General features: G+C 44.6%; 2 protein-coding genes, 1 long non-coding RNA gene and 1 pseudogene across 3 annotated transcripts; 2 read left to right on the top strand and 2 right to left on the bottom strand.

Annotated features, from left to right (window-relative positions):
• Positions 1-404: 404 nt before the first annotated feature.
• Positions 405-4,469, bottom strand: LOC135908028 (uncharacterized). The gene is made up of 3 exons (XR_011507013.1): positions 4,451-4,469; positions 2,915-3,032; positions 405-517 (listed from the first exon to the last, which is right to left on the bottom strand). It is a non-coding gene; the product is annotated as an uncharacterized lncRNA (long non-coding RNA).
• Positions 4,470-14,177: 9,708 nt separating this feature from the next.
• On the bottom strand, positions 14,178-15,742 carry LOC139047072 (uncharacterized; annotated as a pseudogene).
• Positions 15,743-18,484: 2,742 nt separating this feature from the next.
• Positions 18,485-40,060, top strand: LOC135897658 (cytochrome P450 4c3-like). The gene is made up of 11 exons (XM_070541057.1): positions 18,485-18,942; positions 19,288-19,400; positions 19,481-19,566; positions 22,616-22,806; positions 24,067-24,136; positions 24,265-24,391; positions 27,114-27,320; positions 31,408-31,581; positions 35,558-35,624; positions 37,652-37,831; positions 39,734-40,060. The coding sequence occupies exons 1-11, from the start codon at positions 18,684-18,686 to the stop codon at positions 39,907-39,909; spliced, it is 1,650 nt and encodes a 549-aa protein (XP_070397158.1). The 5' UTR covers positions 18,485-18,683; the 3' UTR covers positions 39,910-40,060.
• Positions 40,061-47,712: 7,652 nt separating this feature from the next.
• LOC135897657 (uncharacterized) lies at positions 47,713-67,850 on the top strand. The gene is made up of 5 exons (XM_065426351.2): positions 47,713-47,995; positions 56,624-56,774; positions 58,134-58,282; positions 63,176-63,284; positions 67,607-67,850. Exons 1-5 carry the CDS (start codon positions 47,926-47,928, stop codon positions 67,848-67,850), a joined length of 723 nt encoding a protein of 240 aa, XP_065282423.2. The 5' UTR covers positions 47,713-47,925.
• The last annotated feature ends 4,239 nt before the right edge of the window (positions 67,851-72,089 follow it).

Below are 72,089 nucleotides of genomic sequence, written 5' to 3'. Positions count from 1 at the left end.
ATGCCATGTGTCGCATTCGCAGTTGTGCAAGCAACATGCATTGCCGATTTATGTGTTAGCATTGCCCTTTCGCTTCTCGCTTGATATTGCTGGGCAAGCAGTCAAACTGGATAGTTAGACACTGGCTGTCACCTCCTTACCTTCCTTATGAATTGTGCGTTAAATGAGGATTTTTTCTTGGTGAAAGAGTCCTAGTTTGAGGCCTAAACAAGCTCCATGGGAGTTTGCATTTAAGGAGTGTAACCATCCTCTGAAAACATGTACATGAGGAACACTGCAGAAAGAGCACTTTAAAAAAAACACGAGTGTATTTATCACCAAGGCCAACCCTTGTGTCTTCTTAAATATTTATCAAGTCAAACTCAAAATTGGTACTGAGGTGCAAGGTGTCCACAACATATTACCTTGTGAAAGCACAGTGGTGCCTGGATGTTGTGGGACCAGCTCGGACGTGGAGATCAGCACTGATCAGCAACACTGCAGTCTCCTTACAGCTTTTCTGCAGGCCCAGCCACACCTGCAATAAAACAAGTGAGCTTGGTGCCACAAGAGTACTGTATTTACTCGCATAATGATCGCATTTTCTTGTAAAAAAAATGGTCACAAATTCAGGTGTGTGATCATTATGCCGGTTAAATTTCCCGCAAAAAGAATTTTTTTCATCCCGCGTTTGCTGCGGGATGGCAACAGGTCAACAAATAGGTGGCTGCCACTGTATGTAGTGCGGGACACCGAAACAAAAGTGGCGGCCAGCGTAGCAAGCTGAACACACCAAATGCGCCGAACACGATTTTTTTTTCTCTCGAGTACATTACTTGCATTGAAAGTTTCTTCCATATCAGTAATGAATAATATCGTTAATATCAGTAAGTTTGTGGCAATAACGTCGCCATGTCCACTATGAGGGGGCAGAAACAGATGGGCATGCTTAGCTGCCAGTGACATAGAAAGACACGGCGGGCATGCTGCGGAAACTGCGGCATTTGTCTTCACTACTATCCTAATACAGCACGTTTCTGCTAAGGGTGGGCAAATATCTTAGCTGTGTTACAAGTGTCGGCGTATGGATAGGGTACACTTCTAACGTATCAGTGTAAACGTGGCTGCTATCGTTGCCGCTCGTGATTTGTTGCGTGCCCACGAGTGCAGATGAGAAGAATCGAAAGGCATCTTTTTTGTTGTTGTTGACCACAACCATTACAAAGCCTACACATAATAAAGGCAATTTTGGTTGTAGCTTTTTTGTCATGGAAGTGCGGAAAGTAATGAAAGGAATGAAAACGAGCATCTGCTTAAAAATGTTTGGTGCGTGCAGACCGCTTGGTTTATCTTGAAGAGTTGTTCGCGTAGCATTCGACAGATGGTAAGCGCGATCATTAATAGCTAGACTTGGCACATGACATATCACTGCAGCAAGTTAGGGATGCAATCATTACACAGGAAATAAAAAAAATCGAATTTGGACGACAAAATTCAGGGCTGCGATCATTACGTGAGTGCGATCATTATGAGAGTAAATACGGTAAATATAGAAAGTGACACTGTGAACAAAGCAATACTTATTAGGTATGAAATGCTGATATTCGCCCGTAGAAAGCTTTAAGTAACAAAGCCTGCAAGATAAGAAAAATGCAATGTATGGGCCATCTGTACAAGAACATTAATCAAAGGTCCCTTCATTTTTTATTCCCTTCTCCTCCTCATGCATAGATGGCAGTCAGGTTAAGTAAACTGGACCAGATTGCCACACAGTGTAAGCAAAGGTAGTCACTTTGTGGGCCAATTATGATACCATAGCACGACATGCATCCCTACAGTTGTTTTAATGTGTTCCGTAATGCTAGCCATCTTGTAGGCCTTACAGTGTCAAAGCATCCATAACTTTAACAGCGTTACCCAGCAGGGATAACCAATAAGTGTCCACAGCAGCACAACTCAGCATATCTATCAGGAGGCTTTCGTTACTTTTACAATTCTCCTCTTATGGCTTCATCCCAATTTTTGTCAATACAAGCTTGAAGCCTCTGCACAATCTGAATGCACCAGGGCACTATAAAAAATACCGCATCTTCCTACCCAATTCCATGTTTAATATAAGACTGGAAAGTTCACTATCATGTGCAGAACAAACCAAATTGTTCTGGAATCAAGTAATCTTCCACTACCTGTGAAAAAAAAGCATGCAAGAAAGAGTACGTCGAGCACAGGGGTGTTGATGGATATTAAATACCACTGTCGTACAGTAGACACCACGTCAACAAAACAGGCCAATGTATAAATGACTGGATCTGCAACCATGTTAACTGAATGCTCAGGTCGTTTGGTGGTCACTTGGTAGTGCAAAGCTCACTTGCATTATTTTGTTTGAAAACTATGCAACTGTGGCAATGTGTTACGAGCATAGGGCTGGCAAGATTTGTGAGCCTTTCCTTATATGTGTGACAGAGAATCTGCGAGTTGGCTCGCCCTCCAGTGGATTATCAGATAGCAAGACTGCTTATTTATCATTGTAAAACAAGTGTCATAGTAGCCATGCTCTTTTTCGCAGTTGTGTGAGCAACATACATTGTCGATTTATCTGTTCTTGCCCTTTCACCTCTCACTTTATATTGCTCTGCAAGCAGTAAAATTGGATGGCTGTTAGACTGTTATGTCCTGTCACCTCCTCACCTTTCTTTTGAATTGTGCATTAAATAAGGCTTTTTTCTTGGTGAAAGAGTGCTACTTTAAGGCATAAACAAGTTCCATGGCAGTTTGCATTTAAGCATCCTCTGAAAACATGTACATGAGGAACACTGCAAGAAGAACGCTTAAAAAAAAGAACACGAGTGTATTTATCACCAAGGCCAACCCTTGTGTCTTAGCATATTTCTCAAAACTGACACTGAGGTGCAAGGTGTCTATATCATATTACCTTGTCAATGAAGCAAAGCACAGTGGTGCCTGGATGTTGTGGGACCAGCTCGGACGTGGAGATCAGCACTGATCAGCAACACAGTAGTCTGCTTACTCTTTCTGCAGGCCCAGCCACACTTGCATTAAAACAAGTGAGCTTAGTCTCACAAAAGTATAATATAAAAAGTGACACTGTGAACTAAGTAATTCTTATTAGGTATAAATAGCAATGAAATGCTGATATTCGCCCATAGAAAGCTTTGAGTTAACAAAGCATGCGAGATAAGAAAAGTGCAATGTATGAGCCATCTGTGCAAAAACATAAATCGAAGGTCCCTTTTTTCGCTTCTCTCCTCCTTTTCGTGCATAGATGGCAGACAGGTTAAGTAAACTGGACCAGACTGCCACGTAGCGTAAGCAAAGGTGGTCACTTCTTCGGGGAGCAGCCTATAGGCTGCTTCTTGAAAGAGTATTAGAAAATGCTAATAATGCATATATGCATTATTCACAAGAGGCCTTGTTTCTCTCAGAATGCCACAGCCAATCACATATGTCAAATTGACCATTTTAAAATGCATGAAAAGTACAGCATAGCTTTGAGGGTACCCCAAACTACTGAAATTCACATCGGCCATGTTCAGCAGACAACACCATAATCAAGCCTCTAGAAGTTGTGCATATTATTGCAAGTTGACAGAATAATGAGGAAGAGAAGGTGAGGGAGATGGTGCCACTATAGCATAGTTCAAACTCTATCCCACATCATGTGCAGAAGGGCAAAGAATGCGCAGTTTTCAGTTATACTCTCACCCGTGACAACTGCACCAGGTTGACTGACATGCGTAACAAGCAGTTTGTGATACCACGTTATTGCATCCTGCAACTGATGTGACATCAGAGATCAGCTTCAAGCTTGACGCTAAGCTATACTAGGGACACATAATGAACTGGCTACATTAAAATCTAAAGCAAAAGTGTTGAACATTGTTTGCCAGCCTGTGCACTTCATATTTTACAAAAGTTCTAGACAGAAATCCTGTGTTGGAAAGACAGCACGCACTTTCCTAAAGCTTTCTCTCAGCATCCATACTTTTCTATGCATACATTATTAACCATTATTTACTTTGACATACTGTACACAAGCAGCACACTTGGAAAAGCAGAAACTAACATGTTTTTAGATCAGTGAGTTTTTCTCAGTGCTTTTGTTGCTGCAAGCTTAGCCTGCTTCTGGAACGTATCCTAATAAGCTTACCTAAAGCAAGTGTCCCTTTGCTAATTTTATTAGGGATTTTTCATTGCTAGCAATTAAGAAAGCAAAGCGCCAGGACTATTTTTTACGTGGATTTTCGCAATCCTATGCCACCCCATTTCTCAGCAGCTTTAGAACATCTTCACTAATAAAACTTCATTCTCATTACTTAATGGAACATTAGTAAAATTGTAGAATAGCAAGAATTTATAAATTGCATGAGAGACTCAGAAAAGTTGACAGGTACCAAATACACGAACAGACCCTAGAACACATAAATGGCTGTGACCGTTTAGTACGTACCTTGTCAAAGCAGGCAGGTCAGATGCTTTGTCGTGCTGTTCAAGCTGCATAGTGCCGCAGCCTATGTGGTGCAGAGATGCCTCCGTCTCGGGAAATTGTGACATCCCTAAACAATAAATGTTCAGTTTATTGTAATCACTGCTGAAACTGCAAACTTGTGATTTGACAACATCGCGTCAAATTGGGGAAAGCTCTCGTATAGCCAGCTACATGAAGCTGCATCCGCTTAGAGAAATTAAATATTTCATTCTTACATCACAGGCGGTTATTCAACGTGTCAAAGGCACGAAAACAAACAGAACACTAAACACAAGAAATACAGGTTGCCTTCGCGACAATCTATAAGCATCAAAGTTTGCATACAAGCTAAAATCTTCTCACGAGTCGGATCATTTGGATGCCGTCGCGCGTTAACGTTAGCTGTGAAAACATTTGCGCAACACATCAACGTACTTCTAGAATTGTCTATACGATTTCTTGCTGAGAAATTACGTACAGAAGCAGTGACATTTCCTGCTTGAATTTTTTTGCCCGTTCAGACCAAGCGATGACCCGGCGCTAGCATACTTCATAACAAAAAGAAAATAAACAATAGATGAAGCCCTTAGCAACATTAACCTCGGGGTAATTTTCGTGAAACTTTTTGCTAAATGTGCACTCCGATATCGAACGAACATTAGGAAATCACTGTTATTGTTCTTGTAGCTGTACTAATCATCTTCTGCTGCGCATGACAAGGTAGAGTGCTCACGGAATGAAACGCGTCAATTTAGGGCTAACTAATGCACAGACTTTCGTTTGTACCGGCTGCAGTTCGTGTCACATCGACGTAACTTTGGTGTGTACACTTTGAGCGGAGTCAGAGTCACCTTTAGTGACCAGATTCATAGCGACATGACATGGTACTCTCGAGTTCTCTGCACATATGCTGGGTTCTGCCAAATACTCGCTGTCGCGTTTCATTCCGTGAGCACTGTACACTACATGAACCATAAGAATGCGCCAGGCGCCGCGCTTACCTTCCGAGGCGAGCGCTCCTTCGTGTCCGTTCACGCCGCATCGACTGCACCAACAGTCCGTCCAGCGTAGTGTTGAATTGCGGTGAACTACAGCACGCGATAGCACAACTATCAACACATTCTTCCGTGCACTGTGACCCGGTGCGGGAGCGGCGAGACAAAGAAGCGCGAATTGACCGCACTACGATAATCAACAACGGCGCACCGCAAGAAACATACAGCGAGCTAATAGCGTTGCACAGGCCCCAGGGCTTAGCGATCGTTAATTCACACAAAAAAGGAGCACATGTTCTCTAAGCACCGCGTAAATATGATCAAACGATCAGCATCACATCGGCCGCCCGCCGCAACAACGCCTATAGTCCTCTTTAAGTACCCCAATTCCTCGCCTATGCGCACCATGCAGCCCGCTGCCGTTCCCGCCACCGCAGCACTGCCATCGACCTCCGCGCCAAGCATCCGAGCGTCGTCTGCTATAGCCTGGCTCAGTTATGGTTGTTAGTCGCGGCACTCGGCATTTACATGGTGCTCGCTGAATAAAGCAGCCGTTATTTCTTTCTGTTGTTGTTTAAGCTGAAGTAGAATATTCTACAGACACCATACCTGAGGGTGCACGTCCGAAGAAAGTGAGATGGAAAAAAAGGTGGGCCTACAAACCAAAGTGCACACGCAATGTTAACGCTTGGTGACCCACACGTCGCCGGTACTGGCGTCTCCATGAGCGCAAAACTTGGACCGGACGCAAAAGACCTCGACCGCCAGCCACGTGCCCGAGGACAGTTACAAGGCACACGCAATGAGAAAATAAAATCGGCTACAGCACAAGAAGCGCAAACACCCGCAAGTAACGTGTACATGTCAGCAGAGCAGCGCCGCTCACTTGGTGCAGAGCTCGACCGCAGCGCCCTCACAGTCCCCGGAACAAGTCGCGCCCTGCTCGAAAGGAAGACTCGCGCAACTGAGAAACTACTTCGGTCCGAAATGAAGGGAAATGACGTCGTTTGTTTACTTCGCCGTCTGTGGTTCCGGTAACTGTGATCGCATGAGTAGCGTGGGTAGTAGAGGCGTATTATTTCCATGTTTTTGCGTGTTTTAGGCGGCCTTTTTCAACAACTTTCTTGACGTTGCTTTCAACAGTGAGGACAGCCTGTGGAGCAGCCCTATCAACCGGACAGGGCCGTAAAATCTGTTTGAAGTTCGCAGCACATCGTCGTTTGGTTTGTGAATGTTAGAAGGTGTTCGTTTCTCAGCGGCGTAATCGATGACGGATTTGGCGTCGAGTGGTGTGCGCTTTGTTCCGGCTTGTGCGCCGTTCTACGGATGTGTACTGTTAATGAGTGGTGCTGTTTGTGCATGGGGAAATGGTGCCACGCCGGTGGGATTTGCTTTTTTGTAAAAACATCCGTGCCGTCTTTGGCGAGTGCTTCCGGAAACTGCTCGCCTTTTGTGCGTGCGTGTGTGTGTGTGTGTGTGTGTGTATGTGTGTGTGTGTATGTGTGTGTGCGCGCGCGCGCTTCTGATATGCGTGGAACGCGTAGGAACGTCCGTACAGTCTTTCGCGAGTGCTTTCGGAAACTGCTCGCATTCTGTCTGTGTGCGCACGCGTGTGACATTCGTCGTTATTGCGATTTGCAAAGGTGTTTTTCATTTGGTGACTGCGTCTGCGAATGCCAGGATGTGATACACGTTCGTCATTTAGAGACGCTGCTTCAATGTAGGGTCACTTACATTTTGGTTGCTTGGAGATCAGCTTTCAACGCATGGCAAGGCATTGCAGTGCGCTTAACCATCATTGGCACACGAACTGCTTTGTTATTTCTCCTTTAATTTCAAATTCAGTTTTGTGTAGTATGTAGGGAGATAATGGTCACCAAGATGCGACGCTCATCTCGTTTTTTGCCACTGCTGTGCACATATGAGCATTTTTTACTAGGTAAAGCCCTCTCAGCAAGTTGTGAAACACTTAGTGCAAATAATTTTTCACAGCAGTAACTGTGATCATTACCACAATTGATCACATGACATTTTTAGGGATTGTTATTTAATTACAATATTTTTAATTTATTTGTGACAAAGTGCGATGGATTTTGACTGCTATTTTGGCTATCTGTTCACCAACCTATTTATACTGTCTTGTGGTTCTGCTTTTTATTTTTATATGTGGGCATGCATGGCCAATCGCACGTTTGCCTTCTACAATTGGACATAAACAGGCACTAACATGCTCTTAGCAGATTTGTATTTGACAGTATTGTGATTGACGCACTTGGCTATTTGGAAAATATGCAGGTTCAAGTTCGCCCTTATACTACCTCTGGCTGATATATCTGATGCAAGCAATATTATTAGGATGTGACAAAGTGCATACATAATTTATCACTGATCAAACTGCTTGCAATAAACTTTGCCAACTCGTCCTTGTTTGAAGCATCTCCAAAGTGCTATAATCACATTGCCAGATTATTTTATTGCGTGCACAAACAAACATGTAACATTTTATTATGAAACTTTTATGGTACCTGACTCCTATATTGCAATAAAATCTTAGGCAGATCTACTCTGTCTGTACTAGGGATTCAAACTCTGCTGATAGCTTTTGACAATATCATTGTGCTATCCATTGCTTACTGGCTGGTCGAGGAATGCGTCATGCAAAGGCAGTAGTATCGCCATAAGTGTTCATCTGAGAATATGTCCCCAAGTGAAAATCATTGCATCAAAAGTACCGACACCAGCTTTGATGGGGATGAAATTCCAGAAGTTGAGCTCTGAACGTCTTATTTGCTCTGTAGTTTATGCTGGTATATATGTGTCATAATGATTCAATGTGATCATACAGCACATTGATCACACTCTTGCATTTACTACGAACAGCTCATAAATCTGACTGTCATTAATGAACTTTTGCACTACGACTTAAGTGCACACACTTTTTATGCAATTCAGTCATCTTCAAAGATCAAGTTGCTCATACGACTACAGTGCGTACACATCACATGCCACCTCACACACGTCATACATAATCTCGTCAGGTCTACACAACTCATCGCACACGTCACTCAAGCTCTATGCATTCATATCGCACGTCGCATAAATCTCGTGCACTTCGTAAATGTCTGCGTAGCACATCACACAGATCTCGCCCGTTTTCTCTGCGAGTTCGTTCAATATGCATTTCATATCGTTCCTTTCTCGTCAAATCTGTGCGACATGCATCCATCTCGTTCTATTTCTCGTCAAATCTGTGCGACATGCATACATCTCGTTCTATTTCTCATACAAATTTTTCAATAGGGTAGCCCATTGTCTTACACCACTTGGTGGGTCGACGGGAACGCTGTCGCGTTCCACTCTTGAAGGCGAAGCTTAAGCGTCCTCCATTTTTTTTTTGGCCGTGATTTCGCGTTTATAATGTGATAGTGCTATTAATGTACAGTCATTTGTTCTTGTCTCGTAGATTTTAATATGGGGTTAAATAAACTCTACATCTCATTCATCCCCGAGAGAAGGCGGAAGCGAGGAAGTGCTCACACACACACACGCACACACACACACACGCACACACACAAACACACACAAACACACACACACACACACAGATACTACACATATTCACACGAATTCCCATTTATAGGCGTCCACGCATGCACACCTGCACAAGAATGTACGCACGCAGGCACATAGAACTGCATGCACACACAAATGAGCGTATGCCCCACCCGCACACATGCACTCGTGCTCACGCAGATTCAAATGCGGAGGCACAAACACGCGTGCAGACGCAAATGCAAGTACATATGCACTCACGGTCATGGCGTGTGCACGCATATACAGTCCCTCTCCTTCCATGCTGCCTCGCAAAAACATGCGTGTGCAAATAGACTGAATGGCACTCACTCTGCAATCACCGTTTGAACTCCAGCTGTAATAAATGGTTTTACGGTTTAAATTTGGCGCTTCTTCAAGTCAAACTCTTGCTTGGGTTAGTTGGTTCATACCTGAAGTAGTAAAGGCAAGGCGCAGAAGAGCAGGACTCAAGAAGATGAACACAAACGCCGGTCCTGTCGTTTGTGTTCTTCTTGACTCCTGGTCTTCTGCGCCTTGCCTTTACTACTTCAAGTCAATGTGCCCTCTGTCCATAGGGTACAAAACCATCTATTCCTGTCGCGTGACATAACTGTCCATCCCCGTCCAAACCACTGCTTTAACGCATCCCCAACGTTCCGACTAAGTGCCACAAATGCATATGCTGTCACAAAAGACTGTTGACCAAGGTATGCAAACGCAGACTATGGGATGCCATCGGGTCGTGGTGACGAAGATCGCCTGCACCCAGCAAGTGCGGCCTCCAGTTCTTCGAAGGAGAATGCCGCTCCCTACCACTCTATAGTGTACGCGCTTTGTTAGTGCTAGTCTCGCTATCTCTCTATTTCCCCCTTCCACTCTCTCTCTTATTAACCCCCTTAACACTTCCCTCCGTGCAGGGTAGCCAACACGGAACTACCTCTGGTTAACCTCCCTGCCTTTCTCTGTATCTCTCTCTCTCGCTCTCTCTCTCAATATATATCCATATATATATATATATATATATATATATATATATATATATATATATATATATATATATATATATATATATATATATATATATATATATATCTTAGCGAAGACAGTTGGAATTTGTTGATACTAGGCTATTATTCGAAATAAAATTGTTAAAAATTTTGCCCATTGAGTTAAGCACATGAATTTCCGTGAAGGTCCACAGGATGGTGAAGGTGCAATGTCCAGAATATCTGAGTATGTATGTCCATGCTACAAGGCACGATAGTATTCTTTAACGCAACACAAAGACATGCGCATGCTTCTTGTTATGATGTCGAAGGAATAAAATACGATAATAAAAGGGTTGACTTAACAAACAGGCAACACATTCGTACGTTTTAGGAAGTAAAAATACAAAAAATAGTATCGAAAGAGCCCTCATGAAAAACCGAAACTAAATGGTGAGTTTTGTGTTTCGGTTATCTGGTGAAAGACAGTCGAACTCAATCCTACGCGGCGTTACAGAAAATTGGTATCACGGCATCGAACCGCTGCCAGCATAACGCGCAACGATAGGTGCTAGCGGTTAAATGACTCGGCCATGGCTTCGAACATATCCGCAAGTAATACGCTCGGGGTTTAATAGATACCACGCGAACTTGCACGACTATGTGTCAAAAATCGTTTTTGGGAACAGTGATTCGCCATTTGCAGAGAGTCAAGATAGGCATCAATCGAAAGCTGAGTCTCTGGACTACATACGGCAGTGACTTTTACGATAGACGCCGTAGTTTTATCACAGCTATCGTTTTTGTCTCGAACATTGAGCACGAATTTTCGTCGTTTCCATAGGTTCTCATTGCTGAACCTTTAACCGCTCTAGGAACAAAATTCTTTCTTGCCACAGCGTGATCACTGCATTTGGGTCGTTTGGATTGTCTTCCAGAATATGTCTGTCACCTGCCTTTTTCGATGATCGACCTGCAACTTTTGTTATTCGCGAAAAACCCGTTCGTTCCATTGAAAACCCGCTATCTCCGTGCCGGGGCCGCTAGGGGCGCTAGTTGGTAGGTGTCCACAAAAGCTATCGGATATGAGTTAGTAATAGCGATTGCGAAAGTCAAACTATCCGGAACCATGATGAGTGTCAGATTCGGGGGATAGGAAAAGTGAAAATATAAGGGTGAGGTAGAAGGGGGGAAGGAAGGACGGGACGTGAATTCGTGCATGGTACCATACTTACCGTCAGCAAAGACGGTGGAGCATTGACGAACACTTGTTAAAGGATTGTAGCGCTATCTTCTCGCATCGTGATCAGTCATCATCGCGCTACGCATCTCGAGGAGCTCGAGTCAAGAGCAGTAGAAAGATATTGTTGGCAGCTGTCACATTGTCTTCCTACAGGACCCGTCACCAAGCACCCGCCGCGGTGGCTTAGCAGCTATGGTGTTTCGCTGCTTAGCACGAGGTCACAGGATCGAATCTCGGCCGCGGCGGCCGCATTTCGAAGGGGGTGAAATGCAAGAACGTCCATATCACTTGTATTGGGGGCACGTTAAAGATCCCCTAGGAGATCTTTTACGGCATGGCTACGGTGTGACTCATAATCAAATCATGGTTTTGGCGCGCAAATCCCCAGAATTTATTTCCCCTCACCAGGTCTCATTCCGAATTTTGGTTGTACACTGAGAAATTGTGAAGCGTTTTTTTTTCTTTAAGGAGTATTTTACAAGGACAATATTTTAAATTGGTTCAGCATTGGAGGAAGTAGCGCAATTTACTTGTCCCGTTACGATATCGGGCCAGAAGCTGAGTGTCACTGCCGGCGAGGACACTCTCTCCCTGTGTCTCGACTAGCGTCCGCAAGGGGTGTTCCTTCCCTGCCTTTTTACATACCAGAGTCGAAGGATCGTGTCATGCTCACACGTCAAACCATGCCTTTCCTTTTTTCTTTTCTGCGAGCTGTATTGACAGCGCGGCGGTGTTGCGCCTTCCGTATTAGATGATCAACCGAAGTCACATGTCATGATGACTGACGTAGTTTACAATGCGTTTTACGTACCGGCATTCGTGCGTGTCACCTTGACATTCTGGACGAGAGCGCAGCTGCTTCGTGAGGTGGAGCACGCGGCGTTTGGTTTGAAATTTCAGCCGTTTTCAGAGTGGGCACGCAGCGTTGTAATACTCTGCCGACACGGTCGTCAGCGCCGGATGTATACGCTGTGTTTTTCTGTTTCAAATGGCCAAACCGGGCGAGGGTTCCTTTAAAATCGAATAACTCTGTGAATTTGACCCCCTTCTGCCTGTATTCACAAAACACATTGCACGTGAGATAATTCCGCAATTGGCCGGCGCTCGGGTGCCAGCAGTTATCATCTAACAAGATACTGACCCTGAGTTTTCTCCTTCCACACCGTCAAACGGAAAAATAGGATCCTTTCAAACGACAGCGAGTCCGACTGTACCTATAATACGGTGCGTCTCCTGTAAAGCGGACGCAGCAGTGACCAGGTAAGCGTCGACAACAGCGTCGGGTCAGGCTTTAGGCTTCGTGTTTACACGCCTCTTCCTGTGCCGACTATAGTTACGTGTGCGTTTCCAGCTCTTGTCGCAACCACAATTTCTTGGCTCACACCATGTTGACGCCGTACAGCCGCAAGGGGTTTGCGAAATAAAATTAAGCACAATCAGTCATTTCAAGGTGACCCTAGCGCTAAAGGCTGCGAGAAGTATAATTGCGGCTGAAACACTAGCGCACGATATCAATTAACTTTCTTAATTAAATGAAATTAATTTAAATACACCATATTTTTTACTCACACGTGCCTACTCAGTTTTGCCGCATTTCTCAAACGGCAGCGCAGGAAGCGAAAAACGTTCACAAAAGCACTGACATGCTATTTTGTTTACTGAAATAGCAAGGCATGTTAAAACTGTTGGCGCAAAATAAGCGCTCGCTAGGAGAACATGTGGGTGAAGGAGAGTAGCGGGCATTACATGCTGCCACCGGGACCGATGCATCGCATTTGTCGCGAAAAGAGAGGTGCGAGAGAGAAGTGGTGATGCTAAGAAACAGCTGTGTCGGTAAGAGGCGTTGCAGGGCCCTCTTAATAGCAAGCAGTTATTATTACTGTAACAAATACTGTCTATTAGCATTTAGAAAACTGAAGGCCGATCTTCCTGCTCCTGAGCACACCTAACATCTTGGAATGTTCTAGGCTGCTTTAAAAGAATGAGAGAAGAGGAAATGAAGGTGAATTGAACCCACGTAGGCCTCGCCTTGCCGACCGCTGATTGCTCCTGCCAAGGGATTGCGTGCAAAGTGCAAGCGCCACGCAGGCCATGGACAGCAAGAAAACTTGGGGGCCACGGAATATTCGTTTGCGATGTCGTGTCGTGTACTGACTCAGGGTCCATGAGTCAAAGCAACGCCTTCTTGAGGTGCGAATGCTCTGCGAGTGGCAATTTTGTAACGAAAGAGAGCGAAGCGTCGTTCGTGCTTTTTTCAGTGCCACACCGCTCCACACAACACCGTTCAAGTGGTAACTATACAACGAGCCGGTGGCCAATACTTTGTTGCATCTCTAAGGAGGTATGGTAGGGTAAACGGCACATGTTACATTTAACGTATTATTTTAGAAACAAGTGCAGTTATTTACATCAATTTCGTACGCTCACCACAGATGCCCCTGCGTACAATATGGAACACTTTTTGTGAGCTTAGATTTTTTACCTGTCGTTTGGCCCATTCCCAAATGTCAGGTGTGTCTAATTACTCAATGTACCTTTTCTCTGTAACCACTCAAAGGAATCTGGTGATATTAGGCAGTGTTGTTCTACATACCCATAGGTTATATCTGAACTAAAGCCATGCCACATTCTTTTAGGAATTTGTTCCCTAAAACGTAATACCGCTGCATGCACAGAGGCACAAGGGGGGGGGGGGGTGTCTTGAAGCGTAATTTTTTTCCAGTGTTATCATTCATATCATCTGCAATTTTTTTAGTTCCGAATATTTAGGACTGGCTAATGTACATGTGGGCAAAGTTTCACTGAAATCCGATGAATACTTTCTGAGAAAAGGTACATTGAATTTGAGGAACTTGCAAAGAACATGATTAGAGAAAAATGAAGCTTTATGTTTGCATACTTCTCATGCATGCTCAAAATGCCCCAGGAGAATACATTTCACGGCTGACATTCTTGCAGGTGCCTCCAAAACCCTTCTTAGAGTTCCTTTTTACCCGTCGTGTTTCCTTGCTCTCGGCAGAGTCATACAATTCTGCCCTGTCAACGCGCTCTTTGTCCATTCTGTCCAGGGCAACATCATAAAAGACACCTGGAACAATTCCAAGAGCCTCTAGAACAGCTTTTCTTGCAGAGTTACCATCATTGTAGTAGGCTACTGCATCCTTAGCTGCTGTCCTCAACGTGTCAGCACTGACAAATGTTGTCTTAGCGCAACGACACCAGATGAGTTGGTTCAGCGAATCATTGGTGTTCTGTGTTCGTCCGTGAAGACATTTGCTCAGAAGACCTGGATCTGACAACGCCTTGAACACTGGCTTGACGACGTCCATCACGGCCTCAGGAAGGTAGCTTTTGTGGGAGTAGGTCTCAAGCCTTCCCTCAACAAGGCTGCGGTTATACCCACACCATGAAGAGGGTCCCTTTGGGCAGAGTCCATAGTGGGGCTTGGTATCTGTGGATAACTTATGAAAGTATATTGCCCACACCGCTCGTCTCACATTATCCAGACTGTCTGTATTTCCCCGAATAGCTCTGCCATAGTAAACCTGAAGGGAGTCAATGTCCTTTTCTGTGAGGTGCCCTTTCCCGGAAAGTGGTAGACCATCGGCAAGCTTTTTCCCCTTCTCATTCTTCTTGATGTTCCTGAGCCTTGTGCCCATTTGCTTCTGGACATGTCCTACACATTCATGTTTTTCTATGGCCTTCTCGTATGGCTGCGAGTCTCTTACCGAAATGCACGCCTTACTGTCTCCATCACCAATGTAACTTGCGTACATTAGTTGGTGCTTTTCAACAGAGCGCCCAAAGATTTTTACTGCTCCAGCAGATTCCATTCCACCAGATGGCCCATCGTAGGTAACTTTACATTCATTCAAGTTGTCATCTGTGTGAAGATTGCGGGCACACATGTGGCAAAACTTGGACTCTACTTCAATGTCGAGCACTTTTCTAGTGTCGGCCGATATCGCTGCTACGACGCCATGTAGTGAAGAATAACCCCGCTTCATCCACGTTCTATCCACTGTGACCGCAGTTTCCAGCTCTCCATCAGAGGCGAAGGCCTCTTTCTTCAGTTCTTCGGCAGATTTTGCCATACTATTACTGACAGTGGTCGTAGATGCACAAAGAAGCCTCGCGTTGTACGATGTAAACTTTGTTGGCGGTGGCGGTAGATTGAGCACCACACACATGATGCGACCAGATGCCAAACCTTTGCCGCAGGTGCGAAACGCATAAACGAACCTTTGATTTACTTGAAAGACGTTGCCAGCAATGCGCCTTGATGTCTCAAGCACACTGAGAGCAGCGCACTCGATGCAGGTGAAATTTATGGAGTATGCCAAACCGCTTCGCCTGTTAATAGCTTCTTCCAGTATTATTGCACCCTTGTTGCACTTTTTACACACAGCAACATCTTGCAAGAAACTGCGGAGAAGAGCGAAGTCGATTAGACGGTAGCCAGTCGTACTTGCCCCATCTACATCAAAGGAATCACAACTGATCCTCTCACCAAGTTTTGTGAAGCTTGCGCTTCGTCGTGCCGCTTTCTCACTGCCCTTCTTGCTAGTGAACCGATTACCTTTGAAAGTTGTCTTTATGCTCCATTTGCTGGACGATCGTGCCATCTTCTGGGCAAGCAATACGTTTGAAACACGAAACAGACACGACCGCAACCGTAATGATGCCAACAATAACAAACACGAAACACGCTACAAGAGCACCACTAGCGAAACATCTGCTATCAAAGTAAATATTTTAATACAATCTTTTAATGCACAACATTTATTTGCCACACATACCCAAGCAAACAAAACGCGCCATAATGAAGGAAATTGCGAAAGACAACGATAAACAAACCGGCCTCCGAACTCCGTCCGCCATTTTTAAACACCAGAGCACGCGGCACATTTTGGCGCGGCATTTAAACCATTTTGAGCGGGCGCTCGAGGCCGCGCTTCCGCAGGTTTATTCTTCATAGTGCACTCGATTTTTCTGGGCCAAAATTGCAAATTCGATTTTTTGAATTTTTACCCTACCTTACCTCCTTAAGGTCCCACGTCCTAATTTTCTGTGGATACATTCTCTACAGCTCGTTCGGTCGAGGTAGCCGAGTCGCTTGCCATGCTCGCTGGCTATGTGTTCAGTTTATGCATACCTCGTTACATTATCTCGCACAACCCTGATTCGGAATTTTTGTTTTTGTTTTGTTTTCGCTCAAGTAGAACTTTACTAGTCGAATCCACGTTATGTTCGCTATCTTTGCGAGTAACATACGCAAGAATGTACTTTCTCCTTGCTCATAAGATGATGTCTCGGACATGTGTGCCACTTGCTCGAATGCGCGAAACTGGAAGGGTTTGCTCATGGCAAGCCATGATTCCAGGGCCACAGCTCTAAATGAACACAGACAGCACGCATAGGGGCCAAACTCCCCTGATATACCAGGGGTTTTTTTTTAGTTCGAACAGATTTCTCTTTTTTTTTTATGCACGTACGGCTGCTAGTTCAATGGTGCTCCTTGAGTTTCATTGCTCACAATGGTGGGCGTTAATTTCCTCGATAAATCGATATTGATAATAAATAATAAATAATTATAAGAATAAAGAAGCGCTAATAAATATAGTTCTACGAAATAACATTAGGGTGCACGTTGCAATTTACAAATTACAGCTGATGAGTTCGCCATGCCTATTCACTTGTATGTGAGTATTTTCGAAAATCGCACCAATCTTTAGATATCTGATGCCGAAATTCGCGACGAAATGCATCGGTGTTCTATGTAAGCATGTCCTTGACTGTTAAAAAAGGCGTTTTTTCAAAGGAAGAAGCGGAACAGCAGTGCATTTTGTCACAAGTTTTAGGGTGTTCATCTCTAAATTGGTGCGCGTTTTAATATACATTCCAATTGTACGTGCGCTGAGAACTGCTGCGCCGGCTTCATTTGCTCACTTGCGACGTTTACCCTGAAGTGTTAGTTTTAAGAGTTATTTAACACCATTTAAATTACCAACCCACCCATTGGGAATTTGCCGGTATTTGACCGCCAGACTCCTTTCCGATTTGCATGGTGTTTTATTTGTCTCGGTTCTTGCACAGCAAGCATTGCAGTCTGTGAAAACCTCTCCCAAGCAACACATCCTGCAAAGCCGGACGCTGGTTGGGGCGCATCATGTAGCAGCCTTAGAGAATGTTGGGTGTCCGGTGTTGTGGATGGAACCACGCAAATCCCGCAGCCGAGCCGGGCATCCTACCCACTGGGCGACGACTGCGGCCACGACTGTGGAATATGAAATTGTATGAAATTTGTTAATTATCAAGGTATGTACAGCAATTGTTCTAAAAAGTTATTCTCCACCTCCTGTGGTTAACAACTCAGGCAGCAGAATCATGCTTTTTGCTAGCCGATTTTCAAAAAATTTGATTTTGCTTTTAAGAAAAGAAGAACGTGGTGTTTCTAAAGTTAAGCGCATAATCTGAGAGAAAATTTTCATCCGACATTTTGTTTTAGAAGCAGCTAACCTAACAGTAACGCACGCTCGCATTTCCAAAAGTGATGTCGCGGAATCTGACCCTCTGAACCTTCACACATATTGTTTGTACATATCAGATAAAACGGAAGTGCGAGAACTGGCACCTTTTTTGGTATACTTAGGTTTGGGGAGGCGTTCCATTTCATGTCGGAAGAAAACGCATACTGTTGTGATGAGATTGGCATGGACAGGTTTAAAAGAAAAAAAAGAAAAGCAGTTGTCAAGGGATACTCTCTATGTTCAACTAACCGGGTGGCTCGTCAAGGTTGTTTTCGTCGTTGTTTGTTTTACATTTTGTATTTTATTGCTGATCTCCTTTCTTTTCTGAGCGCTTGCCGCCTTCGCTGCCACCGTAACGGTTATCATTCGGATCAACCAATAACTACCACCCGACAGCTTTGCTTTAGGATGGTTTCCACGTTTAGATGCCTTTTCGTACCATTTCTTTAATATGTCCATGCCAGCTACGCTGCGTAATGAATTCCTCGATCACTAATCATCAGCGATTCTGGCTGGGGATGAATTCTCGCTGGCCCGTCCCCTATCCTACAAATTTTGCGCTAACTCGAGCACCACCTACTGTCCGGCGCATGGCGCTTCGGGCTGCGTAGTTCGACCGACCGAATCAGGAGGGAGCCTCGAGCCCACTTGTCTGACGCCCATCCGTCGCAATCTTTCGTCGCGCAGAGGCAAACTATCAGCCGAAGCCTCCGCGATTGGCCCCGTGGCCCATGCGTGTCTCCCATCTCCTGTGGCGCCCGCCCTATTGACGGATGGTTTATCGGAACTTCGCTTGAGCTCATAAACAATGTCAATGTGAAGAAGCCGGGGCTTTCTCCTTCCAGCGCCTTGCTGTCGCGTTCCAGCTGCGAGGCGGCAAGCAGCTCTATGGGCGCAATCTTTTTTCACGAGCTTCGCGATGTTCTACCGGCGTTACTCGCGTCATTCGTGCTGTATTGCGCGGCCGTCGTTGTCGGTGCGTTTGCCTGCCTGGTCGGCCTGTTGTGCTACATTAAACACAAGCAACGCGAGACGATGGTCTACATGGAGAAGTTCCCCGGGCGAACGGAGTCCATCCCCATGCTGTCCACGTGGTCCATACATCGGACCCTTTCCAAAGAGGCGCATCGCTTGGACGTCGGAACGCGTAAGCTCTCACACTACTCGCACGTGTTCATTCGAGCAGTAGTGGCACGTCCTACTTCTGGCAATTTGCCTCGGTGTCCATCTATTATCGCCTGATCGGCTGGCACAGTCCCCTATGCCATCTTACCCTGGTGGCAGTCGTGCATCATCTAGCTGTAGCCGTAAGAGCCGTTAACCTGTCTACGCCGGCTCATTCGATCACACTGCATGGCATCAGCGTTACTCGCGTTCAGCCGTGTCGCGTTGCGTAAGCCAACGAGGCACCAATCTTGACTCTGTACGTGTGCGCCTCTATGAGATGTTTCTACGAGTGCCTCTAGGAGCTGTCTTTTGTTTTTGCTAACAGATTTGTTCCAGCTGTCCGCCGGATTTTCTCGAATGTACCAGAAACATGGAATGCTTCGATATTATGATGCTACTCATCCCATTCTGGTATTGTTCAAAGCTGATCATATTGAGGTAATTATAAACATCAGTATATTTTGTGACCGAAATCACTGTGAGTGGTATAAGTCTGAAGGCTCTACTTTCTTTTTCAGGAACTTTTGACAAGTAATGCAGTACTTAAGAAAGGTCATGAATACGACATATTAGGGCCATGGCTCGGAACTGGTCTTCTCACAAGGTAATTGCTTCTTGTATCGTTTCGTGCTCTTTATTGCTTTTTATACTAACTTTTGCTGCAAAAAGCAGAAAGAGAGTATATTAGGAGATTGAAATGACGTTATAGCATGACACTGTGAGTAAACTGACGGATATTTTGTGTGACATTTTTTCAGTTTATTGCTATGTAAGGATATTTCATCTAGGGGAATGAATATGCACGGGGGATACTTGTACAGTTGCACCTTCATACGTCTTGCATTACATTACCGCATGCAGTACGGGGCACGTAGAGGAAGACGAAGATCTCGCGCACTGCGGAAGGGAAGAGGCCCCTGCGCGATCGTTTTTCAGTTGGCCTGCAATTAAAGTGTCCTGCTTAGTATATCAATGAAGTTTGCCACAGTTTAACGGAGGGTGAATGCATCACGATAGCTGCAAATTGCTGCACTTGTTTAGAAACCTTGTTGCTAAATCTGTAAAATTCGGCTTTTCACCTTCGCTTCAACAGTTTACAACACTGGGCAGCGGTGAAAAAGCTGAAAAATAAAAAATAATTCACGCTAATAAGGTACACGTGCTCGGGCGCATAGAACACACGCGCAAGTAGCACTTGCAATACTGGCGCTTTCACGTGCAAAACTGCGATCTGATCAGTGGTAGGGAACTTCTGATTATCCTGACCACCTGAGATTCTTTAACGTGCACCCAAATATAAGTACATGAGCTTTCTTTCATTTATTTCCCGTCGAAATACGGCCACCGCGGCCGGGACGGAACGCACGACCTCGAACTTGGCCGCACAGCGCCACACACACTAAGCCACCACGGCGAATATAGCACTCAGTTCAATGAGTGGTTTATTTAGTTGATATTGTAAATGTTCGCGACTTTCCTCGCCTGACTGTGTAATCAACCTATACTCAGTGATAGCAAAATGACACCACAAGCTAGGGTAAAAAATGAAAGAAAAGGAAATCAGAAAACTCAGTGTGTTTGAGCATTCATCCCTCAGCTGAAACTTAGTTACTTTACGTTTCAAATTTGTTATCGTTCCAGAACACATATGCAGCGCTTATTACATTTCGACAAGGCAGCAAATTGAGTCACGTTAAAATAAAACGAAAGGTTTGCCATTCTTGAGGGTACGCCCTCAAACACGGCAAAATAAGAAAGCTTATTTGCAAAAGATTTGACAATTTTTTATATGGCATTGCCTTTTAGAAACAGCTCATTGGTGTTGAACTGCTCATAATAGCTTAAATGGGGTATGCGGATAAACGGGGTAAAATGGGTAAGGCAGTAGAGCAATCTTTTATTGCTGGACACCCCCAGCAGGCGTCGTATCAAAATCGAAGGCGTCTGCGAAGTAGAAGAAATACCGGAGTTGTATGGGCTTGCGTACTAATGCTGTCTTCCTTGTAAGAGACGACGACCCAGTAGACACTATAACCCGCTATTTGACAAGTGGTTTCCGCAGTTCCCAAGGTAAATATACATGGTAGCGAAGCTTCCATAGGAGCCCATACGTTCAAAACATGGCGATCCATCGCCGGTTCATGGGGCTTAGCGCCATCTGTATGTGGTGGGAACACTCCCGGCGGAAGAAAAAATAACGTGACGCCATCTCCGTTAAAAGCAGAAGTGACGTCATTTTGTTTTCGAAGGCACGAAATTTGTTTTGTTGCTCTTCCTTTGGAGTTATATATTCAAATGCCCCGCCATTCGACATGATGGGCGTTTCGAGCTTTCAGCGTGGAAAGCGATGCAGGAAAAGGCCAGCCGTACGGTTGTCGAAATCGCATCCCTGCACAGAACATACTTTCTTTGTAGGCCGACGAAAGGTTTAGGTGTAGAGTGCTGACCCTATTGCCGGATGCCAAGCCCGTCGACCAGCGCAGTCGCACGAAAACAACTACATAATTATCTGGCGGTCGTAACTCACTACTTTTGACTGAACAAATTAAGAAGCAATGAAGCTACCCGCGTCACCAAATTCAGACAAACTTCGACAAGCAAGAAAGCACAAATTGTGAGGGGGGCGTATTTCAACAGGTGATACGAGTGCGCCTTTCTGCCCATTTCAAGACGTGCATTGCACTGCGAGTGATAGTGGCGTCAACGCCCCCTGTAGCGATGGGCGCTGAAAAGGAATGCTTTTATTAACAATAATAAAATTAAACGTATTTTCTTAACTCATCACGAATATATTAAATTGACTAGGAATTTTATTTTCGTTGAATAAATCTAACTGTGTCTCGTTTGAATTAAACAACGCGTTTTTCTTTCCCGATGTTTGTTCCCTCCAAACATAGTCGCGCTTCAATCGCTGCTCCCATAACCCCCCATGCTGATGTCCGTGACAATCTGTACTGAACCGCTTTTCGCCCGAAGCTTCGCGACCTATTTGGATCGACCATGCAGTTCCCGCAGAACTTGTTAACCGTGAATCTACACCACCTGTGGGGCATTCCGCGCATGCGCGCGCGCGCGCGTGGCATTGGCGTATTTGTCGCATTCGTCAAGCTGGCTCACTCCTGAGTGCTCATACTTTGTCCCGTCTTGTGCAGTGCCTTTTGCAAGTCTATGAACACATTGACAATCCTGTTTGGTTCCATGTCACAGTAATATATATCCCAGTGTCACCGGATGAATGACATTTGTGCGTTGACTACATCCGCATCACTGCTTTTGTTCTTTTTTTTTCAAGAAATGCAAGTACGGATCACAAAACCAGACTCGCAGCAGAAATAGCTAACATATTCGTCAAAAAAGTAAAAAAAGAAAGAACTTTATGTTAACACGCTAATGTCGAAGCAAAAGTAAACAAGCAGAACTTGATCTGAGCAAAGCAAGGTAAGGGAACTGAACCTGCGTTCTCATAACACCATCATTCCAGAACCGTGAACCAAATCGTTCATCTCGAATCGTAGGGTGTCGTGCTGTTCCAGCAGGAGTACTATAGCTGCCAAGGGTACCGCTGTTATTCCAGGCGAATGACAAGGCTCCGAAGAGGGAAGCAGGTATTTTCGGGGTCACTTGATATATGTAAAGGAAGCTTTTTTTTACAGTTCAGGATCAAAGTGGCGCTCTCGGCGGAAACTTCTGACGCCTGCGTTCCATTTTCGAATCCTGGAGGACTTTCTGCCTGCCGTCGATGAACAGTCCAAAGTTCTGGTTCGCAAACTTGGCCAGCTGGGAAAAGATCGTTCCTGCGACATCGTTCCTCTAGTAACCCTTTGTGCTTTAGACATCATATGCGGTGAGTTCTTATAATTATTGTACACTCCATATTAGCCTCTACATACCGGACGAGTGCCAAAACTTCACTTTTCCATATGATATTTCACAAAAATAGAGAGCCTTTCAAAATTATAGCAAAATTATAGCAAAATTCAAACCTTTGTAGCAATAGACTTTGAGCATGTTCAACTTCTATAGTACGTGGATTTCACTGGTGCTTGGTATAAAGGCTGGCATTACAGAATTTTGCTATATCAGTGGGTACTATGAGGTGGCGCAAGTTCATGGCCCTTTCGCTTATTACATGATACAAAGAGAGTGGCAGCCATTATTTCTTGTAGCTTCTAAGTAAAACACAGGTGAATGGAAAGAGAGCCGTTCCACATTTTTGCTGCCGCGGTGTCACACATTATACATCGCTTTTCAGCCAATTCCAGCGAATGTATTTTTTATGTCTGTTGGTCTGCTGTAGTGCAAGGAGATTAAAGCATGTTGGCCACTCAGTACAGCAAGTCATATAATTTTTTTTATCTTCTGTCAATAAACATAAAAAGCCAAGGTTAATTAATCAGCTTCGCAAGGCGTAAATGCGAGGAATTACATCCAACGAGAAACCTATGGTGCGTTCCATGGAAACTCGCAGTTTAGCGCTTTCTAACTTTGTACCAAAATGCGGAATATTTCTTTTTTCTTGTGCCACTCACGAAATATGTCAAATAAGCAAATAAACAGCTAAAAACAAGATACTTTCTGCCTCCGCGCCGCACTCGCAGTGCCAACGAGAAAATTGTAGAGCAACATTAACAACTCCTGATACAGTTTTCTGTTGCTCAATACATGCTACATAAAAGTTTTTTTTTTTTGCGAGCGTCAAAGAAGCCCACGAATACACGCAAAATTGTGCGCGACTGTTCACTCGATGCACTATGCTCCCACGCATGAAATGAGTCAGGGATAATGGAGCCGCATCACTATGTTTGAGAAAATAAATTGGTCAGTTGGCCAGTACTTCACATAAATGTGACAGAGTCAACGCCACAATTAGCATTTGCTGTTTTACACATTACTTACCTTAATATCTGACGCCGAGAAGTGCTAGATTAGGTGCACGATAATACCACAGTGTTGTTGTCGTGCGTCCTATTGACAGCGAAGGTTTTCTTGGTGCAGAACTGATGCGCATGAATACATCTATACACGCCACATGTTCTCACATTTCACAGTAGTCATGACCCAGGCATTTTTATACAGCTATGAAAATCATAACTTTCATTTTCAGATACTATAATGGGCTACACGATCAATGCTCAGAGTAACCAGCAATCGGATTATGTTCAAGCCATCCAAGTGTAAGTATTTTGAATCGCTAATCAATCTTTGTGTCATGTACATTTTACGTAGGCTGTCATGCTAAACTTCCGCTAAAAAAACAACCGTGTGAACTTTACAAAGCTCTGTATTTCTTTCACGTGCACAGGCTTGGTCACAGCTTCACACGGCGCTTAGAGTCACCGTTATACTGGATAGACGCGATATTCCGTCTTTCAAAGCCTGGTAGGCTGTTCCATCAGAAAATCGGAGACCTTCATCAATTTACTCTGAAGGTAACATTCTGCCTGATATTGTCGCTCTTGTTAATGCATTTTAAATGTTTGTCGACGCAAAATCGTTTCCATTAGGACTCTTGTCCTGCAAACACCTTCGCTGCTCCACAAATGAAACGCCATATCCGTAGAGCGAGGCGTTGCGTACATTTCGTGTCACATCATTGATTCAAGCCGAATATCTAACTCTTGGTAAAATGCACGCGATAATTTCAAGGGCGAATTTGCGATTTAGCATTCGTTTCACTGAAACTGCAAGTACGCTTGTCCCGCGAAGTCGCAATGCATGACAAAAGGCCAGGTACTCGCATTATCACCGTTTATTCACTGACGACGGTATAAGTCCACTGCGGATCGCGCTGAGCAAAGGCGTAAGAGACCCACGCCTTCTGTTTGGAACTATAGCTCCTCTTTCCCAACGCTGGCAAGGCTGGCTGTTTGTTGTGCCTGCGCGTCGTATTCATGTAGCGTTTGTGTACAGCGCCCTTGCAGGATCTGTGTTGTCTTGCTGGCTTCATTATTTTCTCTTTCCTTCTTATTTGCAATGAACATGTTTCTCTTCCCTCCGTCCTGAAGAGTAGCGTCCCTTTTCGGTGGTAGCTTGTTTCCTTATTTTTTTATCTTTGTATGAATGTATATTCGTGTTCAAATTTTTAATAATAATAATAATAATAATAATAATAATAATAATAATAATAATGGCGCCAATGGATAGTTCCTTAAAAACGAACTGTTTAATAAGTTCATATTGAAAAGTGGTACAACATAAAATAACATGTGAAAGTGTTACTAGCAAGATATATGGCGAAGCGTCTGCTCACGGTGTTAGTATGTATGCATGTAACTGGTTCACTTCTTTCATTGTTTCTCGCAGTGTTTTACGTGATACATACTGTCGAAAAAGCTACCTACGCGATTTACAAATATCCTAGAAATGAAAAATTGACGCTCTCATATTTGAAAGTGCTGTGGAAGAGTCTTCGCATGGCGTCCGCATTCTGTAAACTTGATAAAACTCACTGATGAATTCAAAATGCCAAATCCTTTCACAGCTGTGCGCTTTGATGATTCTGCATGTGCAAGAAGTGGGGTGACAATAGTTTTCAATGGGTCGAATTAATTGTCACCTAGAGGGGGCATTGCTACCTCGTTCCCATGCGTACTATGTTTCCGTCAACTTCCATGTCAATACACACTGTAAATATTAATTCAGTATCGTTCATACACCTTTGCATGCGGTTGTAGTTCAGCTATGCTGGAGCTCGCGATGTCGCTTACTAAATAAAAGCAAGTTTGTTCTGAAATTATGCGACGCTCTTTCGTAATTACTTGCTGCCCTACCTGACAAAAAAATTGAAAGAAAGTAATGCCTGATATGTGTTCTTGCCAGGAACAGGGCTGCTCAAGAAGCAGCGCATAGCAACACAACAAACTTCATAGGTGTCTCGGAGCCGCATTTATTTAGTGAATGGCCTCTAACGTTGTGCATTTATGCACGCCATCGCTTGCTAAGGCGTAAACTGCAACCCCCTCTGCCAAGTATTTCACGAAGGCTAAGCTCTAGAAATATAAAAGAAAGTCTTAGTCCACAGGGAATGCACAAAGCCCATTATGGCACTTAATTGCAGGTGACAGCTCCAGTTCCTTTGTCTCTTCCGTTGACGTCTGTGCCCATTGACAATGTCTAACGTGGCGCCGTTCTTGCGTGGTCACATTGCTGATGGTACTTGGTGGCGTTAAATACCCAAAAAGTGGCCAAGTGCCATACGCGAAATAATTAAACATCCGCGTCGCAAAATTTAGGCCAGTAGCATGTATTTCATATATGGGAAGTCTTCGGTAATGAGAATATGAAAGCTGAGGTGATGTTATTACTTCTAAAGGAACATTTCAACTTCTTTATAGAGGTGATCTTTGCACCCGTACGGAACAAGTATGCTATATGTGATCAGCCATACATAAAGCAACAAAGTCATAACGATAAGAGAATTTCGCCTACTTACATGAACTAAAATAGGACATGGGAGTGTTTTCTGGTTCAATCATGGGTCTTAATCTTTTTACTGCACATTAGTTGCACACACACGAGCTCATAAACAGAACAGGCACCATAGGTTCTTGCGCACATGCTGAACACCTACTGTCTGCCGCTACAAACGTGCTGCAGCCATGGAGCTTATTATTCCCAAAGATAGATTTATTTCTGGTAGATGTAGCTGTTCTTCGTAGTTAAAATTATGCGCGAAGGTACGATGTGTATCGGGGAGAAAGTAATGCAAAAGAGCACGCACAAATGCTGACTTACTTTACTCCTAGGTACTATGCTTTATAGCAATGGAACGCGCTCTAATGGGCTGGGTAATACAGTCGAAGTTGACATAGAATTGGGCGGTGTGATGCGATTAGGAACATTGCTGAAATAGGATGCAATCGGCTGGTTCAAAACTGTGGTAATTGATGGTGGAAAGGCCTTCGTTCCGTCGTCGTGCAGTCGACATAATGTAGAAAGCTGCTGCTCATGACAACTTCAAAGAGTTCGTTGAAGATCTTGTTTAAAAAGCAGCATGAAGGCATGCATGCGAACCGGCATTTTCGCCGTAAACATAGACCAACTTGTCCTTATTACTATTCTTGTTAAGTATCCCTCTGTTTCTTTTGCCTGTCAACCGTATGGTTTTAGCTATGCAACGAGTTTATCGTACCACACCCACCCGGTGTGCAGGTTATCCGTGAGCGAAAGGAAGAACTTCTGTCGTGTCCCGAACTACAAGAGTCTATCGAGGAAACGGCTCTGGAAAGTGACATCTACGGCGTGAAAGGAAAAACCAGGAAACCATTCCTTGATATCCTCCTCCGAGAACACATCAAGGACCCTGAAAATTTTTCCGAAGAAGATGTTCGAGAAGAAGTGGACACTTTTATGTTTGAGGTACAGTACATATCCTCAGACATCGTAATTCGCAAGGGTATAGCGGTGTCGAATCAGTAGCATCATGAGATGGATGCCATCTTCAATGCCACTCATAAAGGTCTTCAAAATTTTACCCATATTACTGAACGCAGCATTGTACAGCTGAGATATACTAGCAGCATGTGAATGCAGGGCTGGCACAACCATTCGCGCCCTCTGCTGATATACACAGGTCGATGGCGTAATCATGCGCTGAAAAAAAAAGAAAATACATATTTGTTGAAGAGAAGGGTGGCGCATAGCTGGGTTATGGCTGGTTCTTTTTCTTTTTATGGACAGCTGGGGGGATGGGGGGGGATTACTGGATTATATTCTCTTACTTGGCATAAATACGCAGAGCACAAAGCACTTTCTTGACGGCATTGCACGTCCAGGAATCTAATATTGCGTGCTGTCTGTTGTGCTTGTCCCTGACGGCGTTTACAGCTGTGATCATACATACCAGCGCATGCCAAAACCACGATTTTACATTACTGGCGTGAGGCACAGATGGAGGCTCGTTCTTTGTTTATTAATTTTTTGGGTAGCCTGCACACCAGACTTTACTGCACACCAGCTAGCAGGTTTTTTTTGGTAGCCTGCACACATCACCGGGGGGGGGAGGGGGGGAGGGGGAGGGGTGCAGGCTACCATCTATTCAACGGTCACGTGCATCGTTGTGGCTTCGTTAGTTCATCCTTCTTCGTTTCGACTGATCCAGCGACCAGGAAACGGATTAAGTTCGTGGTCAGCCGGTCTATATGCACGTGGAACGAGTTGCGGCCAGGGAAAATATCACTTGCGTTTAACTTTTATTTTTGTTTCATTATTTCCTCGAGTGATGGCTTGCCGCGACGCTGAGAGGTCCTCGGAACAATATGCCCGTGATGTGGATTAGATAAGGTGGAAAATAAAATAATGCGAGACAGCGTCCCTCATCGAACCTTGCAATGACCCTTAAACTCCTAGGCAATATGACTGCCACCCGTTAACTCGTCTTGTTTTTCTTTAATTTTACAGCCCTTTTCGTGCAAAATTGCTAACTGGAAACAACAGTCGCCAGGATTCGAGAAATTAAGCGATCTACTAAGGGAGAGAGCCAAGGCAACAGTCAAACAGGAAAGAAAATCAAAAAGTCGCGAATGTAACCGTTGTTTATGAAAATATTTATGGCTCAACAACTTTGTATTTAAAAAAGGAAGTAGAGAAAACGCCAGCGGAAGTGGAGGACAATTCTTTGTGTTCTGAATGCCACTTCTACAGTTATCATTCGAGCCGCCTAACGTAGCCACTTCTTTGCTGTGCTTATGGAGGTGTTTTTCTAACCTTCCGCGGCAGGCGCAGTGCGTGTAGAATCACAGCTTCTTGCGCCTTACGTGGTTGTACGTGGCTGGCGGCCATACATTGTTACGTAACTTCCCAAATCACAATACGAGTCGGTTGCGGCACTTAACTTGTTAGAGCAGTAAATGAGGGATCCAAAATAACTGTGATTGTTCCGCAAATATATATTTCTGTATAATTCCTCTAGAGCTAAATCAAAAACCGCTACTATAGTTGGATGCATCTTAAGTCTGCAACGAAGCCCCGCCCACGCCCTCATAACCATCAGCCACTGTTCCTCCCCAAGGGTGCAAATAATTCGTACTTGAATCTTTTTCTGTTACCCAATTAAGGCGGTAACTATAAATATATTATTAGCGCGTAATTTTATACCGTTCCTTTCGCCTATTATGGTGGAATGGCGAATGCCTAATTCTTTATTGAACTGAAATAACATGCTTGCTTCTCTACATTTCTTGGGAAGTTTCACCTCAGTTGGCAGTGAAGCTTCATGAGTAAAACAGTTTCAACAGGGAAATAACCTGCACCGCAGACTTTTGAAGAGTAAAATGCTTAGATTCCATGCATTTTGTCCATGTCTGTTGCACACCTCATTGCTTCTGCCGATGAAAAGACTCTTCAAGAACAGCAGACGCTCCGGAGGTGTCAAGAACAACACCATTGTGAAAAGGCCACATAACGACGATTTTGTGTGCTTATATGATTGGCGGGCGTAGTAACAAAATTCGGTGCGGTCCGTCTGTCTTTGTTGCCAACTGCTATTTTTTTTTCAGTTCTATTCTACTAAAGTAATCTTTATTTTACACTTTCTGCTTCTTTACTTGTTCTTGGCAGTGTTCTTTCTGCGCTTCTTTCCTGCGCGAGTCTACTTGACGTGTTTCTTTGTTTGCACAGGCGTACCTGTAAGATACACCTTATTTCATTTCTCTATAGCGGGTTTATGCGGGTTTATGGTGAATGACGGGTATTATTCACATTTGTACTAGTAAAGGCCACCCCTCTCATTTGCGTAGAAAAGTTACATTTTGTGGGCCCCCAACAAAAAATATCCTGCGGACGTGCCTGAGAGACAGTCATAGATCGACTTTCGCCTATCGCAGTTTAGCTCTGCAAAGTTCCCATAGATTTCTTGTCTTTAACAAGCATACCTAAGGTCAACTCCATCGTCTACTTTTGTTTGGTTGCAGAAGCATTCTGCAGTCATATGCGCGGCTTGAGAATCCGTGCAACAGCAGCAGCAAAGGTTATCATTGACCTTGATAAGACAACTAGCGACGGTAAAAAAGGAGTGCCGCGTGCAAATCACAGCCGCCCCTCGCACCCGGATGCCCGGAACTCTCATATTTGTGCAGAAGCACAAACATGAGAGTTCTTTGTACACGATATCGTTATCGTGTACAAGCATGAGTTCTTTCTACACGGCATCGAAGCGTCCAAGAAGGCCTTATCGACCTACACGTCCAACATGGCGAAATATGCAGTCGAGCTCGTGCCATCTTATTCCGCCGAGAGCGGGGCGCTAATTTCACGACTACTTTCTCTGTCATGTTATTTTGGCGGCAAATTGAAGCTCTGGCCTGGAAAATATTTTTTTTTCTCTTCTTGGGGTGGGTTGGAGAAAGAGTGAGTGTGCTGTTATGAGCGACGCCGTTAATGTGGCCCCGACCCCTGTTAGTCATGCTTTCCTATAAGCAAGCACGTAAGGGGAAGCTTTATCTCGGTGTCTTTTGTCTATATACACGGGAACGAAGGAAGCGTTTTCCTCAGCATCCATTTCACCAAATTTAATGAGGTGTGTCGCATTTAAAAAAAGATTGCGCTCTACTGACTGTAAGGGGCCGATTTCTTATCTAAATTGTTCTTTCTTTTTCAAATGTTGTTCAAAATTTCGAAATGTGAACAATACTCAAGCGCTTTATTCATAACTCTGCAACTCTAAGATACATGATTATATCATAATTTTGTAAACTATACCTATTAGGACATTTAAAGAGAACAGAACTGATCCATCATATACCGCTTTCAAATATATGATTAATCTAGTAGAAGGACTTTTGCAAAACGTTTGTACGTATTATAACAACATCACGTAAGCTGTAAGCTCGTACGTCCAACCAGCTACTTTAGGTGCTCTAACAGATGCACTTTACAGAACAACGGTATCTGTCTTTGGTGCAGAATTATGGATTTGTGAACTTCACGCTTAAATTTTTTTTTATCTTGTACATTTGCGGTAATGTTTCTGAAAAGAGATATGTCCTAAATTCTAAATCAAAATTATGTTTGATATACTTGCTAGACTTTAACTTTGTGATATAGAACAAAATTAATTGAAATCGGTCCAACGTTGGTCTGAATTGAGCATTTCTGCGCTTTAACATGTCGCTGATGTTTTGGAGTTGGCCCCTAGCAATATCTTCCTTTTGACGAAACTGAGCGGAAATTTGAAATGCTCTACAATGATGGAGGAAAAAAAAGACGCCTAAAAGTGACTAGCTCAGGATGTAACAAAACAACTTTACCTCTGCATTGTGGCTTGTACCATTCGCCAATGGTTTCTGGGATTTCCAAGGGAAATTATTGCCGCCGCTACATGTTCTGCGTGCCTCAAAAAGCAGTTCTATAATTAAACAAAGCCTTTAATAAAGCCTGTATTATTTGCTGCAGTGCTGTCTTATCTTCTGTTGTGTTATGTAAAATGTTGTGTGCAACGAATTTAAAGGGTCACGACACGACAGCCATGGGAATTAGCTGGGCTCTGTACCTCATTGGTCTCCACTCGGAGCACCAGGAACTCATGCACCAAGAGCTGGACGCCATATTTGGTGCCAACAAGACCCGACCTATCACTTCGGAAGACTTGAAGCAAATGAAGTACATGGAATGCTGCCTAAAGGTGAGAAGCGTTGTGAAAATATCATACATTCAATTATCTGCGCATGCTCTACATGGCTTGTGTATGATTGATTGCGCATGACAAGCAGTCATTCTGCAGCCCAGAATCCAGCGCTCCGGGCTCAGTGCCGTGGTCCGTGGAAGACGTGTGCTCTGCGTATGCATCCACTGCCTGGTTCCGTGAATCATTTGAGAAGTGAAGGTTCATACCTCGATTAATTGACATTGATTGCAAGCTTTCAGGGTTTCCACAAGAAAAAACTAAATGACAATAAATAGATGCATTCCACGCAAGGGTTCTGCAGGCAACAGATGATGCAGCCTTGAATTGAAAAACACCGGACTGATGTCGAAAGTGCAGCATCCGGAGATGCTTGAATTATCGCTAGTACTGCCCCGTTAAGCGGTTTAGCTCCCGAATTTGTTCACATTCATTCCACGAAAGTTAAAGCACTGATGGTAGGATTTTACAATAAGACTGGCGTTATGGAAACTAGAAGTGAGTAGAGAAGTGGACAACGCGAACGCCGACTATCAACTGAAGGGAGCACTGAGGCGAAAAATGAAAGAAGACACAAAACTCATCTGCGCATGCTCAGGAATGGTAACACCACGTGTCAATCGGGTACACGTGCTGGTCTACGTGAGAGATAACTGTTAAATCACTTAATCTCTTCCTTATGTAAAGTAATCGAAGGCTGACTCACGCACGCACTTCCACCATTATAGATATGCCAAGCCTCTACCATAAGACGCGTATCTTCATTCTTATGCCTGTACAGTATCGCACATTCATCTAACTTTGGCTTGCAGTTACAATCTCGGCAATGTAGCGAAAGATTAGAAGGCGATCCACCGGTTAAGGACCTTTTATGCTCCATTAGCCTCTGATTGATACACCGTCCCGTTTGCCCTACGTAGAACTGGCCACAGCTAAGGGGAATTTGATATACCACACCCATACGACATTCTGTAAAACTGTTGTTCTTATTGTGCTTCACTGGACAAATATCTGTTCGTTTTTTGCCTTTAACCCGCTCCTTTTTATTCTGTACGGCAGCGCATATCTTACCTAGCTTATTGGGAGCAGTGAAAGCAACATTAACATCATATCTACTAGCAACTTTTTTAAGCCTGTGCGACACTGAATGAATATACGGAATAGCCACTACTCTTTTTTTGCGATTACTGCTTTCTGTGATTACGTCCGTCCCCCTGGAAACAGACTTCTTTAGGCGCTCAGCTACAGTGGCCACCGCTACATTAGGATAACCTGCTTCTAATAGGCGCCGGACCTGCGCATTAAAACTGGCGCTCATTTTGTGCATGCAGGATCTTGTGAGGGAAGACTTACCAACTAGGTCAGCTTTCTGTCGTTCTGGCGTTATGGGCTGTAATGTAAACTCGTCTATGGAAGCGCTAGGACTTGGTGTTTGGACTTAATTTTAATAAGAGAGGTGAAGAGGTCTGGTGGCAAAACATGATCCTTTTCTGTGGTTCCGCGTTGAGTTAAGGGCACTAGAAGAAAATATGCGAAAAAGAGAGAGAAGTACGGATAGACAGGGAGGTTAATCCGACGCACGTCCGGTTTGCTACCTTGCACTGGAAGAAGGGAGTATAGGGATGAAAAGAGAACGAGAGAGCACAGTTTCGCGTACATTTGAAGGTACGCACTGAGTCAATGAACAAAAAAAGAGAGTCATCGGGAGATCTTATGTGGTAAGAACAACTGATTTTGTAGGCTTCAACAGCAACAGCAACAGGCTTGTTTTGTTTTTTCCACCCACCTCTTCGAGTAATCAAGCTCAAAACCAATAATTGCGCTATCTGCCACCAGGGATTTCTAAAAAAAATTGTATATTCTATAAAATAAGAAAACACTCGGTAACTAAGAAGACCAGTGGAACATTGTCACTTATGTTGCAAGGTTCTTGGTCACGTTATTTATCTATAGTCGCTTTAGGGGCAATTTCTGTTTTTAAAGGAAAAATGCTCTAAAAATTTTTGTTTTTGGGCTCAAGGGTGCAGTTCTCGGTATTAAAACATTTGCTAAATCAAAATGCAGGCATCGCTGACAAGTAAAGGTCCGTTCACTGCTTTGCAGAGCACATGAGGTTGTTCCGCTTCGGCGCTGGCATCGAGGCCCTTCACCTCGCATGTACAGCGATGAGAAGAGTTGGGGTAAACACGAGAGCACATGGCCAGGCGTCCCAGCTCCATGAAGTGACATTGGAGCCAGCATGGCCGCACATCGAATCAAGCCTGCGCTTGCTCATTGACGCTTGACAACGTGGTCTCGGATCGTCTGTCACATTTAGTGTTCGGCAAGCCGGTGTTGCACTGAAAAGAATGCCGCTTCAGTAGTGCACCACTGTCACGGAGATTTCAGCCTTGTGCTTGTGTACAGCATATAAAAGGCCGGCGGTTTCACCAGATTGGGCCTTAACGAACTAGATAGACGCCGCTGAAGCTTTCATCGCTGAAAAAGAAATTTGTCCCCTCTTGTTAGCTCCAGCTGGTCAATAAAAGAAGCAAATTTATTTTTCTTCACTTTTTGTTACATTTATTTTACGAATGATGTACCGATGTACAAGCCATTCGACCCACTTTTTTTGCCACAGGCCAGCTCCCGCTGATCAAGTCTGATTTTTTTATATGCACATCTTGTTAGATTGTCGTCCCACTCCTGCCTGTGGCCTTCTGTGAAGGCTGGCAGTAATTCTGAAAAAAAAAATGCATTTCCCTCTAGAGAGAACAGTATGCTTGAAGGCAATGCGGTTCATTTGCCTCCGTGGGAAATAGCCAGCCGTTTGCATGCAGGGCGCAAACACAAGGCTAGTTTCGGTGCTACGAGTCAGCTCGTGCAACACTACTGCGAGTGCAGTCGCATTCAGCGCGTGCAGCTTTAGTGCAACCGAGCAACGCAGCAGACGACACGAAGCTGCACTGGCGCTCAGCATAGCGTGGCATCGCGATCGAGTGTTCTGTGCTTATCTATGCACTACGCAAGCAACGCCTGGCAGCGGCTGCTTGGTTGAAACAGCGGTATCGTCCAAACAGGGTGGCGTAGGAGGGCGCACATCGTTGACCGCTGTAGTGACGCTTGAATAGCGCGTTTGTTTTGCCAGTGCTGATAGCGGCCTGAATTCGCTGTCTGGGTGCACTGTAGCGCCGCGTGCCACAAAATTTTCCATCCTTATTCACTTTGAAAAAAAGCGGCACACGCACACACAAAAAGAGAAAATGGCGGTTATTGAGGCAAAAGTGAGACCAGAGCACCCGACTTGTACCTACCGAATTACATGTAAGTCCAATTAATTAAATCTATAGGCAGTTTTCTATTTAACTAATACATATCGAAGTTTTACTCGCCAAAACGACGACAAAATGCGCAAATACCCGTGTACTTAGATTTGTGTGCATCCCAGGTGGTCGGAATTTCTGGAGTCCCCCACTACGACAGTTTCAAAATCTGATCGTGGTTCGAGCCCGTAAAACCCCGTAATCAAAATTATTACTGTTTTCCTGTAATGCGTATAGGCGTGACAGTGCTTACCATATAACATTACTGGGAAAGAGCGTAGCATATATATATATATATATATATATAAATCATGTTTAACTACGGCAAAATATGCATTGCGCTTGTATACAACTCTTCACTCTGAGGCGCTGAAGCTGGACCTAAGAGCATTTAGTTCTTTAGTAGGTACTGTGAGAAGTGGAAATCATCAGCAGAAATAAAATTAAGTGCACGTGAATTATTTGAAGCGGAAAATATTCACAGACTACGCGCAAAGTGCATCAGTTCAACCTCTTGACTGCCTCATAAAGCAATAAAGTTATTCAGGTCAAGCTTCAGGTGCTAAAATAAAAAAGAAAGCCAGCGCTTGGTTTATCGGGCCAATCGTAACGAAATTGTGTATGTATAAAGCTACCCGCACTTTGTTTTGCGAGTGTTTTGTCTTTCCTTACAGGAGTCCCAGCGATTGTATCCATCAGTTCCATTCATCTCAAGAATGTGCGAGCAAGACGTCATGATCGGTAAAGTTTTTCCCAATTTTGTCTCGAAGCAAAAACCTTTAGTCGGCCATTGCAGGTCACCGTGTGCCCATATCATTATACTGTAATGTGCCTTTTCTTAAGGCCAGAATTCGAGCTTGTAAATGTTAGTGAGTGTTTTGTTAGTTTAGAGGCCAGGCTAGCCTTGTTGGAAGCACCGGCATCACGAAGAGCATTGGGAAAAACAATATAGACACAGGCAATGTTACAAATAGAAAGAAATCCAACCATTCTCTTGCTGAAACGAAGAGGGAAATTATATTTATGTTCCACTCAACATATACTGTCAATAAACTTATCGGTGTCAAGAAAGTCAGTTTACTTGAGGGAAAAGCATTTACAGATTGGTAAATAAAGGGATAAGGAAAACACAAAAATAAAATAAAACATGACATGATTTAACATGACAAGCTATGAGTGGGCGTGACGCCTCGTCCCTTATGAAAATCAGAACAAACATCAAATGACGGCCTGATATTCTAAAAGAGCGAAGTAAATTTAGGCACAATTTTGTTGGTGCTGCATCAGCCTCTGCGCGCTGAGCTATGGTAGTCCGAGCAACCTCGAAAACATTTGCTCACTTCGTCGAGTGTAGAAAAAGACATATTTGAGTTATACTCAAGAAATGTTTGTAATATATATTAGGCAGCTCTTAATTCAAATATCTGAGCATTTATACTGATGTAGCGCTACGTTTCAACACATGTGAATTATACAGGGTTATCATGTTGAAGTTTTATGGAATTTTGAAAGATCGCCTGGTGCAGATATGGCACAATTCCTATCATTGAGCTGGATTATTTGAAGAGACGGGCATTACTAGCACAAGAAATCAAAACAGATATTCGACTAATTGAACGATCACGGATTAACTGCTTAATGAATTACTTTACGGCGCACATTGCAATTTACGAATTGTAGCCGTTGAGTGTGCAAGACGTGTCCACTTGAAATGAAGTTGAAGAGCCCTTTCCTCAGCCTGCAAACGCAAAGTGACGAAAGGGCACCGAGCGGAGGACTCGCTTACGGCGGGTGTTTTGCATGTCCCACATGTATATGGATGTCGCTCAGGACAGCTCGCACCTGCCTGCTGCTGCGTGCAAGTACTATGTGGTTTTTCAAATTGCGAGGGAGCCTCTTAGTGTATTCCAGGAGTTTTCAGGAGTTCTTCAGGTGACAATAAAGTTATGTCAGTGTTTACCAGAGTGCTCGCTCTTATTTTGTTTTTCCAAGATCATGCGGGATTTCGAAGATGTATCCGAAAGGGTTCACAGGAAGATGGATGTTTTCTTTTTCAGCACTTGATATTTAGGAAATGTTGGCGCTTTTGTCAGGGGGGAATAATAATAATAATAATAATAATAATAATAATAATAATAATAATAATAATAAAAGTGGGGGGGTTTTACGAACCAAAACCACTTTCTGATTATGAGGCCCGCCGTTGTGGAGGACTCCGGAAATTTCGACCACCTGGGGTTCTTTAACGTGTACCTAAATCTAAGTACACGGGTGTTTTCCATTTCGCCTCCATCGAAATGCCGCCGCTGTGGCCGCGATTCAATCCTGCGGCCTCGTGCTCAGCAGCCCAACACCACAGCCACTGAGCAACCACGGCGAGTAATAATAATAATAATAATAATAATAATAATAATGCGCAGTGGAAGCTGCATGTGCGCTCATGTAGCTTTCGGTGACGGATAGTACGATGGTGAAATATTTCAATAATTGATATAATTATGGAATTTTAAGTGTCAAAACCACGGTCTGATTGTGAAACATGCTTCGGATTAAGTTTGACCACCTGTGGTTCCTTAACGTGTACGATAAGGAAGCGTCTTTTCGTTCCTCTCTCCCGGAAGTGTGGCCGCCGCGGCCTGAATCGAACCCGTCACGTCGAGCTCAGCAGAGCAACATCGTAGCCACTGACGTGGGATCATTCTATTGATTTTGCAAGAAGTTAGATGATAAGAATTCGCTGCCTGACGTAGTCCCACCTTCTTTCCCAGCTGGCCGAAAGCTACCGAAAGGTGCGGAAATCCTAGTTGGCATTTACAACCTGCATCGTGACCCAGGAGTATTCCCCAAGCCGGAAGAATTCATTCCAGACAGGTTTCTTCCTGAAAACGTGAAAGGGAGACACCCTTTTGCCTTTGTTCCTTTTTCTGCTGGCCCGAGAAACTGCATTGGTGAGCCTGTTCTTTATTATGTGCTTTGATTGAATTCAATCTTGCTACTGCACTGGAACATGTGTTAAATTTTTCAGCAATTAAGTTTTTTTAAGGCTTAAGCACTTGAACATGATGTACCACGGGTGCTGTAGGTGAAGATGTAGGCGCCGGTGCAATTAAACCCTCCTACTGTACTGGAGGGGGGGGGGGGGGGAGGGCGACTGCTTTAATTTTTGCGTGGTTGTATTATTTTCTTTTATGTTTCAGCGCTACACTATAGTTTACCGCGCGTACAGGCTTGAATACCTACCGAGGGATCTAGATGCAGTAATCGCCTGAACTATTTAGGTGCATTGTTGCACAAGTAAATATAAAGGTACTTTGCCAGTGAGGAACGCATGGTTGCAACTGAAAGGTGGGTCGTTCAATAGAACCTTGAGTCGCTGTAGCGCAACGAGAGAGACAATAAACCGAGTGGGAGGCCAGCGGCGTTTAATTTTACCCTGATGACTGACATAGAGGAAAGGAAAGGGAAAGAAACAAACAGGTAAGTATAACATCATTGGGGAGGTATCGATGCAAAATGTGAGCTTTTTTGCATGTTTGCTGTTCAGTGACAAATCAACTTTAAGGACGACCACATTGATTAGATAATTAGATTTAAATTAGAGTTTAGATGTAGATGTTTGGACGTTTAGATGATTCGATTAGATGATTGCACCACAATCCTGAGTCAAGACCATGATGCACAACGTTGTCGGGCACATTATGTAGGAGAGTGTGGTGAAATAAACAAGGTACACACATGGTGTGGTAAAGAAACGAGCACTTCGTGCTTACACATTCTTTTGAATACAACATTGATCGATTAACATATCTTTTCAGCGCCATTGCGACGATGGTGAGGATGATGATTACGATAATCTAAACCATGGCGCACAGCTACCTAGGGGGACAAGCCAAGGATCGAGTAGCGCGCGCAAAAATACTGTAATTGTCAATTAGTTTAAGCGTATATAAATGAAACGAAGAATTAATTTGTTTATTGCTGTGCCCCCCTCCCTCCCCCAAAAAACAGCGTAGTGGCCAGGGCCGAAAATAAGGAATGGGCTTGAAGAGTCAGAGGCAGGCTATATAATTTACATATGATTACATGTATATTAAAAAATAAAAACAGAAACATCAGCATTTCAGTCTGCAGGAGTCATAAATGAAGTTTTCTACGGTATTGCATACCTTCCTGTTTGTTCTCTTAAAACGTTCGTCACTCTAGCTTCTAAATTTTGTTGCTTCGAATGATATTATCACATTAGCTCTCTAAATATAGCTGCGGTTGATAACATCCGGTGGAAAGTACGGGTATCCCGACATAAACGCCCTCGGTTGCAGTTGTGAATGCCACGAAGTTTAAATGTATTGCATTTCTCCTGCTAGGTAATAAGGGCCGTCCTGTCAAATGGGTAAAATTGAACACACGCTTCATCAGTCTATTGAGTGCATAATTTCCAGGAATGTTGTACCGCAAGTTGAGCCAACAGAATGCTGACAGCATTGTAGGCTGACGCTGGCACGGGTTCACAAGGATGGGTAAAATATATGATGTGTAAAAATATTCAGACTTCCGCCATGTAACTGTGAACAACATTGAATTGCTGTTGCCGGTGTAGATTGCAATAATATTTAAGGAATTGCCCGAAGTGCATAGGACGTTTGTATGTGAAACCAATGAATTCTGCTAAAGGCGCCCAAGCAAATCAATCAGTGCCTGCAATCCTGCACGAGAAAACGTGTTACCAGGACCGGTGAAGACTGAGGCGTCTTACTGGACTTCTTTTTCTACTCTTATTGCAACCATATCGATGCTTAGAACATCGATTCAAAGCGTTTTCCCTACAATGGTTGTGTACTACTTTCCCGTAGGTCAACGTTTTGCCATGATGGAGGAAAAAGTCGTCATTGCCAACATCCTTCGAAACTACAAGCTGGTTTCACTGCATCATCGAGACAAGATCCGTGTCATGGCGGAGCTCGTTTTGAGGCCGAAGAGTGGTCTGCATGTGAAATTTATTCCGAGGGAGCCTGAGAAATCGAAATGAAAGGATTCAGCGACAATTCTTTCCTCATAAGGTTTCATTCGTTCACTAAAGCGCGTCTACGAACGTACCGAATAAATGAAACATATGACTGCGACGGTCACGTCGCTCATATCTGCAGCTTTCTGTCATTTCAATAAATAATAAGCTCAAAGGCAGCATACCATAAAACAATTGCATTCTGATTTTGTACCAATCTCCTGACATCAAATTTACTAACCGTCTGCGCAAGCATTGGACGGTGAACAGCAGCGTTGTTTGAACAGCCCAATCGAACGCTTTCCTTGTTTATAGGAGGTCACCTTTGTTTGTTTTGAGTGCAATTAGCAGTGTCTGCCCAGACAGGTTTTTCTTGCCTATTTGGCTGATAAGAGGCGAGGACTACGCAGAAGGGGAGAGGATTTCGATGGGTCAGATCTAGTGCAGTGAAGGTAGATAACCGGCTTATGAAGGTCGTGCAGGCGTCCGCGATTGGTCCGCTTGCCCTTGCTTAGTCTGGGGTTGTCGGTGGAAAGTGGAAAGTGGAAAAATGTAGCTGAAACAGATGCTTCGCGAAAAAGAGTGGGCAGAGCGATGTCGGATACGCGCCGAAAGGTCTAGATAGCGTCATACTGCTGCGTAAACATGTTTATTATACGCAGAGAAATCAATTCTCCTCGGCAGCTCCGAGCACCCTGGGCCAGACTTATCGGTGAGTAGCCATCTTATATTATAGATAGAGAGAGAGAGAAATAAAAGAGAGAAAAGGCAGGGACGTTAACCAGACGCACGTCCAGTTTGCTACCCTGCATTGGGGAATGATTATAGGGAGGAAAAGAGAAGAAGAGGAGATAGGGAGAGCATAGTTACGCAGGTACGCGCACATTTGATGGTTCGCGCAAGGAATACACATGGTTGCCAAGACCTGCCGTCTTGAGGTACTTCAGCAATGCTTTCGTGGCTTTCTGTGCCATCGACGCGTACGGCCGTGGTCGAAGGATTTTCATTTCCGTAAATGGTCTAGAGTCTAGCTGATTCAATGCTGTCCGGTTTGCTTTGCACTCGGCGAAGTACCGGGGACAGAGACATAAGATGTGTTCAGTCGTTTCTATAGTTCCACAAGGGTCGCACATGGGTGTGTCACCCATCCCAATGTCCCCCCGGAACGAGAAGGCCTTCGTAAATGCCAACCCGAGCCAGAGGCGGCACAATACTGTCGCCTCACAGTGGGAAGTTTTGATGGCATTTGAAGCTAATAAAGATGGATCAACCCTATGATGGTGACACTTCGGGAGGAGGGGGAAAAACAGTATTTGTGTGTCATAGCTTTAGCCACCATATGAAGGTTTCTTGCAGCGTCAGTTCTGGATAAGGTGATTAGAACTGGTCGGGCATAGATGGGAAGACCAGGCGGCTTCGTCGGCGTAAGCATTGCCAGCAATGGCGGTATATCCAGGTAGCCACTGGAATATAATTTTAAGCCCTTTAGCGATAGCTTGATGGCGGTCTTCCCTTGTTTCAACACAATTGCATGCTCAAAACTCGAGGCCGTCGAGCACTGTTACGATTAAACTGCAAATGTTTCGCTTTGCTCTTTATTTGCGCTCATCGTTTCCGGAATGAATCGAACGCGGTGGCGACGGTGGCTGCCCCTGTTACGCTTATCACCTTTCAGTTTCTAAATGCGCGCAGTGTTCCAGGTACACTTTCATCACTTTTGACAAATGATTATTTACTTTTAGAAAGTAGGCACAGAAATTAGAAGAAGGGGCGCTATAACGTAAAACTAGGGCGCTATAACGTAAAACTATTCCAAACTTTTCTATTCCAATTCTGCTATCAGCCCCCCGCGATTGGTCAAAAACTTTTTTCGACCACCCCCCATTTCACCTGTCTGTCACGCGACGTTACAAAAACCGCAATACCTCCCCATCTGATATGATGTGTGCACACTGATTATGCATGATTTGACAGAAAAAAGAAAAACAGTTATTTCTGATTCGACCCCTTTTCGCCATTAGCCCTCGTATATTCGTCAAAGGTGTTCGTGCTACACCCATTTTACCTGCCTGTCACGCGACGTCACAAAACCGCACGAACTCACCGCGTCAAAGTGACGTGTACGCGATAAAGATGCATTAATATGCCGAACAAAACTGAATTTTTTTCGGAATAGCCGCAGGCTGCCCCGTTCCGAAAGGAATAAAAGATAGCTGCCGCCGATCGCTGAGACGCTGGCTACTCGCACCTGCCGGAGAGCATGGGTGTATTTGCGTATAATAAAACTTCTTGCATGACCGTGTAACGTTTTTAAGCACTTTCGACACGTTTACTACCTCATTCTGCCAACTGTTCTTTGCTGAGGGTCAATTTTAGCTTCATTCTTAAGCTTCCGTTGCATGCCGCCGCGATTTTCGACCAGCCACCACAAGCTAAGTAAGGGAAAGCCGACCAATCGCAGACACCGGCACCACCCTCTTCATCCGGTTATCGGTTTTCAGTGCACTGGCTCTGCCCTAGTGAATCCCTCTCCACTTGAGCGTTCTCCTCGCCTCTTGTCAGCCAATTAGATTCAACAAGCCGCTCAGTGTAGGCAATGTTATTCGTTTTTCAAGCAAACAAAAGGGACCTCCTATGAACGAGGAGAGCGTTTGATTGGTCTGTTCAGACAACCCTATGGGTGACCGCCCGCTGCTTGCGTCGGTGGTTACGCAAATTTGACGTCAGGAAATTGGAATATAAACATATTGGAATAGTTTTACGTTATAGGGCCCCTATTCCAAACTTTTCTATTCCAATTCTGCTATCAGCCCTCCACGATTGGTCAAAAACTTTTTTCGACCACGCCCAGTTCCCCTGTCTGTCACGCGACGTCACGAAAAGCGCGATACCTCCCCATCTGATATGATGTGTACAGACATTATGTATGATTTGACAGAAAACAGAAAAACAGTTATTTCTGATTCGACCCCTTTTCGCCATTAGCCCTCAGCTATTGGTAAAAAGTTTTCAGGCTGCACCCACTTCCCCTGCTGTCACGCGACGTCACAAAACCGCACAAACTCACCACGTCGAAGTGACGTGTACGCGATAAAGATGCATCAATATGATGAACAAAACTGAATTTTCTTCGGAATAGCCGCAGGCTGCCCCGTTCCGAAAGGAATAAAAGATGGCTGCCGCCGTTCGCTGAGACGCTGGCTACTCGCACCTGCCGGAGAGCATGGATGTATTTGCGTATAATAAAACTTCTTGCATGGCCGTGTAACGTTTTCTAGCCCTTTCGGCACGTTTACCACCTCATTCTTCCAACTCTTCCTTGCTGACGGTCAGTTTTAGCGTCATTATTAGGCTTCCGTTGCATGCCGCCGTGATTTTCGACCAGCCACCACAAGCTAAGTAAGGGAAAGCGGACCAATCGCAGACGCCGGCACCACCCTCTTCATCCGGTTATCGAGTTTCAGTGCACTGGCTCTGCCCCAGTGAATCCCCCTCCACTCGAGCATTCTCCTCGCCTCTTGTCAGCCAATTAGATATGACAAGCCGCTCAGTGCAGGCAATGTTATTCGTTTTTGAAGCAAACAAAAGTGACCTGGGAACGAGGAGAGCGTTTGATTGGTCTGTTCAAACAACCCTGCGGGTGACCGCCCGGTGCTTTCGTCGGTGGTTACGCAAATTTGACGTCAGGAGATTGGAATAGAAACATATAGGAATAGTTTTAGGTTATAGGGCCCCAGATGTAGTCTTTAGATTCAGTGCCAGTATAGTAAAGGGAACGAAAAGGGTAGTCCGCAACATCTCGGGGGCTACTGCGGAAGCACTGAAAAAAAACCATTGAAGGACTACACATTGGGAAGCTATTATGATTCACTTTCGTTTCCTAATTTACTTTCCCAATGTAGTCCCCCTTCTAGTCCCTCAATGTGCTCCCTTTAGTGCTTTTGCAGTAAACCCCGGAAGTGTTGCAGGGTCCCCAATGTTTAGATCAAAACACACACGTTCTGAACCATCACAATCACTTCCTTTACTTCACTTGCATGTGAGGTGACGTAATCCTGGCAGGTAGTGGAAGTTCAACGCCAACGATCATTATCTTATGGTTCGTAAAGTACGTAGGTGCATACTTTTGAAATGTGATTGCATTAGAATTGCACTGCGCGCCGACCCGCGTTGCGCTGTGCCCGTGCTTGTTCTTCCGAGGCATACTTTCGGGGTCAACCACGTGGCTTCGCAGGCTCCGCCGAAATATGCGCTCCTGGATCCATTTTTCAACACGCAATGGAGACAAGCCAACGCACGCGTCCTTTTATGCACAAGTGGTGAGCCCTCTCCGGGGACGTCACGTACCACTAGGCGCACCACGCTAACTAGGCGCTCATTCATGTCCCCGAAAACACTTGCTAGTGTGGAGTAGATGTAATGCCTCTAGTTCTCACTGCAAAGCCTCCGCGGGGTGGCCTAAAGGCTCGAATCCGCCTTCGGGCAAAGGCACTCCGAATTTTCTACACAATTCTCTTAGTTTATTATGCCTAGATAAGTCTGCATAACCGATTTTCAAACATAACCTTTTTCATTCCCTACATCAATCTGATACATAGTATACTTACATTTTTAGCGTTCCAACCGTTAAATGCAAAACTCCCACTGAGCCAAGAGGTACCTTCTCACTAAAAGGTTTCGAGGTCAAGCGATTCTTGGAGAACCTAGTTGTTGTTTGAGATGCGTCCGGGCTCCAGAAAAAAATAACTTATAAGCAAATCTCCTGAGCTTTGATACATCACATAGTATACCTTCTGGGAATGCTTTAGCGCAATCATTCCTTGCAGAAACATCTGTAAATACAGAAAGACCGTCTGCCTTCACCACGCGAGGTACATGGCACTGCGTAGTCAAGATAGAACATGGTGCTTGCCATAGTGTTCGACGCAGTTATGGTGGTTAGAACGCGGCCGTCGCCACCCTGCACGGAGCGGCGGACAGGAACAACATCGAGGCACCCTTAAAAGAAACGAATCGAGAGCGAGTGGTCCCATTGCCACATGATGAGTTTCTCAGTGTTCGTTGTCAACACGCATCGGCACACCATGCATTTTGGTCGCCAAGCGCATGCTTCACGGCGGCAGAACTAAATGGCGCCGAGTGTTCTTAGGCAAGCACGAAGGACCCCTTCCGCTGCAGTACACGCCTCATACATCACTTGTTTGGGCGTGGGCAGCACGTGGTCTCAATACACCGCCTTATTGCTAAGCATATTACCACCGGCAGACATTGCGAGATGAGTACTGCCGAATGTTTACAGCCTAAGCTGTTATTGGCTCATTGAAATACCCGTTTCGGCCGGCGATGGTGTCCGCCGACGCCGCCGGTATCTGTCGCAGCTATCGCCGGGGACTGAGAAAAAGAAAGTCCTAGTTTCCGCTTGGATATAACCCGTGCCCGATGCATGAGAGTCAGCTACTCGACCACTTATCCACCCCAGCGCTTGCTGGCTTGTGACGGAAAAATGCCCTATACACGCGTCCTAGCGTGCCAGGACACACGGGATGTAAACTTCACGCCACGTAGCGTCTACACGTGCACATTTCGCATTACAGTTCTATAGTATTACACCGTGTAGCACACCATGTAGCCCTTCTTAGTTAGCAGTACAAGGTGGATTGAGAAGGTTTCAAGAAGAAAAGGAAGGTCAAGGAAATGTATACAAACGCGCTGTAATAAAACATGTATAGCATACACGAATAAATAAATCAGGCTAGGTGACTATTTCTCGCCGCCTCATTTCGAAGAGGATGGAAATAAATTATCATCATAAGCAGCAGCATCGGATCGTACATTGGGTCAAGGAATGTCACATGTGCGCGGCTTGCTCACGATGCGGTAAAACAAAGAATAAAAATGTTGAAAAACTTCAAAATATTTCGGCTTCCCTACGGAATGATGGCGCACCTCAAGGCCGAAGGTCATGCTCGGAGTACCAGGGTGGCCCACGGCAAGAAGTTTAGTTGAGCCGTAGTTTCCACGGCTGTGTTACGCCTGCCGTTCCATGTCCACTGTGCACAGCTTCTCCTTCTACGTCCCCACTGAGTACGAGTTCGCCGTTCTTGAGCTGGGGCTGAATGTTAACACTGGACCTGCGCCAGACAAAAAGAAGATTATCTGTGAGGTAGAGCGCGCCATCGACCACATTGACACCCCCCCCCCCCCCGGCGGTAAGAAGCTCGTACTCATGCTACAAGCATCTTTGCAAAACTTCCACTTCGTTCCTTCATTACCCTCCACCCAGAGCAAGCGGATGTTGTGAAGAGTCGTTGCAGAAATCCTAACATCGTCATTCTACCTGCTTACAAAGTTAACACCATTGCCATATTAGACAAAGGTGACTACGAAAACAGAATGGAGGCTCTTCTAATTGATAACGGAACGTACGTCCGACTTAAGCAGAATGCCAAGCTCAAAGTGGAAAGTGATCTACAGGAACTTCTCGTTGAAGTTTTGCATTTCGTTCCTCCGCACAAGAAATCTTTGTAGTACTCACTTCTCTACCACAGTGGCTCCGCTCCTGCAATATATGGCCTAACGAAGGTTTATAAGCCGGGAATTTCCCTGCGTCCGATTGTGGACTTCACACGCTCCCTTTTGTGCAAGCTTGCTGGCTGCTTTCATCCCACTTCGTTCATCCGGATGATGATGAAGCAACATTCACTGGGCCCGAAATAAATCGGTGGTGCACGCAGGCACCAGACGGGGTGGTTCCCTAGTTACGGGACCCATATGTTTCCAGCAGCTCCTGGCCCCTGTCCGTCAGTGCGAGCTGAATCGGTAGGGCGGGGCTGGATAACAAGGTCTCCCATCGCTCAAGGGGTTGGGGATTGGGGGTGTTGGTGGGAAGGGGAGGAGGGGGGGTCTTGAGTTCTGTGCACTCTGCATCCGGAACTTCTATGGCTTGATTGAAAAGGTGCGTGACATCCTGGTTGTCGACGACGGAAGATTAGTTCACTTCGATGTGAAGTCACTTTGCACCAGGGTTCCCGTGGATCTGGCGGTGGAGGTGCGCTCGGCGATAAAGTCTCCGACGATAAACTCGGTGACAGATCTGTCGTCTACAAACACTCCACTGGACTACAAATATTGAGACCGTGGTCACAACCGTCAATGACCTGCCAAAACCATCTAAGTGACTAGTACAGCTAAACAGACACGCTAAAAAGTGAAGTCGTCAAAAGGAAGGGCCCTTAAAAAAGCAGTTATTTGATTACGACCTAGTATAGTGTGTCAACTGGAGTAAAATTTGTATTCCAAAGGGCGACACTATGGACGACGTCAAAGCTGTACTGCAATCATGCCGCTTTCCAGCCTTATGTACATTAATATGCTCAGAGGCATTCCGATCTGCCAGCACAGCACCAATGCAATGTATTTTTGGTTTGTAACAAAGGCTCGTACAAGTTTGTTCCTCAGCTTGAGGACCACCATTGTTCGATAAAGAACGCTGACAGATGTTGAATCCACTAACGTGATATCTGCATTGATACTACTTATTTTAGGTCGGACCTTGATGATAAGACAAAGAAGTTTGAACAGACGGTAAGTGCTATAGCGGTATGCTCCTCATTCCCAGTGCCTCTGCATTATCTCTTGAGGCTCAGCGGCTTCTTATCAAACAAAGCAAAAATCCCTGCATTCGGTGCGCGTCTCGATAGTGTGACGAATAGAAGACGGCTAGAAAGGATGACACATGTGTATACGCTCCTTTCATGCCATTTTTCAATCAGTGTCTACTCAAACAGGCATAAGCGCGTAGGCTTGGTCGCGTAAAGTGTTATTGGGATTGCATTGAACCTCATTTTAAGTTCGGGATGTGCGCGTAAATTTCCTCGAAGGTACGAGGTATGGTCGCCTAAATACTGAAGCAATGAAAAGCTTTAATAAGTAGACATCGGCTTCACTTAGACGACATTGAATCTGCGCTTGGCACTACACTTCCATAGTCTGAAGCTTTGGAGCGGTGACCTTAAAGGGAGCGGAATGACTGTATGAAGTATGGGAGCCCATCGTGCAAGGAGCTTTGTCGTCGGCGCCTTCCTCTTGGCTACCCTCGTCATGGGTGGAGGTAAGGATAAATCATCTCCTTACCCATTTTTTTTCCTGCACTCTAAGAAAAATCCCCGAGGAAAACGGGAGTAACTGGGCAGTTAGTACTGAAAGGGGCTCTTTCGTCGCTCAAGGGACTAACTGTATGAATGTGCGTGGCGCGTGCAAATTTCGGAGATTAAGTGTTTAGTCCCTGGTCGGAAAGAGAGCAAATGGGAGGACGAACGACAACAGTTACTCCCGATGCACTCCGCTGTTTTCGTCCGTGTCGTGGAGTGTTGCGGCGAAAACGGCGTTGTCTATAACTCGTTAATAGTTCGAAGTACATGCAGTGTCCTTGAACTACATGCAAAGCAGCACTTTAGCTATTCGTGAAAAATTACGTGAAATTTAAAGGCTGGAATCTGAAGAGCCATGCTCTTCGTGCGCACACCATAAATGAACGATACATATTAAACATGAAAGTCATTGATAGACTGCTATATTTTCTTAGTGCCTAAGTTCCTTCCGTTCCAAGGAGATAACGAACTTAACTGAAGCGATGTGTAGCTCAAACTGGACACGCTTAGCGAAAGAGAAATTGGCCTTCTCTGTCGTCTTGGGTGCCCCGCTTAAGCTCACTACACGTATACATCGCGTAGTGCCTCAGTTTATATCACCCTAAGAATACTCGGACAGATATCTTTTCACAGTCGCTTACGGTTGCAAGCACACTCAACATTAGACTGCCCTCGCATAACATGCACAAAATGCCGAGTCGGCTTTATATTGCCGCACCTGCGTTCCGATTTAGCGCTGTCTCAATATCCTGAGTTCTTAACCGGCCTGCCGTGGTGATGTGGTTAGAGTCTTGGTTAGAGTCCTGGTTAGAGTTAGGTGGTTAAAGGTGCACGAAATCCTAATTTCGTGCACCTTTTTGCTTTTAGCTCAGTAATTTTTTATCAGTGTATGAATGTCCAATTTCATTGATTCCACCTTTTCGAAGCATCGGAAAGAATGACCGTTGTTCCCTTGAGGAGTATCGGAAAAGGGCAACTGTTAGTCCTCGAATGAGTAAGTGCATGGGGAGTAACAGTTCACGCCCTCGCACTTACCCCTTAAGGGGAAGAATGGTTATGGCAGATCAGTTCCTCCCGTATAGGAGTAACCTCAATACCGCATTTCCTATATATACCACATATACCTACTGCTTTTTGTAACTTCAACCGAAGTTTAAACATATAATGGTAAACATGTGAAGGATGAGACCAATGTCAATTTTCTTGCGTTCGTCTTGAGTTACCCAAGCTATTTTTTCAAGTGCGCAGAATTAGTTGATCAGTCACGTGTAAACATACAACGGCCTGTGCTTGTCTTCGAGAAAACGCGCTCTTGAATAGTTGTACATATAGCCTACTCCAAAACAACCAGTGAAGCTGTTCAATGGGCGGTATCTTTTACGTGGTTCCTTGTTCTGGAGAAAGTCGGCGAACTCTCAAAAGAATGACGTCACTGTGCACTAGCGTATTTATTTATTTATTTATTTATTTACTACACGCCACAAGGCCCAAGCCGGATTCCACACTCAATAACAATATTGGAAGCAGTAAGAATGATGAGGGAAGTAAAAATGAGAACTTGCCGAAAGAGCCCAAAATGAACGCAGCAATAAAATATCACAAGTCATTGATATTACCTGCAAGTGGAAATAGATAAACAATGTATGCAATATCGAGCTAGAACAAATATACAAAAGGACTAATCAGACAATAGAACAAGAACGAAACGCATATGGGGGAGGCAAGTAGAGAGCAATTTCAACAGTAGCATTCGACTGTCCGATGGACAATAAGCAGCCAGGTGACAGATTATTCAAGCGGCTAATTGATTCTGGGAAGTATAGCAATTTAAATACGTTTGTTGTGGCAAAATAAAGAAAGAGAGAAACCGGGCGTGTGGGACGACTGTGGCTGCACCACATAGGTAGAGATAAGTACGACATATATATGTACTATAAGGTCGAGCCCGAAATTAGTATGAAACAGTTAAAACAACTCTGAACGCTGCACTTCGCACCGGGATTGTGATGATGTGAGCTGGTTAGATTCCGTAACTGACGAAACAGAAAATCGATGACCGTTAGAGAGAAAATGAGTCGCATAGCCCTTCTTTGAAGTTCTTCAAGCACATTATTATAGCATTTGAGTATGGGTCTCATACAATGCAAGCTTGCTAAAGTTTGGGCTTGATCAAATACTCATAAGCAAGACGCTTTAGTAGCGCTGTACATCTTTGATATCTTGACGTAAAATTCCAACATTGCAAAGAGCAGACGAACATATATAATATGGCTGTTCTAGCTTACGTTGCTTGTATAACTGACACCTTGGTACTGATAGTCTACATCTCAGGTAATTGTTCAGAGCCAGTGAAGTAAGAAATGTTACGGAAGTTAAGTTTTTCAGTGACCCGGAGAGTGACTCTGCACAGTTCAGTTCCATGGTTCATTCGTTGCCCCAGGCGAGAATATTACTGAGGGCTACACGAAGGGCTATTTGATTGTATGTTTCATGTCTACAGCAAAATAGAACGCAGCCATATGCAAATAAGTGAATTCTTAGGTTTGATCAAAAACGGACCAAATAGTTACCGTATCTGACGAACAAAAGTGGCCCAAGTACGCTACCCTGGGACACCCCTGATGAAGCTGAATAGGTGCCAGAATTGTTGCCTATAATTTCAACGTATTGCTTTCAAAAACCTTAATTAGCGCTAAGTGGGGAAACGAGAAAATTGGTAAGACCAGTCATATGTAGTTTCTGGACTATCTTGTCATGCAAAACGTGACGCAAAACCTTGCTTGATTTGGTTGTTAACCGCTGATTACGCGTTCACTATTGCATTTGTTCGAGCTATGTATGTAGTACATGCGGATGTACGCGGTTGTATTGCGTTACAATTTGGCACATGTGCATCTCGGTGACTGCAACGTTATGTTTGCTTCGCGACGGACACAATTGGATACCTGATGGAGACAGGTTTGTTGTGCGGCGCCGAAACTTTCGTGCCCTAATGATGCTTACCTTTATGGGTTCCGCGCACGATTCGCAAACTTCAGTAACAGCGATATCTAGAAGTTCTTAGGTAAGCTAGGCGGCTTCTTTTATTAACATTCAAGTGAATGGTACGGTTGCTGCTTCGAAAACTCCGAATGGGTGGCGTGAGGCGAGCGTCCCATATTTTGCGCACATGAATAGACGCCGCTATCACGCGAATAGGTACCATTATCAGCAGCGGTGATATACTTTCCTCAGTGATTTGTGCTGGTCGATTAAGCTGCATGTTAGAAAGGACCAAGAGCCAACAAGTGTCGCGCTAGCGTTCGAGTCGCAAGTGCACACAGTCACCTCAGACCTGCAACCTTCCTATATCAGTTGCTGTGGTTGCAGGTCAGTTTTTAAAACTATCTTCTAAAACACTGCATCATCGTTGTAGTGCACTCATGCGATGGCTTCATTTCAAAATGGTCACTGTTTTCCCTGTGATAACTTTTATTTGCGCTGTATTGATTTTTCATTATAATTTTTCTTCTATTCCCGTCCAATTTCTGTGCAGGCATTTTTTTTTTGCACAGCTATTGTACCACATCCTTACTTGCTATTTCTTCAACATCACTTGTTGTTTATGTTCTTTTGAAACTGCTACTTTGTTAAGTTTTTTTCTCATTACACTTTTCTCTGCGTAATTTATGTGCGCCCTCCTTTCCATTAGGATACCCATCTTTGTGGCCTTTGGGGATGGTTGGATAATAAACAATAATTAAAATGAGAATGACTATACAGTCAAGCTGATGTCAGCAGTAGTAAAGCACAGTTACTCTCATAAGATCAGCCATACATCATGACACAAGAAAGAATAGATAATGACAGGGTACAAGTATAATGCAATGAAGGTATTTAACGCTTTTAATACATGCAGCTGGTTCATTAGCCTGGCTCGTGTGGGGATTATGGGGCACAGATCGACTGGTACTACAGGAACACCGCAGGTGAATCCTGCCATCGCACGATGACTCCAGAAAAACGAAAAACAATTGTAGAATACTTAAGCTTCGCCTTTAAGAGTAGAACGCTATAGCATTCAATGATGCCAGACTGCTTCTTATGCTTCCCGGCAACTGGAGTGCATGTAACCGTAATGTTTACCCGGAAACACTGGCCGCGAATTCTATGCAGGAAGGCGGGCTTTCTGGTCGAAACGCGCTCTCTTGAGTGGGCCATGATGGATGGTTGGATGTTATGAACGTCCCCTTTGGAACGGGGTGGTGGGTTGCGCCACCACGCTCTTGCTATTATACTGTCTAATGTCCTACCTAGGTTAAACAACAAAAAAAAAGGAAAAAGAACACTATGAACTCCCACAACCAAATTTTCTGATCCCCTATTGCGAACTGTGCTTTTGTACGTCTCCGCTTTTTGTCCTTTCCCTACTTTTATTCCATCCGTGATGGGGAGGAAGCGAGCGCCACCTGGAGGTATCGCAAGGAACCGATCGTGCCACTCCGTGGCCCCCGAGACACCCGCGCGCCGGCACGCGCAACTGGTGGACGCCGCAGCTGGTTTATGAATGGAAGAAGTGCTGGAAAGGGGTTTGTTTGAGTTTTCGGGTAGCAGAATTATGCTTTCTCGTATAGCCAAATTACAATCCGGGAGCTACCATGTCTGTAGGTCGTGTGTAAGTCATAGTTTACAATTTTAGCTTGAAAAATTCAATTAGTTGAGTAAATCCCTCGCGTCACATGAAGGCCCTGGGTATCGGTGGTTCGAAAATATTTTCGCCGGAACCATGTCTGACGCCGCCACCGGATTTTCTGCGGCACGAGCTACTTAACGCTATGTCATCAAAATTGACAAAGATCGTTCGGAAACAGGACGCACAGGCACTCTGGGAGGCTGGAGCGGCCGGAAGACTACAAGTACCAGCATGCACCGTGGCAGCGGTGGCATCGTGAAACTGGCTGGTGAGATCGGTCTATTAGAAATATATAACAGACTGCAGAGGACACATTCTCTCAGTCGTTAATGGTGCTTCCTCAGAAGATTTATGCAGTTGCGGAGCGAGAGGAAAAGAAAGGACCCCTGAAAGCACGTACATGTCGCAATGCATACAAGGTGTTACAGGTAACTTGGACCAAACATTAACAATATGCCAATTCAACGTAGCTGGACCAAATCAAGGTGATATTATTTGCCGTCATGTCTGCCGATAATTTTTTTTTGCATTCTGCCGTATTAGATAACCACTGTTTATTAATTTATCAACTTCTCAATTATTATGATCAGATGAAAAGTGCCAATGAAAAACTTGTAGAGCAACATGAATAGTTCCAGATACAGCTTTCTGTTGTTCAGTACGTGCTGCATGAAAGTGTTTTTCCAAGCCTCAAACAAGCCCTCGAATACACGGAAAATTGCTACGCCACTGGCTGCTCGAGGCACTTTGCGTGTATTCGCGGGCTTCTTGCACGCGGGTTGCTTTCATCGAACGATAACGTGCGTCATGGTATGAGGACCACAAAATTCGCTAACCACAACTAACCCACGTTCCAGGCTGCTAAGCTGGAGGTAGCAGGGTTGAATTCCGGCCCCGGCGACGGCATTTCAATGGGGGCGTAATGTGAAAACACCCGTGTTTTAACGCGACAGCGTTAAGGAGCTCGTGTCGCAGAAAAGCCGGTGTCGTCGGCGTCGGTGTCGGTGTCGGCGTCGTCGGCGTTGGCCGTGAGCGATAAATCCCAGCAGGCACTTCATGAATAAAAAACAACTTGCAAGATGGGCTGGGTGGGAATCGAACCAGGGTCTCCGTAGTGTGAGACGGAGGCGCTACCATTCAGCCACGAGTTCGATGCTTCAAAGCGGTACAAAAGCGTCTCTAGTGAATGCGGTGTTGCCTTAGAAACGAGCTGTTTCTAAGGCTCAGGCGTGCGTCGCTTGCTCAGGCGCACATTTCGTTGCCGCGCCGAACGCGGCGCTGCTCGACGCTCACCGCGTCTGATGCGGGGCGCGTAGTCGCTCCGCCCTAGCCCACTGACCCCTTGGCGGGTCGACGGGAACGCTGTCGCGTTCCACTCTTGAAGGCGAAGCTTAAGCGTCCTCCAATTTTTTACATTTGGGTTCACTTTGGTGCCTGAGTACTCCATGGTTCGATAGTTAAAGAGCATCGGGCTATGGCGACGAGGGAACCGGATTCGAAAGCACTCGTCAGACCAACTTAGCTCACGGGTATGTAACAGCGCGTATGGGCTGTTCATAAATTAACCCGTCTGACGGCAACTTCTGTCACTACATATATGGCACAGCTCATGTACCGCTCTTCCATGAATCCGTCCACGCCCACTTTTATCACTGCGTGTGTGAAACTAGGTACGTGCCACACTTCAATGGATCTATTTGATGTGAATTGAGGTCCCCTGTGTATGTGACAATGCCCATGTGCCGCTCTTGAATAAACCTGTTTGATCCCAGCTTGGGTCACTGGTTATGGGTAACTGGGAAAGTGTCGCTCTTCAATGAATCTCTTTGACGCCAACTCAGGTTTCTGGGCATGTGCCATCGCGTGCGTGCCACCTCTTCAATAATAAAAAAGCGTATTTAAGTTTCTTCGCGGGAGAGCAGAGGCGAATCCACGTTATAAATACTACATCCTTTCTAAATAGATCTGCACACGCAAGCTACGCGGGGGATTTTGCCATGGCGGCGATGGATCACGCAGTGTGGAGAAGGAAGCGTGAGGGAGCATAATTTCGTCATACACGTCTCATACAGGAGTTTCGCCAGTTGCAATGCAGTGTTTGATACATTCCTTCTATGCTGATCATAGTCCTGCTGATATTGTTACGTGTAGAAAGACACCGACAAAAGAGGCTATTTACAGACTATTTACACTAGACTGGAGCCAGAGCGCGAGGCCGACATTCACTCGCGCCAAGGGCACAGACCCCCTTCGTCGTCGTTCTCACGGCGGCTCGTCTCTCGGGTATCTACCGATAATATCTTAATAATATCATTGTGAAATGGGTACTGGATGATTTTTTGTGAAGATTGTATTTCTTTCTATGGCGTATCATGACCGTCCTAAAGGTGTCGCGCGTCTTCGCGAATCGACGTCATCGCTGGAAACGGGAGACGATGTGCAGTAGGATATTATTACTTAGACTCAAGTATGGCATGAGAATATCTGTTCAGTGTTCGCTGGAAGGAAGTTCAATTGGTCCATGCAATCTTTGTTAATGAAAAAAAGAATTGTTTCGGCATAGTACAGCATAATCGGAGAAACGAGACATGATAAAGACATTGTAATGTGGCACCAATCTGAGTATCCTTCATGATAAGGTGACAACACATGCGGTAACGAGTAGTGCTCGGATCTCATACCCTTGTCACAAGGACAAACTAAAGTACACTTTAAGCAAGTGCACTTCAAGAGCGCGCAGTGTCATTTGCCGGCATGCTGCTGCACGAGACAAAAACGTGTTCTCTCAAAGTGGTGGTGATGGCGATCGGTAGGGTGGTCGTACACGTGAGCGTAAACAGCGCGAGTAGCTTCTTGCTGTTTTTATGCGAAGCATATTACGAGAGCTCAACCCAGCTCCTCAGGCGCGGCGGTGTCGCCATGAAACCACGTGACACCGTGACGTCACGACAGAGGAGAAGTGGCTTTGGCTCAACTCTTGCAAGACGGGCTGGGTGGGAATCGAACCAGGGTCTCCGGAGTGTGGGACGGAGACGCTACCACTGAGCCACGAGTAAGATGCTTCAAAGCGGTACAAAAGCGCCTCTAGTGAATGCGGTGTTGCCTTAGAAACGAGCTGTTTCTAAGGCGTGCGTCTCTTGCTCAGGCGCACATTTCGTTGCCGCGCCGAACGCTGCTTTGCTCGACGCTCACCGCGTCCAATGCGGGGCGCGTAGTCGCTGCCCTGTAGCCCATTGTCTTACACCCCTTGGCGGGTCGACGGGAACGCTGTCGCGTTCCACTCTTGAAGGCGAAGCAGTAATGCATGAGTTGTTTCTTCGTCTAGCCGAACCAAATATAGCCAAGCAACAGCAGTTAACCAGGCTAAACAGTGGTTCAACAACTAAAATAAAGGCTAGTATGCTTCGCATCCTGGGCTTAACCTTACCTAAGCCACAGCCATTTTTCTTTTTCGTATTTCTTTTGTCGTTTGGCATATTTTATCGCATTGTAAAGTTCCCAATTTCAAAAAAATGTTATTAAAATTACTCCTGACGCTGCTTTGAAAATTAGGGATGTTTTACGCATTGCTAACGAGGCTACACACTTCGCCGCCGCGAAGTGTGTTCGCCAAAAACGCTCGCCGACGAGAGCGCTCTGCAGTGAATGTCATTAACGGTGCCCGCGTGGACGTCTGCGAATTACACTAGTGGCGAAGCGCACTAGCTCAATCTGCGCTTAAGTTGGCCCGTGTGTCAGGGGTATCACGCAGCTAAACACACTACAGGAAGGCGTGGTGCCCTATTGCTTTAGCAGGTCGGATGACGATGAAGTTATTATCGCAAACCCTTAACATGCACTAACACGTTGGTTGTTTAAAGACGGTACTGTCCTGTTTGTCGATACTAAATAGTTTCTTTCTTTTTTTTCTATTTAGGCTATTTCATTGATGATGTAGCTGAAGAGCTGGAGTGCGACAAACAAGCTGCTATCACCTGTTACTGGAAAATCGCCGACAGGTTTGGGAGGAGCCCGTTTGTTTCTATCCCAGACGAGCCAGATGACTACCTGACGTCTTTCTGCCAAGTGTACGTCGTTTCCATACGCTGGTTCCAATCCTGAAGTTGTCGGTGGGAGCGCGATACTTTTGCATGCACTGACAATTTCTCAATGTGTATCGCATCAATCACAGTAAAGTTCTAATGGCTATATAGCTCACTCACGAGAAACCAGAATAAAACGTAACCGAAAAGTGAATGCCCGCGTATCTACGAATTATGCGTCGAAATTTTTTTCCTGAGTGCCTGGTCATCGGGAAACTCCCAGTTCTATTCACAATGCTTACCCGAAAGCACTCATGTTAAACGTTGCACGGGTCGCAGAAGTGAACACAATAAATCGCACTTGCGTTTACTTTGCTCCGAACCGCACACGACAGTGAAAAAATAAAATAAATGAATGAGTATTTGCAGCCGAACATAAGTATATATTACAACACTTTTATCGCAAGAAAGCATTTACAGTCATAAGCATGAAAGAAAGATATTAGACAAAGCCAATACTTTGTGTGCGCTGCTGTACAAAATAATTTTCAAAAAAAATTAGGTATCTCTGCTGAAAATTCCCAACAGTACGTGAGGAGGTTAGTTTTACACGGCCTCAATCGCCTGTGCGGAAAGACAGAACGTCTAGGTTACCGCGTTTACCTAATTGTTAAGCGGCTGTTGAAAGACATGCAACTATCTTAGCTTTGGTTTGAAATCGAGGGACGGTACACGAAGGTCAAAATAAAAGCAAAGTTTATGTCAAATGGAACGACGACAGCCTCTATCGAAAAAATCTGTGCATAAAGCATAAAATGTTTTCGCTCGCAGCAGTGGAGAGAGGGAAGTTTAAAAGTACATGCATGCAACTGGTTTACACCAAAATGTACCACCCTGAGTATGTGTGACTACTTTAAGTCTTCCTTGAACATTCTATGCCTTTGAAGCCACTTATATATTTAAAAAAATATTCTTGAAACAGATTTTGTTGTTCCAGCTCTGTTCAAACAATTATCGCATTATTTAATATATTTACTAAACAAATAAAGCTCCATATTTCTGTTACATCAGACAACGTCACCACGTCAGAAAATGTAGAGGTGTAATACCGCTGTACATGTTTATTACTCCTCTGAAACAATTCCTCTTCCCGAAGATTGATTCCTCTGCAATCGGCAATCTGCACTCTGAACTTTCTTTTTCTGGATGATGTATGCTGATGCCATGTTACCTGAAACTAGTTGTTTGACTGGCAGCAAATAAGTCAATCTAGTTGACCCAGCTGATTTTTTTCTGGTTTCCGATTACACTACATACATAGATTTGCTAAGTCAATGATTTAACCTTTTCTGCGTGCCGTATTATTCTTGTTGCGTCGAGTGACAGTGATGTATGCTTCCTCAGCTCTGAGAACTCCGACGAGTTTCCCGAAGACGCAACCTGCAAGGACCACTACGCCGGCTGCAACGACTCTGATAAGCATCAATTCGCAATCACGGAAAGAGGCTATGCTGCTCTCCAAGAAACTGCGACCATCGCGGACTCCTGCCAGCGTGAGACATTTACTTATGTCACTGCAAGCTCCCCACTGCGTTCGGACGTAAACTTGCACGACCACGAATCTGTCATAAGAGGTCCGCTTCCCGCGTATTAACAGCTCTAACGTAAAGCACAACCGGCCACCGAAAATTGGGGGAGACAGGTTTCGCGATAAGTGGGACTTTCCGCTTCGTTGAAGGGCACCTCACCAGGCCCCACAGCAAATTTTGGTCATACGGTGGGCGTTGTTATGTGTCCTCTAAGGAGCGCTCTGCCGCAAAAATTTTTGAAGTTGGTTCATTAATAGCCCAGATAGAAATATTTCAGTGCCGCGAACCCATAATTTCAGCAGGCGGGCTCCACTGCCAAGCAAGACCATCTCTCCACTCGACCCACCTAGCTTTCGCAAGCGAAATTCGTTCCCTGCGTTCTCCCATACCAGACCGCGAGAATCGCGTGACGCATACGTCACAGGCATCGCCTTCATATTCTTTTCTCCTCGCTTTCTTTTCTCCGGCGCTACGCATTTCCGCTGACTCTGTAGCGCGAGCTATCGCCTGAGTGCCGTGCACAAGGAAACATGGCTAGCCGTATAATTTAGTGCTACACGAATACTGCACAGTAGAAAACGGCATAGTTTCGGTACCTACGCACGTGACCGCACGGCCGTGTGAACAAGCAGACGAAGCGGAAGTGCATCTCTCTTGCTTCGGTACGAAGTAAAACAAAAGATACGCAGACATTCCGTTTATGTGTTTTATTATTTCTCTAAACTTCAATCTGTCAATTCAAGCAACAGATCATGCAAAAAACTGATGGTGCCTTGAATAATTCTCGAAGTCACGTGTGACCATGAGCGAGGTCACACTGTGGACCGAAGTACGTAGGCGCAGGGACGCGAGTACTTCATCGTCCGGCTTGGAGCGCGGCGGCCGCGAGCAGAAAAACAGCGTTCGGTTAGAAATTTCAGATCTTTCCGCGGCGCATAGCGATGTAATACTTTGCAGACACGGGCGTTATCGCTCAATGTATACTCTGCGCTTGTCAGCTCAAAATGGCCAGACCTGGGGAAGGGCCCTCTAAGGCATTGTGATTCTTATATCGGATATCGTTGTGTAGGTTGCTAAAGGCTATTACAGATATCAGTTTTGAATTTGGAATTATTTGTCCGAGATTCTTGGGATACAGCTGTTTTTTTCCGAAAATTTCGCGTTCCGCAGGCTTTTGTTACCGACTGAACATCGGAGGTAGCTGCAGCTATAGCGCTGGAAGCAAAGTTGCCAGATCTAGTACCTGTTGGTGGAAATAGCTGGCGAGAGTTAGTGCCTGCTCTGTTCTTTTCTGCTCCCTACTTCTAAAGTGAGTTTCCTCGTCGCATTACTGTAAGTCCCTTAGTAAGAGTTACTTTTGCATACTTAGCCTACGAAGTCTTTAGCGCTTGTTCACGAGAACAAGTGGGCAAGCAATTGAATCCCCTCCGTCATCCGACGCGAAAGCATATGTAACAAGTCGACAGCGAAATCATAAACATCGAAACTGCCTACAATATATGATCAAGTATATCAGTTAAGCGACACGATATTTCGACCAAGGTGAAGGGTTGGACACATGAAAAATACATGGCTGTATGTAAGTCAGGTACATTACCATTATAGAATCGAAGTCTTCATTTTATAACTCCACATGTAGGGGCTTATGCAAGCGGTGTTTGACGATGCTAGCCCATGTATCTTGTAAAGGAAAAGTATAATCAGCCAGATGGGAGTGAGATGTTTCAGAACAGAACGTGCTCCTTTATTACGATGAAGAGGTAGCTCCACGGTAGTTTTGCATAATTTTGCCGACCCTACTGGTCATGGCCACATCCACTAATCTCGACTGTGATAATTTTCACCACTTTGTGAGTCAACTGCTAAAATATTTCTTGCACTTGCTTTATGCTGCTTCTTCACAAGCCATCATGGGTGTTCACTAACTCAAAAATTGGCTGTTTAGATATTCTGTACACATTTGCGGTTCAGTTCGGTATTTTGCGTCTCTGATTGTTTAAACAAAGGAATTTGGCACAGTGACGGCATTTGTAAACGAATAATAGGAAGTCGGCAGTCGCACGGGGCATGCATTGGCATATGACTCGGTGTTTTGGCTAAAAAGTCGTCGTTTCTCCCTAAAGGCGAAGCATCGATTGCAATCGCAAATTATTAGACAGCTATACAAAGTAAGGACAGTTTTTTTTATATACCGACCAATTAAACTAGTAAAAGTTCACTTATTAACTACGTTAACAAGCATGTTGTCATGCGCACACGAGCAAACAGCGACCCATTTCGCTCGTTGACCGGCCAGATTTTCAGTCATAACGCTGGAGTGAGAAGTGCGGCCACCGCAGCGAGCGCATTCACCTTTGTGCTGCATCTCGCTCCAACGCGAACGAAACGGTGAAAACACAGCGCATGGCGGCTCAGCCCCTGTCTCAGATCGCTTTCATAATACAGACTGCGTGCGGTTGCGCCATACGCAGTAGCCGCTGGAGTAAAGTGCCGCCCCGTCTCTCTCCTCCCTCTGGTGCTGTGTGCGCGACAAAAGAATTCCTCCCCGCTTTCTTTCCTTGAACGCCAGAAGAGCCGCCACCATCCACTAACCCTCGTACGCTTTCACTCGCACAAACAGCGTACGACACGCGGCGATGATGCTGTCCCCTTGGACTTTATGCGTAGCAACATGGCGATGGCAACGGCGAAGGCAGAAATGTGCCTGGAGTGTCCATATAATGGCTATAACGTTCACCACTGAAATTTAAGAAGTGCATAAGAGGCAACAACCTTTTCGAGAACAATGACATACTCCAAATATGTCCACTCCTGGGTGGGATACCCATTTTTGCGGTGTCTGTGAAGGTGCACTGCGACATTGCCTCCTCCGCAGCGTAGCCCTTTGTGCACCGCAATCTGTGCAGACTTTCTTCATTGGGTTTAACGTTCTTGATGATCTGTACACTGCCGAGATATTCCTGTTTCCGCAGTATGCTTGCATTTCCAAGTCGTCGTGGTTATTTTTTGCCCTGATATCTGCAAACCTATATATTTCATACCTAACATATCTGCACCCACACATGTTCTCTAGCTCCCTCCCTGGTCACTCTACTCACCTTAAAATTTTTATTCTCGCTAAGTATATACAATGTCAAATAAAAGAAATAGTCGTCATAATTGTCACCCGATTACGCCTGCATAATTAGTTTTATTGCAGGCATTAAATTAGTGGCTCGAAAAACACACTTCTTTCAAATAGTGACATGTGTGGTTGAACCCATGCCGGTACGCATTTGTTTCTATACCCATTTCATGGTCAAAGGCACCTTTTTTTTCATATAGACTGAGCAGCAGCGTTTCAGCTAAATGAAAATCAGGTAGGTTGTTCAATAAAGACTGGCGCTCTCAGATCTATATTTATCAAAATCATTCATCGCCATATTCTTGTCTAAATGCTCCCCAATAAGAGATATAGATCTGTCCCGCTATTTCTACCGAGGCTTGATAAAATGCTTGAACCTTTCTCTTTACACCTACTTAAAAATCCCCTTCAATATCTTAACTACACCTTCTTCAGCGTCTGGTTTCATGTCAAAGCAACGTCCATGTTTTAGCCTTCCACGAAGCGTTGCTACAATTCTGTTGCCGCCCCCCCCCCTTCCCCGTGTAGTGCCGTTGCGGCAATCTGCGACTTCTTTCTGTACCTCAAAGTAAGAAGGAACATTGCTTTGTCATGGAACTGGGCGCAGGTAAGGCACTGTATGTTATTTTTAGGTAGGTGTCAGAGCATGACTTCGCTCATGTTATCTAGACTGGTTAGACACGGCGGGACGATTCAGTTCACTTATCGGGGAGTACATAGAAACGAAGTAAAGATCTCAGAACATCGGTCTCTGTCTATATTGAAATACCCTCGTATGTCAGCCTCCGGATCTTATACATTGTTTTTTTAGTTAAACATTTCATTTAATAGTGCCCCCTTATTCTGGCAGGCAGTGTTAAATGACCAGAAACGTAGCGTTGTCTTTGGAAAACAATGTGCATCATCATTGCCTTCTATGAGCGCTTGCATTTGGGGCAGAAACTTCGAGGTTAACAAAGACGCTGAAAAACTTAAGGACTGTAGGACTAGCGACGCAGCGCAAAATGAAAGGACACAACTTCCAGAAACAGAATCACAGCAGTGGGGATTTGAAAGCAAATGAGTGTAGCCGATATTCCAGTCAACATTAAAAGAAATAAATGGAGCTGGGCCGAGAGAGAGAGGGAGAGAGAATTCACTTGAAGGAAGGCAGAGAGGTTGGCCTGAGCAAGCGGGCTCTATCTTGCAACCCTGCACAAGGACCGGGGGCCACAAGGCTGCATGAATGATGATGATAACATCGAAGAGATATGCACAACAATGAAGGCAAATTCAGCATTCCATGGTTGTCAATAAAGTCCAAAAACATCATTAAGAGATGGAACATACCTTGCTGAGCTTGGCTCTTCACAAAAGGCGCGACAAACAAGCTTGCATGTGGGCTTCTCCTGCGTGAGCAGCACAGGCGCTAAGAAAAGTCTTTACAGCTGGGTAGGCTATACGATGTGCAGGCCGGATAACCAGTGGTTTAATAATGTTCCAATATGGGTGCCAAGAGACAGGAAACGTACACATAAACTGGAGCTAACTAGGCGGTGTGACGAAATTCGAAAATTCGCAGCCACCAGATAGTGTCAGATGGCAGAAGTCAGAAGTAAATGGAGATATCGGAGACAGGAAATCTCGCCCTGCAGTGAACATCAAAAACATGATGACTACAATGATAATGACTGTGTGTTCTGGACGTTGATTCCTTCATTAACATGCTTCCTTTTTCACCACTACTCACTCAGCCATCGAGTCCCTGCGAGAATGCCTCGACCTGGACATTATGCGCAAGTGTGACGCACATCGACCACTTCGAATAGGAGCATTTCACGAACGAGTAACGTCGCGGCGAAGGTAAGCTTAACCTCAATGAAAGCTGGTAACTTGCCACGTACAACATGCCCTTTGTGCGCGAGGACAGAGTTCTATTTACTACATACAGCCCCAGTAACATGCTAGTGGTCGGAAATTCCTCGTCATGCACGGCGAAGGAAAATAAAGCTGAGCCAAATGGCTAACAGAATGTCTCTAGAAATTGTGCTGCAGAAGGATGTTCCACATTACATTCCAAATTCCACAGTTCCTTTCATGTATAGCGCAGTCGAGACTTGACTGTGAAAACTTAATCATCCCTCAATAGAAGCCGTCATAATTACGACTTCAGGGTGAAGTGGTGCTGGAACCCAAAGGCGGTGTGCCCGGGCGATATGGCTGCGTCTTTTGTGGCTCACGAAGCATCTAAGAGCGACATTTCTTTTTTCTATTTCACAATGTTGATATACTCACGCAGCTCAACCTTTCGTTTTCCTTTTTTAGTGTCCTATTAAAGCCGCATGATCATGCTGACGCTCTGCCTTACCAAGTTATCATAAGCAAGGACAAGCAAAGTTATTCCTTGAATGAATGAATGAATGAATGAATGAATGAATGAATGAATGAATGAATGAATGAATGAATGAATGAATGAATGAATGAATGAATGAATGAATGTGGTGTTTTGTGGCGCAAGGGCCAAGTGTGGCCAAAGAGCGCCAGGCTGGTGCTAATGTGTTGGCCTTGGAGCTATGATTAACGAAAGGCAGATGTTACGGTGGCTGTATAGGGGCCTAAAAACAGTTGCTTTAAAGTGCATAAAATTTATAGAAGATAAAATTATGCCAGTGATTAATGGGCTGTACAATGAACACGAAATACGCATTGTAAGATAATTATCAGATAGTAACATATCTCACAGATAAACTTTTTGCAAAAAGCACTACTGCCTTACCAGAGCCATTGGGATGCAAGGGCCTGGAGGCACGTGCTTTCCAAGACAACCATCACACTGGCATCCTCTAAAAAGAGGATGTGCTATGAATTTATGGGGCTAAAAACTTGCAAGTCTATTTCGTTCAAGAAAGTTATGACTGCTGTGGTGTCAAAGAACGCTTCTTCACCAAGAAACATTGCTGGATGGAGAGGGGTGTGCTGGCGATATACAAGACGAAAATGTCTCTCTCAGCTTCTGATTCCCGACACTCCAGGAATACGTGGAGAACGGTCAGCCTCTCACCACATCTACCACACGTTGGAGGCTCATTTTCAGTCAGTAAAAAATTGTGGGTGCCATAGGCGTGTCCTATCCTAAGTCGACAGAATAGGACATCAGTATGTCGTGTTTTCGTTTTCGGGGGCCATAAACCTAACTTTGGCTTAATCAAGTGAAGCTTATTCTTAGTTTCCATGTCCCATAAGCGTTGCCAGTGGCTTCGCGGATTCTTCCGTAAGAGAGGCTTCAGATCTGTGGCAGGGACAGCAACCGTAGGAATAATTGCTTGCGAGGTGAGTGATGTAGCCAGTTCGTCAGCTAGTACATTCCCCGCAATGCCTCCATGGCCAGGTACCCAGCATATAATGACATGCTGGTTAGATATATACGTTCTACATAGAATGGAGTAGAGCTCAGCCAGTACCGGATTTTTGTGTTTACAGAGCGACTTCAATGCTTTTACGACGCCTAAGGAGTCTGTGAATATAATTGTTTTTTGAAGATTCGATTTTCTTATATGTTTCACAGCCGACAATAGTGCGTGGGCCTCAGCCGTAAATATACTTGGTTCAGGGTGCAGTACACCGGATTCAGAGAAAGATGGACCAATGGCTGCATAGGACACCCCGGCATGTGACTTTGAAGCGTCAGTGTAAAACTCTGTGCATGAGTACTTGTACTGTAGTTCTAAGAAATGCATTTTCATATGTGTCTCTGGCGCATGTTTAGTGATCTCTACAGAGGATGTGTCACAATCTATCAGCTGCCACTGCCATGGCGGCAACAGTTTCGCTGCAGACATAAGACAATATTCAAGCACCGCAACACCCATTTCCTCACTAAGGTTCCTTGCACGCAAAGAGAACGGTCTTCTCGCTGCAGGTCGGTTATTGAAGAGCATGGCATCGGTCATATCGTTTACGCATGAATAAGAGGGGTGTTCAGGGTTTGAATTTACTTTGACGAAATAAGTAAAACTGCTACATGATCTCTGAAGATGGAGTGACCATACATTTGCTTCTGCATAAAGGCTTTGTACGGGGCTTGTCCTGAAGGCTCCGGTCGGGAGGCGGATTCCTAAATGATGGACAGGATCCAGCATCCTTAAAGCACTTGGTGTCGCGGACTGATATCCTATATCGCCGTGAGCCAACAAGACGCCTATACAAGTTCAAAACACATTTCCTGTCACTGCCCAATGTTGTACTTGGTCGAAGTTTCAATAAGTTCATTGTCTTGAGGCCTTCAAGTATTTAATTTGCGGGATGAATGTCAGTTTCGAGTCCTGTATAATGCCGAGAAACTTTTGCTGAGCGCGTACCGGTAATCTTCTACCAGACAGCTCAATAGCAGGACATGATACTATTCCTCTCTTATTCGTGAAAAGAACGCATGTACTTTTCTGTGGGCTCAACCTAAAACTGTTTTCTTCAGCCCATTTTGCCACTCTATTTAGGGCATGCTGGACATGTCGTTCGCAGATAGTTAAGTTGCACGATTTAAAACCAAGCTGCACATCATCTACACATACAGAGTATGACATTGTTCGTGGGAGAGCCATGCCCAAAGAATTTATTTTCACAATAAAGAGTGTGCAGCTTAGCACACCACCTTGTGGAACCCCAGTTTCCAGGGTGAAAGACCTTGACAAGGCATGGCCCACCCAAACACGAAATGTGCGATTAGAAAGGCAACTTTCAATGATACTTAGCATACTCCCGCGGATACCCATAGTGGAAAGGTCTCGAATAATGCCGAAGCTCCATGTGGTGTCGTATGCTTTCTCCAAATCAAGAAATAAGGAGAGAAAAAACTGTTTATGTATGAAGGCATCCCTTATATTTGCCTCAATGCGGACAAGGTGATCTACGGTCGATCTGCCTTCTCTGAAACCACACTGGTGAGGATCTAGTAGTCCATTGCTCTCACGGATATAGATTAGGCGCCGGTTTATCATCTTTTCAAAGAGCTTGCAGAGGCAGCTTGTCAAAGCGATAGGTCTGTAACTACAAGGTATGGACGGGTCCTTACCTTGTTTGAGTATTGGTATTATTATAGCTTCTTTCCAAGACGATGGAATATATCCAGCGGCCCACATGACATTAAAAAGTGAGAGGAGTGCTTTCTGTGCTTCAGGGTGCAGATACTTGACCATTTCATATATGATACGGTCACCACCTGGTGCTGAGTTGTTACAACAACCAAGATAATTTTTGAACTCAGCTAAACTAAACGGGTGGTTGTAATCTTCATAATGGCCACATTTCCGATCAAGGGGCTGTCGCTCTGCATAAACGTATTCCTTCTCAGCGCTCGTGTCAGCAAGATAGGTTCGCGCCGCAGCCTATCTAGACACTAGAACAAACTCTTTCTCCCAATGAACAGAAGCAAAATGCCGGAAACATCGTGGTTGGACTCCACTTACGGATGCTGGCATCATCAATATGAATTCTTTTGCATTGACGCGACGTGAGAGGGTGGCTTAAGAAGTCCCATAGAGAAACACGAACTTTGAGTTACATGAGCAGCGGCACGCATTACCACTTAACTGGGCATTCGCTGAATCAATGTTGCAGACAGCGTAAATTTGTTGGAAGACCTGGTCTATTTGCACGGTCGTCTGGGAAGACCGAATGCTTCCATTTAAACTATGCTTCGTGAAAGAAACGTGCCACCCTTCTCCGCAGTCTATCACGACAAAGACACGTTATCATATCAAAATTGTGCAACTCCATTCATCACTTCGATTATATAGCACTTCATTGAAGACCGCACTTAATGCTCACCATTTATTTCAGCGAAGTAAATCGATAAGTATTCAGCATGCCTCAACGTGGGCTCAGTATGGCATTATTGGCAGTTTGCAGAGCTAGCTGGGCCTTGCGAATCATCGAACTGCTTTGCATAGTGAGAATGCTTTCTTTCAAGCTGTTAGTAATTCTTGTAGGACATTTTGCTGCTGCTTAACGCGGTAAGGAAAAAAATAAAGACAACATAGAGGCTCTCAAGCCTCGCATCAGCAATTTTAATGATACACAGCCCATTGAAGATATTGCATGCTTCACACAAGTCTATTCTCAAATTTTACCAAATATATCCAAATAGGCACTTTTCATATTTCTCTATTCCTTTTCTTCTTTATTTTAAGAGCGGCTATACAGCTGAGGGGCTGCCTGCAGAAAGCCGTGAATAAATGCGATCCCACAAAATACGGGACCGCCATGGACCGCTTGAAGCGCATAGCCAACAGCATCGTGGACCTGAACTCTCCTGTGACGCGACGATCGGGTGCCGGCAATGGAGCATCCGCCTTTGACGCTACCATTGCAGTCGTCGGCGCTGCTGTGTTTATTTGCTTCTTTCATGCCGATTTATACTGGAAGTTTGATTAGATCGTCGTATGTTGCGCCTTCGTTGGTTGTGAATAAAGAACCACTGCACATGCAGATACAGTAGCTCCTGAATAGGCAGAACGTTGGACTGTTCTCTCAAATAGCCGTTTTTACCCGGCCTGGCACTAAATCTGCTTTCGAACTAGGAAAGATCTATTCTGTACAGGTACACAAGAAAAGCAAGAGGAAATCGAGAATAGAACATCGAAAGCAGTTTTTACGCACACATGTTGCCAAACCATACTGCAGCCTATAGTTTTGATATTTAAATCACAAGTACTTGATATATCTGCACAATATATTTTCTGATTGTTTACATGTCGCACCTGAGGCAGTTTGCAACGCCTCCTGTGGTTGACTGCAAAGATGCAACTCATCTGATATCAATTCATTCTGGCGATGTTTACAGAGCATGCGTATAAAAAATAAGAAAGGATGCGGATGGACGAAACAAACCCTGTTTTGAGCACACTACTGTGGCGGTAAATACATATGTACATCGGTCAATCCTTAAGGCCGCTTGATTGATCACTAAATCAGCAACGACAAAATAGTCTTTCGTGAAGCACTCCCGAGTCCTCACCCCTGCAGACAAAGATCCAGGACGCAGAAGGCTATGTTTCATTGGTGGTGCAGATAGCAAAAAAAACGGCATGTATAGCAATGAAACTCGCGAGTAGGCGATAACATGATTACGACTATTCAAGTGAACATTCATTTCACATTTATTTCAATAGATATTTGCTTTAAAAGGGGGTTTATCGTCACGTCGTTCTCATCTCTAGTTTTTTGAAGAATATAATGAGTTGTTTGCTGCGATATATTGCTATAGCACAATATCTGCACGCTTGGAGTGACACCTGATACCGCCAAAAGATGCCGAGAGCGAGTGGGCCTATACTAATCCAGGTCGAACCAAATTAGGGAGGCCCATTAAGCTTCAACAAAGACACTCCTTCACCAGAACAGGTATTGACCTCCCTGGTGCATTATTCTGGACTACCTCCCGAATGACTCCTACAATATGGCCCTCGATCACCAGCAGCTGCGGAGCAACTGACTATGGCGGTGGTCAGACCTGCAATGCAGAGGGTACTAAGAATCGCTAGGTCCAGAGAGGCCGCTGACGGAAGCTGACCCTGTCAATCTAATTGCCGAACTCTGTCTAGTGAGGCTAGTTTAGCATGACTATTTGAGGAACTATCAGATTTTCGTCGGCCTAAGTGAGATTAGAAAAAACTGCTGAGTCTTATGCATTGCTCAATAATGGACATGTCCTCTGCAATAGAGGTCTCCCAGATAAGAAGCAATGCGGGGTAGAATTCCTAATCTATAAGGACATGCGGGCAACATTGACGAATTCTACAGCATTAGTGAAAGGGTAGCTGTAGTCATAATCAAACTTAATGAGAATAAAATAGTACATGCCTACGCTCCCTCATTCAGTCACAATGATGAAGAAGTAGATCAGTTTTCTGCAGATGCTGAATTAGCGATGAGAAAAGTGTGTACTCAGTATACTATAGTATTCGGCGACTTCAATGCAAAAGTGGGGGAAAAGCTGGCTGGTGAACAAGCGAGCGGCAACTTCTGCGTTGATTCTAGGAATGCTAGAGGAGAGATTCTGGTAGAATTCGCAAAAAGGAATAAGTGTCGAATAATGAACATCTTTTTCAGGAATCGTAGCAATAGAAAGTGGACCTGGAAAAGCCCTAATGGTGAAACAAGAACTGAAATTTATTTCGTAATTTCTGCTGATCTCAGCATAGTGCAGGATGTAGAAGTGTTAGGCAAGGTAAAGTGCTGTGATCATAAGTTAGTGAGGGCTGGGATTCACCTCAGTTTCAAGAGACAACGAGTAATATTGGTCAAGGAGAAACAGGTCAACGTAGAGGCACTAAGGGCAAAAGCAAACAAATTTTCTTAGAACATTAACATGAACATGGCATAGACGTAATGAATTAAACATAACTAGGCTAGCTTCAGAGGCAGCAATTGAAGTTCGAGCCAAGGCACCAAGGCAACGAGTAGGCAAGGTGTCCCAAGTAACTAAGGACCTAATAAAGAAACGACAAAGAATGAAAGTGTCCAACTCAAGATGCAAGATAGAATTCGCGAAGCTGTCAAAAATGATCAACAAGGCGAAAATAACTGATATTCGAAACTTTAATGTGAGAAAGACTGAAGAAGCCATAAAAATGGATGCAGCCTGAAATCAGTGAGAAGGAAACTTGGCAGAGGACAAACCAAGGTGTATGCGCTGAAAGACAAGCAGGGAAATGTCATCGACAATCTTGGAGATATTGTAAAAGCAGCGTAAGAATTCTATACTGATGTGTACAGTGCACAGAGGAGTCAGGATCCATCAATAGGAAACAGTAATGAACAGGATACAGAAACTGCTACTATTACTAGCGATGAGGTCAAAAGGGCCTTGCAAGACCTGAAACGAAGAAGAGCGGCAGTCGAAGATGGAATAACAGTCAATGTAGCCAAAAATGGAGCAGACATAATGCTTGGAAAACCGGCGGCTCTTTATACGAAGAGTCCATCGAGTGCAAGGGTCCCAGAAAACTAGAAGAATGCAACATCATACTAATCCACAAAAGGGGAGACGTTAAAGAATTGGAAAATATTAGGCCCATTAGCTTACTCCTATTATTATATAAGATATTTACCAAAATAATATCCAATAGAATAAGGGCAACACTGGTCTTTAGTCAACCAAGTGAACAGGCGGGCTTCAGGAAGGGATGCTCTACAATGGATCACATGCATGTCATTAATCAGGTTACCGACAAATTTGCAGAATACAATAAGCCTCTCTACATGGCTTTCATAGATCACGAAAATGCATTTGATTCAGTACAGATACTAGAAGTCATAGAAGTATTACGTAATCAAGCAGTAAAGACCGCTTACGTAAATACCTTTGAAAATAGCTACAGAGGTTCAAGAGCTGCCTTAATTATACAGAAGAAGAGCAGGAAGACACCTATAAAGAAAGGGGTCAGACAGGGAGACACAATCTCTCCAATGCTATTCACTGCTTGCTTGCAAGAAGTATTCAAACTATTAAACTTGGAAGGCTTAGGAGTAAGGATTGACAGCAAATATCTCAGCAAACTTCGGTTTGCCAATGACGTTGTTCTATTCAGCAACAATGCAGACGAGTTACAACAAATCACCGAGGACCTTAACCGAGAGACTGTAGGAGTGTGGTCGAAGATTAATATGCAGAAAGCAAAGATAATGGTCAATAGATCAATAGCCGGGCCAGAGAAGAAGAGTTCAGTATCGCCAGTCAACCTCTAGAGTCTGTGTAGGAGTAAGTTTACCTAGGTCAGTTAATCACAGGGAATCATGATCAAGAGAAGGAAATTCATAGAAAGCTAAAGATGGGTTGGATCGCATACGGAAGACATTGTCAGCTTATGACTGGAAGCTTACCATTAACCTTGAAAAGGAAGGTGTACAATGAATGCATTTTACCGGTGCTGACATTTTGGGGAGAGACTTAGAGACTGACAAAGAAGCTTGAGAACAATTTAAGGACCACGCATAGGGCGATGGAACGAAGATTGCTAGGCATAACATTAAGAGACAGAACGAGACCGGTTTGAATCATAGAGCAAACGGGTAAAGCGGATATTCTAATTGACATTACGAGAAAAAAAATGGAGCTGGGCAGGCCATGTAATTCGCCAGTTAGATAACCGTTGGACCATTAGTGTTAGAGAATGGGTACCAAGAGAAGAAAAACACAGTCGAGGACGGCAGAAGACAAGGTGGAGCGATGAAACTACTAAATTCGCGGGGGATAGTTGGAATCGGTTGGCTCAGGACACAGCTAATCGGAGATCGTAGGTAGAGGCCTTCGTTTTGCAGTGTACATAAAATCGGCTGGTGATGATTACAGATATGATCATTCATATACAGCAACACATATTTAAGTGGTCTGCATTGGTGCATTTCTTCACATCTGTAACTATACAAATCTTCTAAGACAAAAAGATGGCATGGCAATTTAATTGTCGTTTTATCAACAGGTTTGAATACCTGTTGGAATTGTTCGGAAGCTTATTGCTCCCACGACTATTTACCGGACCTATCGGCATACCGTCGCAACGGTTCATCGCTAGATGATAGTTACAAATGACAAATAACATGTCATTGCTTAATCTTTATTTTTTGCCCTGAATACGTCTGTGAATTCGTGCAGCTGGTCATTGGCAATGA

Source organism: Dermacentor albipictus, chromosome 6 (genome assembly GCF_038994185.2).
Source record: "Dermacentor albipictus isolate Rhodes 1998 colony chromosome 6, USDA_Dalb.pri_finalv2, whole genome shotgun sequence".
NCBI classification, from domain to species: domain Eukaryota; kingdom Metazoa; phylum Arthropoda; class Arachnida; order Ixodida; family Ixodidae; genus Dermacentor; species Dermacentor albipictus.
The sequence above is the reverse complement of the archived record's forward strand: the minus strand, read 5'-3'. Positions and strand labels throughout refer to the sequence as shown.

Bases quoted from the DNA above. Each gene is read 5' to 3' on its own strand.
- LOC135897658 (XM_070541057.1), top strand. From the start codon at position 18,684: ATGGGCGCAATCTTTTTTCACGAGCTTCGCGATGTTCTACCGGCGTTA. The intron at 24,392-27,113 runs GTAACATTCTGC...CCCGGTGTGCAG, and splicing joins TTCATCAATTTACTCTGAAG to GTTATCCGTGAGCGAAAGGA. The intron at 35,625-37,651 runs GTAAAGTTTTTC...CTTCTTTCCCAG, and splicing joins CGAGCAAGACGTCATGATCG to CTGGCCGAAAGCTACCGAAA.
- LOC135897657 (XM_065426351.2), top strand. From the start codon at position 47,926: ATGGGAGCCCATCGTGCAAGGAGCTTTGTCGTCGGCGCCTTCCTCTTG. The intron at 56,775-58,133 runs GTACGTCGTTTC...ATGCTTCCTCAG, and splicing joins CTGACGTCTTTCTGCCAAGT to CTCTGAGAACTCCGACGAGT. The intron at 58,283-63,175 runs GTGAGACATTTA...CTACTCACTCAG, and splicing joins CATCGCGGACTCCTGCCAGC to CCATCGAGTCCCTGCGAGAA.